The sequence below is a fragment of the Schistocerca piceifrons genome, chromosome 3, assembly GCF_021461385.2.
Source record: "Schistocerca piceifrons isolate TAMUIC-IGC-003096 chromosome 3, iqSchPice1.1, whole genome shotgun sequence".
In the NCBI taxonomy this organism is placed as follows: domain Eukaryota; kingdom Metazoa; phylum Arthropoda; class Insecta; order Orthoptera; family Acrididae; genus Schistocerca; species Schistocerca piceifrons.
This window is the reverse complement of record NC_060140.1, coordinates 310,687,768-310,759,856: the sequence shown is the minus strand read 5'-3', so window position 1 is coordinate 310,759,856 and position 72,089 is coordinate 310,687,768. Positions and strand designations below refer to the sequence as shown.

General features: G+C 39.8%; 2 protein-coding genes across 3 annotated transcripts; one reads left to right on the top strand and one right to left on the bottom strand.

Moving 5' to 3' along the window:
* Positions 1–27,489: 27,489 nt before the first annotated feature.
* LOC124787930 (actin-related protein 2/3 complex subunit 1A-B) lies at positions 27,490–64,453 on the bottom strand. 2 transcript variants are annotated; one of them, XM_047254918.1, is made up of 10 exons: positions 64,293–64,453; positions 64,084–64,171; positions 55,148–55,299; positions 54,866–54,974; positions 50,610–50,782; positions 43,378–43,495; positions 43,086–43,264; positions 34,226–34,329; positions 28,789–28,969; positions 27,490–28,377 (listed from the first exon to the last, which is right to left on the bottom strand). In XM_047254918.1, exons 2-10 carry the CDS (start codon positions 64,148–64,150, stop codon positions 28,339–28,341), a joined length of 1,122 nt encoding a protein of 373 aa, XP_047110874.1. In that variant the 5' UTR covers positions 64,151–64,171; positions 64,293–64,453; the 3' UTR covers positions 27,490–28,338. The 2 variants fall into 2 exon arrangements, with proteins under 2 accessions (XP_047110874.1, XP_047110875.1); XM_047254919.1 differs by having other exon boundaries at positions 64,250–64,403.
* A 228-nt stretch (positions 64,454–64,681) lies between these two features.
* On the top strand, positions 64,682–65,877 carry LOC124789221 (phosducin-like protein). Its single transcript, XM_047256514.1, has one exon. It carries the CDS (start codon positions 64,740–64,742, stop codon positions 65,622–65,624), a length of 885 nt encoding a protein of 294 aa, XP_047112470.1. The 5' UTR covers positions 64,682–64,739; the 3' UTR covers positions 65,625–65,877.
* Positions 65,878–72,089: the final 6,212 nt, after the last annotated feature.

Here is a 72,089-nt window from a genome sequence, read left to right as displayed (position 1 = left end):
TGCTTACTGAAATTCTTGCAAAAATTACTTCCTGGTGTGAAACACTTTAAGGAACTGTGTTTGCCACTACAAAACCCATGTTACTGCAAAGTTCTGGCTGGTATGTTATGAACAAGATTTCAACATCATCGAGAAAACCAAAACATCACTGTCAGTGATGTACCATGGTTGGCACTGTTCCAACAAGTAGCTTAAGTTGGCAATAATTCTGGCACCTAGCATGAACCAAATTGTTGCCTAGGAAGTGGGGAGAGCACAGAGAGAGGACAAGTAGGCCATGACTAGATTGTGGCCCATTGTGGCTTTTGCCTTGTGAATGCACTGCCAGCAGCTGGTCTGGAGAGTTGAATGAAGTTTGAGCACTGGTAAACTGTATACTAGGGTCAGCACACTGGTGAGACTGTGGTATGGAAGAGGGTGCATATGTGGCATGTGTAGCCAGCCTGGCTGTTCAAGCTCGTTGTGTTAGCAGGTACTGCTGTATTTGCTGGGTTCTTGTGTTGGAAGCACACACAGTGTTTTTATTTACTCTGATATTTCTATGTGCTATTTCCTGAATCGAAGTTGGGCTTATGTAACTGAAGCTCAGTTACTTGGATGTGTACTGTTGTATTCACAGGGCCACATTGTAGTGAACCGGAGAAATACTGGCTGGCCTTGATAAATAAAGAAAAGTTTTTTGCCAGTTATTAATTATAGGTTGTTGCAAGTTTGATTCCGTTGTACACATTATACTTGAATGAATCAACGTGTTAAATGCCTGCCACATGTGGGATGGAGTGCTATCACAATGCAGAATGCAGTGAGCATGGGACCTAACACTGTTTGTTTATTTATTTATTGCTTATTTAGCCCAGCCAGATTTGGCCTTAAGGCATACTCTTACATCTGATCAAGAACAACAAATACCAAAGATATTGCAAAACATTCACAAGAATAATAATAGTAGTAGAAGTAGTAAAATAATAATAACTGACACTAATAATGATAATAATAACTGGCAATAATAATAATAATAATAATAATGAAAATAATAATTGACACTAACAATAATAATGATAATAATAGTAGAGGGAATTAAGAATGATACAGATTAGGATAGCACATTTGTATTCATGTTTATTACTATAGAAGCAGAAGGGATAAAGAAAGAGGAGAAGATTGAAATGACTGTGCCAGTGGCTGTTAGGAAAGAACAGAATGTAAATACAGAACTCAGCCAACATGGGGGAGGGAAAAGTTGTGGGGGAGGAGGGATTAACGAGAGCGTCTGCAGGTCAGTATTTGGGAGAGATGGTGCAGTGGCCCAGTGTAATGTTAAGTGTTTTTGTGGACTTACTTGTTGAAGAATGCTGGTTCTGCTTTCTTGCAGCGCCGATGTCTTCTGCTAGCACCGGACGCTTCTCCAAAGATTTCACTGCTAGGAAGGGGAAATTTTCACTCTCTCGCTCTCTCTCTCTCTTCTTATTTAAAAAATACGCTTCTCTTGGAATATCATTCAATGCACCACAACATATTTATTTCCACTTTGTACAAAAAAAACTAAACTTTATGACATAAGCCCACACATTACTGGGCACCCAAGATCAGTTAATTACACATTTTTGAACACAATTAATACATAAGCTTTTATTGTGGCTGACTATCCACATCCAGTTCACGTACTCTCAACAGCAGTTCAATGTCTACTAAACAGTCACTATCTCGAGTCACTCCATTTGTTTTTCAACAATACAAAGCTACATTACTCCTTGCAGCCAGCCATGGAGCTTCTGGGCTGTTTGTTTATTCTTGGCAGGTCACGCTGAATGCTTGCCAGTGCCGACGAATTGTCTCCCTTCCAGTTTCGCCTGCACAAACTAAAAATGGGTGCAGTATCCCATGCTCATTCTTACGCCCTACTTTAAAATAATGCGTGTTCAAAACGGCTGGAACACAAGTGTCTCCAGACTTTCGTAAAGTTCTGGGGGACTTATCTTGTTACTTTGACTACATAAAAACATTAGGTACAAAAACTCTCTTCCATCTCTGGTATTTCATTAACCTGTTGATAATATCTTTCATAGACATAGTAGTATGATAAACGAATAGTACAACAAGTCTTAGCTATTTCCAATAGATTTATCTACTCTTGTTTCCAGGATTGAGCCAAAATAAATCCCTCCCCTTAGCCAGTTTCAAAGTTCAGGCGTTATTCTGAGACTCTTTTTTTTTTTTTTTTTTTTTTTTTTTTTTTTTTTTTTTTTTTTTTTTTTTTTTTTTAGAAGCTGTTGCAATGATAACCACCGGTTTTTAAGGTCTGAAAAAAATTTGTTGTACTGGGGGTTTTCTCTTTTTTCTATCTCCTCACGCAGGACTTATCTTTTCCATTTAAAAGAATTTTAGAATTCAAATTTACCAGGAGAAACTTTCCACTACAATCTCAGGTCACTATACCACCCTTTCCCTTTGGGTTCCAATCTACGCAAGGGTTGATACTATGAAAACATCTTCTTCCTCACCCTTGGGTAGGTATGCCCCTTCCATTTATACTAAACTATGGTACAGGTCAATCCCCTTTTTGGTGCCCCTGCCCTCACAGTATAGGTCTGTCTACCTCTCTGTCTTTCTCTCATTTCATCTATATCGGATGCGCCATCCCTATCTTCTCTAACAATGATTCCTAGTCTTGCCTCTTTCCTACTCCTCTGCACAGTACTTTATTTAAAATTTCCTGGGGCCGGCCGGAGTGGCCGAGCGGTTAAAGGCGCTACAGTCTGGAACCGCATGACCGCTACGGTCGCAGGTTCGAATCCTGCCTCGGGCATGGATGTGTGTGATGTCCTTAGGTTAGTTAGGTTTAAGTAGTTCTAAGTTCTAGGGGACTTAAGACCACATCAGTTGAGTCCCATAGTGCTCAGAGCCATTTGCACCATTTTTTTAAAAATTTCCTGGTAAAATTTCTATCTACCTCTCCTTTCCTCCTCCTAAGTCCTTCAGCCAACCCACTTAAATTCTTTGCTTGTTCATTGCTTACAGCTCATTTATATAGCTTTAATAACTAAATATGTTTCATCCGTGGTTGTAACTTTATTTCTTTTCATCAGGCTATTCGGCCTGCACAATCCTATTATTCATCAGAGACTTATTTGACTCGATACCTCCAGCTTAATATTTATACTACTATAGCTATGAACACAGGTGGATATACACTTCATCCCCCCTTGTTCCTTTAGCTTAAACGTACTATACCATTTCTCTGGAGATGTGCAACCATCATTACTTAGCACATGTGCTCGAGCCTTTCCTGAGCACTGCCTCCCCCCTTATCTGTGATGGTTGTTACATCTCCCTGTGTATTACGTGTTTGCGTCTTTGTATTTAATTGTTTGAGTGTGGAAGTATGATCGTGCATCCTGATTCTTCAGCCCACTAAGGTTCTTAGTTGAAGATTTTTAGAAATCACGGAAAAGAGAAGAACTTCAGCAATAGAAGTATATGAATGTGGACAGAGGGAAAGATAGATTGGTACTCTTAAGAGAAGTAAGAAAGGAAATAAAAGGATTGGTTGCTAAGATCGAAGAAAGAAAGAAGACAGCCTCAAAGACAGGAAATCCTTCCCAGCCCCCTTCCCCAGGATCCCCACTTTGCTGGTACTTAAGTGAGAAGGCGGAGGAGGTATGAAGTTCAGCCTCTCCTGCAGAATGGACATTCTCACCATCACCTTTGAAGTCCCCAAAGAAAAGATCTTAGCAACTCCTATGGAATGGCAAATGATGAAGAACCAGTCAGACTTGTTTGCGAGGGTTGTATGAAGGGCATGGTGTGTAGGTCGTGTCTGTGCCTATGCTACCCACCCCTTTCAAAATTGGATATAAACGCTCCCCAACCACATCACACTTTACAAAAAATATAAAACATTCTATAAAAATAGAAATTTTATACACTATAATCAAATAGTTATTCAGCTAGTCACTTCACTTTATATTTCATACACATGTTCAGTTTATGCCATCTAGGTAGCATTCTTCCTAAACAGTACCATAATATTGTATCTCCTGTTAGACTGTTACCCTGTTAGTTTTATCTCCTGCTTAGAAGTTACTGTTTATTGTGACTCCTTAAATTAGTCATAATCGTGTAGTCATAATTGGTCTCGTTTAATACTAATATGATAGGATAGTTTAAGGGCTATAAATAGATTACAGGATAGCCAAAGATTTGAAGGGAGTTCGGTGTAGGAAAACTAATGTGGAAGCAACACCGAACCCAGCTCGGGAACTGGCGGACGTCACTCCGCCCGTTGGCACAGAACGTCAACGTCACTGGGGGTTTTGTACATATCGTTTTATATCCTTAACATTATACATTCCCTTTTCCTCTCCCGTCACGGGATCTACTAAATATAGGGTTTTTTGGTGTACTGTTGATTGAATACAATAAGGTCCTACATATTTCAGAAAAAATTTGTGTGTTTCTTTTCTCAGTGCTGAACTTTGAAGGTGTTGTTTTACTAATACTAAGTTAAGCCGTTTTAAGAAATGGGTGGGGTGTACCTCCCTGTCTGGTTTGAATTTAGGAAACTGTCTTGACAAGCCTGAATTTGATCCCCATTGCAAATCAGTTATCATGTCCTTATTTAATAAAATATTTTGGGGAACTGTGCCTTTCTGTAGTTTCTCCTGCATAAGCTTGAATTCTTTCCTCAACATTTCTAAGTCTTTCTTCGTGTTATCTAAATCAGAAGTTACTATAGGCGAGGAGATATCAACACTTAGTTTCTCTTCAACCTTCCGTCCTATTAATTCTTCTACTTGTTCTTCTAAACCATTCAAATTTATAAGCTCTGCAGTCATTAACTTTTCTTTGAAGTTCTGTTCTACGATTTCCACCCCTGATTTGACCCCTGAAATTTGCGCCTGTACTAGGGGGAGCAATTTATCTTGTTTCTGGACATTGGTTTTTAGCATAGTTAATTCTCGTTCGGCCACGTCAAATGTAACATTACATCCATTTTTCAAAGAGTCATATTTTTTGTTAAATTGTGTTTCCAAATTACTACATTTACAGTCTACATCATATTCTAATTTTTGAACTACCACTTTTAATTTAACATCATTTCTTTGTTCTAAATCCTTAAATAAAATATTTGTCTGTTCACTCAGGGAATCGGACAATTCTTTTTTCAATTCTTTTTTCTGATTACTTAGGATATTAACTTGAGCCTCTAGTTTTGTGTTTTGCAAATCTAACTTAGAGTTTAATTCTGCCTTCAGTTCGTCCTGTTTTGTGTTCTGTGATTCAAACTGCGCTTTGATAAACCTTATTAATTCGCCTAAATCTGGCCCCTTTTCTTCAATTCCCATAGCCCCAACAGACTCTATGGATTGATGTTCCTTTTCCATTGTGTTTTGTTTTGCCTTTAATCTAGTTATCATTAAAAGTACACTCGCTTATTTCCACAACACCCCACACTTCGCAAACGATCAAAGGTCAGTAGTAGCTCACCCGGCGTCGGTGGAAGGTGGCGTCGGCACCGGTGTACTGCAGCGTTAGTGTCGATGGACGGTGGTATCAGCGTAGGTGGATGACGGCGTCGGCTTTTGTGAACGGCTGCATCGGCATTGGTGTACAGCAGCAACGGTGTTGGTGGATGGCGGCATCGGCTTAGGTAGACGGCGGCGTCAGTTTTTGTGGACGGCGTTGTGCAATTTTCTTGATTCCCTTAATCATTTCACCATTTATCAACATTATACACTCCTGGAAATGGAAAAAAGAACACATTGACACCGGTGTGTCAGACCCACCATACTTGCTCTGGACACTGCGAGAGGGCTGTACAAGCAATGATCACACGCACGGCACAGTGGACACACCAGGAACCGCGGTGTTGGCCACGAATGGCGCTAGCTGCGCAGCATTTGTGCACCGCCGCCGTCAGTGTCAGCCAGTTTGCCGTGGCATACGGAGCTCCATCGCAGTCTTTAACACTGGTAGCATGCCGCGACAGCGTGGACGTGAACCGTATGTGCAGTTGACGGACTTTGAGCGAGGGCGTATAGTGGGCATGCGGGAGGCCGGGTGGACGTACCGCCGAATTGCTCAACACGTGGGGCGTGAGGTCTCCACAGTACATCGATGTTGTCGCCAGTGGTCGGCGGAAGGTGCACGTGCCCGTCGACCTGGGACCGGACCGCAGCGACGCACGGATGCACGCCAAGACCGTAGGATCCTACGCAGTGCCGTAGGGGACCGCACCGCCACTTCCCAGAAAATTAGGGACACTGTTGCTCCTGGGGTATCGGCGAGGACCATTCGCAACCGTCTCCATGAAGCTGGGCTACGGTCCCGCACACTGTTAGGCCGTCTTCCGCTCACGCCCCAACATCGTGCAGCCCGCCTCCAGTGGTGTCGCGACAGGCGTGAATGGAGGGACGAATGGAGACGTGTCGTCTTCAGCGATGAGAGTCGCTTCTGCCTTGGTGCCAATGATGGTCGTATGCGTGTTTGGCGCCGTGCAGGTGAGCGCCACAATCAGGACTGCATACGACCGAGGCACACAGGGCCAACACCCGGCATCATGGTGCGGTGAGCGATCTCCTACACTGGCCGTACGCCACTGGTGATCGTCGAGGGGACACTGAATAGTGCACGGTACATCCAAACCGTCATCGAACCCATCGTTCTACCATTCCTAGACCGGCAAGGGAACTTGCTGTTCCAACAGGACAATGCACGTCCGCATGTATCCCGTGCCACCAAACGTGCTCTAGAAGGTGTAAGTCAACTACCATGGCCAGCAAGATCTCCGGATCTGTCCCCCATTGAGCATGTTTGGGACTGGATGAAGCGCCGTCTCACGCAGTCTGCACGTCCAGCACGAACGCTGGTCCAACTGAGGCGCCAGGTGGAAATGGCATGGCAAGCCGTTCCACAGGACTACATCCAGCATCTCTACGATCGTCTCCATGGGAGAATAGCAGCCTGCATTGCTGTGAAAGGTGGATATACACTGTACTAGTGCCGACATTGTGCATGCTCTGTTGCCTGTGTCTATGTGCCTGTGGTTCTGTCAGTGTGATCATGTGATGTATCTGATCCCAGGAATGTGTCAATAAAGTTTCCCCTTCCTGGGACAATGAATTCACGGTGTTCTTATTTCAATTTCCAGGAGTGTATTTCTGGATAAGTATCGTGGAATTGCTCCTCAGCCTCGCTGTTATCGGTTGCTATGGCAACTCCCAACTGTGTTTTTCTCTTTTTCTTACGTCTTCCTTAATATTTCCCCTTCTTTCTCAGGACCTGTCATGGTCGCCACATTCTTGCGGTGGCCTGGTGCAATGTTAAGTTTTTTCATGGACTTACTTGTTGAAGAATGTTGGTTCTGCTTTCTTGCAGCGCCAATGTCTTCTGCTAGCACTGGACGCTTCTCCAAAGATTTCACTGCTAGGAAGGGGAAATTTTCACTCTCTCGCACTCTCTCTCTCTTCTTATTTAAAAAATACGCTTCTCTTGGAATATCATTCAATGCACCACAACATATTTATTTCCACTTTGCACAAAAAAACAACTAAACTTTATGACATAAGCCCACACATTACTGGGCACCCAAGATCAGTTAATTACACATTTTTGAACACAATTAATACATAAGATTTTATTGTGGCTGACTATCCACGTCCAGTCCACGTACTCTCAATGGCAGTTCAACGTCTACTAAACAGTCACTATCTTGAGTCACTCCATTTGTTTTTCAACAATACAAAGCTACATTACTCCTTGCAGCCGGCCACGGAGCTTCCGGGCTGTTTGTTCATTCTTGGGAGGTCGCGCTGAACACTTGCCAGCACCAACGAATTGTCTCCCTTCCAGTTTCACCTGCACAAACAATAAATGAGTGCAGTATCCCATGCTCATTCTTACGCCCTGCTTTAAAATAACGTGTGTTCAAAATGGCTGAAACACAAGTGTCTTCAGACTTTCGTAAAATTCTGGGGGCACTACAACGGCTATTGTGATAGAATGTGGGCCACGAAATGACTTTTGGAGTTGGAAGGAATTTAATGTCTATAATATTTTGAGGAAAATTGTCGCAAAGTTGGGTCGAGATACAGAAAATGAGCATGCATGAACTTTCATACAAAAGACCTTAAAGGAATAACTTCACCATGTAGTCAAATATGGAGAGTATTTGTGACTCTACAAGTTTCTTTTTTAGCTCAAAAGGAAATACTTTTTTATATTTTTGTTGTGAGTGAAATGACACTGACACCTTCTTACAGACTGCAGTTGTTTTTTCAGTCCAGCATAAGTGATGGTCCACGATCAACCCCATGTTCTTTGCAAATGAGGAAAAGATTTCTGTGCTGTTTAGGGATATTAAGGGTGAAAGAGGTTCTCTGAACTATGAGGTAATAAGTCTTTTGTGAGTGACTAAGGTTACTTGCATTTTAGATGAGTTAAGTTTCAAACTTATGCTCTGCATCCACTCAGATAAAGCAAGTAAATCAGCATTTACATGTTGGATGACTGTACACATGTTTGTTGGACTTGCACTTAGATATAACTGTAGGTAGTCAATGTATAAGATGATACGAGGGTGAGTCAAATGAAAACCTTAAATTTGTAATGACAAATTGAAATTTCATGTCGTTATCCTGCAAGTTGGTAAGCGCACTACAAACGGCGTGCAGAATGGCCTGTAGGTGGCAGTATAGTGCAGATGCACACATACCATCAAAGTATCAATATAAAGATGGCCGCCCCACTTGCGACTTGCACCAGGGAAGAACAGCATTCTGTTATTCGGTTTTTGCATAGTGAAGGTGTGAAACCTATTGAAATTCATCGACAAATGAAGGTTCAGTACAGTGATGCATGTTTGTCACAGCAGCAAGTCTACGAATGGAGCACGAAGTTTGCAAATGGTGTGACTTCAGTGGAAGATGCTCCTTCTCCAGGTCAGGCACAACGAGTTGTGACTCCACAGAACATTGCAGCAGTTGCAGCCATAGTTAAGGAAAACTGCCGAGTGACACTGAATAACATTGCAGCATGTTTACAGATTAGTCATGGGTCAGCACACCACATTGTGCATGATGTGCTCTAGTTTCACAAAGTGTCTGTAAGATGGGTGCCATGGCAGCTGCCTCCTGAAATGAGAGAACGACGTGTTGATGCTTGTGAAGAACTTCTTCAGCACTTTGAATGAGAAGGTGATGGCTTCCTTGCAAGAATCGTTACTGGGGTCAAAACCTGGGTTCACTTCCACCAACCATTTCCTCATCCACCATACTCACCAGACCTTGCCCCAAGTGATTTCCATATGTTTGGACCACTCAAAGACGCAATGGGAGGAAAGAAGTTTCGTTCTGATCAAGAGGTATGCCATGCAGTGCATGAGTGGTTGTGCGGACTACCAAAAGAATTTTTTTCTACAGGAATTTATGCACTTTGTAAGAGCTGGAGGACTTGCATTGAGTGTGGGGGAGATTATGTTGAAAAGTGGTACAGCTTTGTACTACTTCTGCACAATAAATAATATTTAAAAACATATTTAAGGTTTTAATTTGACTCACCCTCATATTTGCAGTGGGAGACAACAGTTGAGACATTGATATTAACCTGCAAGGAGAACAGCTGACGCTGGTGAAGAAATTTAAATACCTAAGCTCTTACATGCAATGTGATGGAGGACTGGAGGCCGAAATACAGCACAGGATAAATAGTGAATGGATGAACTGGAGGAAACTGAGTGGAGTACTGTGTGATAAGAAGGTTAGCTGCAGAATGAGAGGAAAGCTTTACAAGTCTGTAGTGAGGCCTGCGATGCTGTATATTACAGAGACTTGCCCAATTACAAAAGCCCAAGAGAAAAAGATGGAAGTGGTAGAAATGAGAATGTTAAGGTGGATGAGTGGGGTGACATGAAAGGACAGACTAAGGAATGAGTACATCAGGGGAACAGTGAAAGTGGGGCCCATAGGAAAGAAGATCCAAGAAAACAGGCTAAGATGGTATGGACATGTTGTAACACTCCCGGTTTATTCTACTTACTTATCCCGCTCGATCGGGATCTGATTAGCAGCCCAAATAGATATTAATTAATGTGACCGTGTGCCTAATGGGGCTGGCAATCGGATTGGACTGCTACGGAGTTGTTACATTCCATTTTGTCCTTCGCAAATACTGTAATAATGTACTGTTTGGTGGCAAGAAGAACAACAAACACAGTTTCACTAAACAAAACCTATATTCTTATCAAAAACCACAAAGATAAGGAGACAGCCACTGCCTTCGTCAATACACTGTTAATAACGGCTAATCTCAGCACAGGGTTCCTCGCTTTTCATAATCATCACATGCAACATACAATCACTGTAATCCAACACTGTAATCCAAATAATGCCGGTGCGGTAGACGCGGAATCTCAATAACGGCACATAAATATCACTGAATCACTCTGTTAATTATACTTTCTCACTTTCCCGTATAATACTAACACAAAGGGGTTGAACCGCGGCGATGGCCACTCCCTTTGTCGGTAATTTCTATCAATTGCTGGCTTCTGTTCAGCTCTGCCCGCCTCGCGGGAACCTACAACACGCACTGGCTTGACTCAACTCTCGCTCTCGTGACCCGACACACTAATCAATAGTTGCCCTGTCGACCCGTGTGAGTGCAAACCTAGTAGTAGGGGCCTGCGGACCCCTTACATCCCCGCCCTCAAAAACTTCTTTAGAGCCGCAGGCGAAAAAGAATCGGCAAGGGAATGAAACATTGCTACATTTGAACAAACACACAGTGTAAATAATTAATGAAATTACAATTCATCAAATAATCCCTCGACTCCGGTAATGGGCTGCCTCCACAATAATTTTTACAAAAGGTTATACATCTCATAAACATGGCATTGTCCAAATTACAATTTTTATATCAACCAGCAATAGTCCTCTCTAGTCCAATATTGAATGAAACACACAACATATACACTCAAAAATTATTACTTAAACACAGGACATATGAATTACTATACTACAAATTAGTTATTACAGGTTTTATACTCATTCTTAGATAATCTTCGACATGAAATAGGCAATTCTAATTGTAATACATCACAAAACACAATGTAAATAAACCTTTCCCTTTTTCAAATGTCCATTTTACAGCTAAATGTTCTAACCATGTCCTTCCCCACTACATCAAGGAGCTTGAACACTCTCAGTTCAGACATTGGCCCTAATCGAGTTCCTCTTCCTCATCTGGGTCATTTCTGCTCTCGTGGGAGTAGTACCTTTTTATGTTTTCCACATGCTCCTTACCATGCACTCTCTTTGTCCGTGCATATTCCAACTCCACAGTGTTAGGATGACCAATTTTTATAATCCTGTACGGTCCCTTATAAATGTGGTTAAACTTATGTATTTCAGAGTTCATTTTCTTTGATTTAGCATGAACCTTTACTAATACCAGGTCTCCCACTCGGTAAGTTATCGGTTTCACTAGCTTGTCGTGTCTTTCCTGTCTTTTCCTAGCCTTCTCCTTCATACTTAATTCCACCAGCTCCAATTTCCTTTCCCAGGTCAATGAACTTCTTGGTGGGTAGACTACCAACTCACGAAAAATACTATCGGGTTCTTGATTGAGCAATACTTCACATGGGGCAAACCCTGTAGAATCATGTGGGAGCTGATTCCTAACCTGCTCAAATTCTTCCAGATATTCTTTCCATGAACCATGCTTCCTATGACAGTAGTTTCGGCATAAACGGTTCAATTCCTTCATTGTTCGTTCCGCTGGGTTAGAAGCTGGCCTATACCTAGAAATGGCAATTTGCTCTATTCCGTGCTCACTTAGCATCTCTGTCCATTCCTTTGACCTGAACTGTGACCCATTATCACTCAAAATTCGCTTAGGAATACACACCTTTTGAAAATAGTCTTTCTCAAAATGGTTAATGATGGCTCTACTAGTAGCTTTCTTCAATGGGTAAAATTTTATGTACTTGGAAACCAGTTCTTCCACTACTAAGATTTGTGTGTAATTCCCTCATGAGGCAGGAAGTGGACCAAAGAGATCCACTGCAACTATGTCCTTAATTGCTGTTGGTACAATTGGATGCATATATCCTTTGTGCTGTACTGTAGTCGTTTTAGATTTTTGACAGGTGTCACATGTACTCAGTATCTTACGTATACACCTTCCCATGTTGTTGAATGCACAATCTAACTTCAACTTTTCCGGACACTTCTTCGGTCCATAATGCGCATTACTATAGTGCGTATACCAAATTAATTTTTCTACCACATGTTCAGGCACACAGAGTTTCCAGTTCTCCTCACTCTCCTTGTTTCGTTTATAAAGTATCCCATTACGAATATAATAAAATGTGCGAATCCTTTCCTCTCCTGCACACCTGTATTTGTTTTTAATTGTCTTTAATTTCTCATCCTCGTTCTGTTCCCTGCGCACATTCTTCAGGAATTTCCTTATGAATTCTTCATACTGTACTCCCCTCATCAGGTTAATTCCAACTCCTTCTCCTTCTGGCCTGTCCACCAACATTCCTCTTGAGTCAGCTGGTAATCTTGACAGAGCATCAGGTATTATGTGTGTTGCTCCTGGTTCATAAATTATCTCGAAGTCATAGTCCTGTAATGCCAGGGCCCATCGCGTTAGTCTGCTATGCCTCAACTTGCTTGTAGTCAGAAATGTAAGGGCCTTATGGTCAGTCACGACTTTCACATGCCTCCCGGCCAAATAGTACCGGAAACGCTTAAACCCCCACACAATTGCCAATGCCTCCCTTTCAGTAATCGAATATTTCCTCTCCCAAGCATTTAAACTTCTGCTACCGAACGCTATTGTTCTTACACTCTCACCATTTCCGCTCTTCTCCATTTGGTACAAATGTATTCCTAGTCCATAGTCAGAGCTGTCTGCTCCTAGATAAAAATTCTTGGAAAAATCCGGGTGGTACAATATGTCTGCACTATATAGTGCTTCCTTGATATTCTCAAACTCGGTTTGGCACTCTGCACTCCAATGCCACGGCATCCTCGCCTTGGTCAATTCCCTCATACTCGGGGCATTAAGTACCGATCCTTTGACAAATTTTCTATAAAACTCACAGACCCCAAAGAATGCTCACAACTGCTTCTTACTATGGGGGGTTGGAAAATTTCTAATAGCCTCCATTTTGCTAGGATCAGGATAGATACCCTCCTCGGATATTATATGGCCCAGGAATTTTATCTTTGATTTGCCAAATTCCGACTTGTCCAGGTTTACAGTTACCCCTGCAGTTTCAAAAGCTGCCAAGATTGCATCCAGTCTATTCAAATGTTCTTCCCATGATTCGCTTGCTATCAAGAGGTCATCCACGTAGACGGTGACCTTCTTAAGTAACTCCTCGCCTAGTATCTTATCCATCGCTCTTATAAATTCAGACACTGACACATTAAGTCCAAACGGCAACACCCTAAATTGATAGCACCTTCCTCCATAAGTAAATGCCGTATACTGGCGAGACTCTGTGGCCAATGGTATCTGCCAGTAACCAGCAGTCAAGTCGATACTACTAAGCACCTTTGCTCCTCGGAATTTTTGAATCAGTTCTTCTATAGTCTCTGGTTTGTCCCTCTCCGGTTCGATGATTTTGTTCACTGTTCGTGCATCCAAAACTATCCTCACCTTTCCATCCTTCTTATCAACGACAAATAGGGGGTTGTTGTATTGACTATTGGTCCTTTCTATAACACCAAGGTCCATCATCCTCTGTATTTCTTCATCTACTGCTCTTCGTTTCGCCTGGGGAATGGAATACTGTTTTATATTGAACGGTTTATGGTTCTTTATCTTTAGCTTACACTCCTCCCCTTTCATGATACCTGGCCGTTGAGAAAATACTTTACAACGCCTGTATAATACTGTGGCTAATTTCTTCTTAGTCCTCTCATCTAGGTGTGTCATCTCCTCCAACTTTTTCCTGATCTTATCCTCTTTATGCCTATCCTCTCGTGCTGATCCCTCAAGGTATATCAACACTTCTCCTCCTAGTTCCTCTTCCCCGTATCCCGAGGTGGGTTCCTCTTCATGACACAAATTTACTCTTCTGAATTCTTCCTCTTCTTCGATTGCACTCCCCTCAGCAAACTTTAACCTCTTCTCTTCTCCCTTTCTTCCTTTGACCTTGATAGTACCTTCATCAAAACTCACTACTGCATCAACTTCATTCAACCAATCTATCCCTAAAATAATTGATGTGTTCAATCCGGCCACCACCAAAAATGTTGCTTCGTATTCTTCTTCCTCTATCTCGAAGGTAATCAACACTTGTTCTTTAATAGGTTTACTCCTTGCACCCAACGCGTTCACAATTCTCACTCCACTCACTGGGAAACTAGGCAAGCTAATATTTGCTTTTAGTATCTGTTCATATAACCTTTTGGATACTGCACATGCTTCACTTCCTGTATTGACTAATGCCTCGATATTCAGTCCACATAACTTGATCCCTATCATGGGTAGCATGGGTTCTTTGGGAATCCCACTTCTTTCCTCCAGTAGATCTTCTCTTAGGTCTCCACCATTGTCGTGTCTTAGTAGGTTTACCCTGGTCCTCGTAGCTCTCACTCCCGATCGGACCTCATCTGGAGTGTCATTCAGTTTTCCGGTCTCTCCACCTCTTCTATATGCACCGTGTCATTCATTCGCCTATCCCATCTTCTCTCATGATCCCTTGGTTCTTCACTCCTTCTCCAATCATTTCTCCATTGACATTCACCAAAATGGTTCCTGTACCTATGACCACCACCTCTTCCTCTATAATTTGATGAATTACCAAAATGATTCCTTGGGTCATTACTTCCCCCTCGGTTTCGATCATTAGCCTGATTGTGTTCCTGTGATCGAACAGATTCCAACTGTTCCAGTATTTCCATCAAGGCCGCCCTATCTTTAATTAGGCTCCCGGATACAGTTTCCTGCATTCTCCGGCTCATTCTTCTTTTTATTGCTGATATCATTACGTCATCACTCAGGGGTTGTTCCAAGGTCTCGTTCAGTTCCCACAAATGTTCGGCAAACTCTCTCAACGTTCCTCTCCATGTATTAAGTGACTTGCGGTGGAGTAGGTCCTCAATTGCTGCACATTGATGACTTTTGGACCAGTATTTCTTCAAGAATTCCTCTTCAAACTAATCATAACTAGTAGTCCCTTCCTTCTTCCTGACTCCCCAAGTGAAGGCCTCACCTTCCATTCTATCTATTGCAAATTGAATCTTGTCTGAGTCTTTAAGATGTGCTGGGAAAACTCCTTTTAACCATTTCATAAATATCATTGGGTGCAACCCTCCTTTCGGTCTAAATTTCTGCCCTGTATGATTTTGGACGTACCGATTATCACTGCTCATCAAGGTAACTACTCTACCTTCCCCAACGGTTAAAGTGGCTTTTGTGGCGGTGTTCGTAGCGACAAACACTTTGGCTGTAGAAATGGCTTACGAAGTCACCGCCACACTTTTAATAGCGGGCCGACCGGTCCGCTGGAACAGTAAACAGAAAGATGAAACCCCAAACACTCTGATTAAATAAGTCGGTACTTATCTTTATTCATGAAGATACAGAAACACAGTAGTGAACTCGGTGTCTACAGAAATCTGTCTAGTTCGAGTCGGAGCGGCTAGGTCAGCGTCGGCTGACGACAAACAACAACTCTGCTGCGATGAACACACAACTGACTAGCAAGTACACAATTCGGTGGCGCGTATACAACTGAGCGGCGAATACAGAACTGTCCTAGCGCTCGCAACTCCAGCGCTTAAGAAGCCAGAAGCCAGCGGTGGCGCGCGCAGACTTGCGGCGATTTGCTGTCTCGCTGGCGCTGCTTATGCGCACGGCGTCCGGACTTTGATGCTGCCGACCTTTTGGCAGTGGGCTCGGGTGGCATTACTGGCTAGGACATAACAGTGGCATTGCTAATTCGCTTATCAATTTCTTCTGTCTTGCTCTCCAATTGCTGCACTCCCTGTTGTAATTGCCTGACCTCCATTGCAACCCTCTTGTTATCTTCTTCTCGTTGCATGGCTATAGCATTTCTCAGATTGACAGCCAGTTGGTTTTGCCTATCTCCTATCCCCTTAACCGCATCATTACATTGTTTCTGCATTTGCGTCACCTCGGCGATTCGATGATTGCAATTCGTTTCCACTTCGTTGATTCTTTCTCCCAATTCGGCTTTCGTTTCTTCAATATCGTCTTCCATCTTTTTTGTTAACTTTCCTTCCATCTTCTCCATGTCTCCCTGGACTTGGTCTATGCTCTTCTGTAGCTTCCTCTCTCCCTCGTTGATGTCCATCTTCAGTCATTCTTCTAATTCTTGTATTTCCTTCTTCAGACTACATTCCATCTTCATCTGCGATGTTCTGATCTCTTGTGCTATAGTTTCTTGTAAATCTTCCCTTAATGATTTTCGTAAATCTTCCTTTAGTGATGCGTTGTTTTCTTGTAAACTTTTCTCTAACGATGCGTTAGTTTCTTGTAAACTTTTCTCTAACGATGCGTTAGTTTCTTGTAAACGCTTCTCTAACGATGCGTGATTTTCTTGTAAACCTTTTAGTGATTCTCTTGTTTCTTGTGAACTCTTCTCTAATGATTTGGTCCCCTTTAGCAACTCTGCTAACATCGACCGTATATCTGCATCCTCTGAAATTGGCTTATCTCTCGTCATTTGTCTCGGTGTCTCGGGATAACTAGTTGAATGTGCTAATGGGCTATCTAATGACAACCCACAATCACTGATTCCTGAATCATCTCTGTCCTCCTGTCCTATCCCTTTCCTTTCAACTACTGCCTCACAAACCTGCTTATCTTCAATAGACATGTTTGATTTATTTTTAATGCACAGGCAAGTAATACAAAATAACCTCCAGTAACCCAAAACACTCCTAATTACCATAAAACTAATCAAACAGTACCTGGAGTATTTTTCAATTAATCCCTAAATTGATACAATACGCTGGAGCATCGAACATAACAACTCTCAAAAACCTAATAATGTCCAATAACAACTTCCACATACACAGTTTATGTAAAAATGTTTTAAACAAGATAATCACAACACTCATAAAATCTATAAATGTAAAATCCCCAAAAACAATGAGCATATCTGTATAATTACCATTTAGACAGTGCAGTGTGCATAAATAAGTATGCTATATTTCAGAGTATGCTTCGCAAATTTTTCGGAAATTACTACAATGGGGCACTTGTCCTAATGTAAATATCAGTTAAAAATTGTTTATTTATCGCGAAGACTGCACACCGCAATTTAATGTTATGTCAACCAGTCGTCTTCACTCACCAACTGACGTTACCGCGAGTCGCGATGTTTTGACGTTTGAGGTGGGCGTGGCACTGTACTGCCGCTGGAGCTGCGTGAGGTTGCGCTGCTGTTGCAAGTCGTCGTAGTTCCCCGTCGGCCGCTCCGTGGCGCTGCAGGCGGGCGTAGTTTGTAGTTTGGCCGCTAGGTGCCGGGACTGCGCTCGGTGTCTCGAAGTCGCGTCGCTCAGCCGGCCGCTCCGTGGTGGGATGTCGTGTGAAATCACCTCGCGGATCGAAGCTCTTTGGTGCAACTGCTACACGGGTCTGCGTGACGTCACTCAATAATTGCGTCGCCACAATACATTGTCGTCCGCATAGCAGTTTATGGGTCCACACGAAGCTGTCCGATTTTCACTATTCGAAAAGCAATTTCAGTCAAAATACTACCGCTAAACACTTCTTTAAAAACTTTCGTGACGAATTCTTGGCTCGTTTTGCTATTTTACTGTTCACACGTATCTTTCTTTGGCGTTCACTTTTCACAGTTTTTCGCGCGGATTTATGCATTTGCACATTATAACACAGTTTATTGACACTATTGTTCTATTTAATATGGCAAGAAAAAACAGTTTAGTCACAATCGTAAGATATTATTACTTAGTATTGTTCAAAAATGCACTGTTCCTTGTCGCAATTTTACAGTTCCTACTCTGTCTCGATCCAAATTGAAAAAAAAAAACACTTTCTTGCGTTAAGCAAGGTAAAATTATCTATTGTTCTTTACTACTCATCCGAAAATTGCACTAGTCCTTTCACGGTAAGCCAAGGGTGTAACACTCCCGGTTTATTCTACTTACTTATCCCGCTCGATCGGGATCTGATTAGCAGCCCAAATAGATATTAATTAATGTGACCGTGTGCCTAATGGGGCTGGCAATCGGATTGGACTGCTACGGAGTTGTTACATTCCATTTTGTCCTTCGCAAATACTGTAATAATGTACTGTTTGGTGGCAAGAAGAACAACAAACACAGCTTCACTAAACAAAACCTATATTCTTATAAAAAACCACAAAGATAAGGAGACAGCCACTGCCTTCGTCAATACACTGTTAATAACGGCTAATCTCAGCACAGGGTTCCTCGCTTTTCATAATCGTCACACGCAACATACAATCACAGTAATCCAAATAATGCCGGCGCGGTAGACGCGGAATCTCAATAACGGCACATAAATATCACTGAATCACTCTGTTAATTATACTTTCTCACTTTCCCATATAATACTAACACAAAGGGGTTGAACCGCGGCGATGGCCACTCCCTTTGTCAGTAAGTTCCATCAATTGCTGGCTTCTGCTCAGCTCTGCCCGCCTCGCGGGAACCTGCAACACGCACTGACTTGACTCTACTCTCGCTCTCGCGACCCGACACACTAATTGATAGTTGCCCTGTCGACCTGTGTGAGTGCAAACCTAGTAGTAAGGGCCTGCGGACCCCTTACAATGTGCAGAGGAGAGGGGAGTACTACATGGGGAGAAGAGTTGAAGACCTAGAAATTGAAGGATCAAGGAGAAGAAGAAGACCAAAACTGAAATGGAAAGACAAGGTAGCAGGGGACCTATGGGAGAAAGGATGGCTCAGAGAAGAAACACTGGATAGGCATTTATGGAAGAGAAGGATCCAGCAAAGCAGTGCTTACCCCACATGATGTAGGAAAAGGCTGAGATGATGATGATGATGATGATGACAATAGTTAACACATCACGAACATGTAACAAGAAAAGTAGTGGGCCCTATACCCACCTCTGTGACCAGTTATCCACTACAGTCTTTTAGTTCCAATTATCACACCCTGTTGGTGGGATGTAAGATATGAGTGGATCCATTGTAAAACACTTGAAGAAAGATTTTGACTTCTGAGTTTAGCAAGTAGAATGTCAAAGTCAACAGTGTCGAAAGCTTTGCTGAAATCCAAAAATTACATAATAGTCACCTCTTGTTTGTCCATAACTTGTTTCAGTTTGTTAGTCACTTTTATAAGAGGGGTCTTTGTGCTGCAATTTTGCTGGAAACCTGACCATTATTCATCTCAAAGGTTATTTGATGTTAAACAAATTATGGCATCTTTGATAATGCTGATAGACTGCAGGTGGACCTGTATCAGAAGGTTGTTTGTCAGATTCCTTCTTGGGTAATGATTTTATGAGTTCCTGCTTCCAGGATGTTGGAAAGATGCTGGAGGCCAGAGAATGGTTGAAAATGTTAAATTATTTTAGGTAGTTGAGGATCAATGAGAAATTGATCATTTGCACTTTTATATTATCATGTTCTGTGGCTGCCAAATGAATACACACAATAGACTCTGACAATGTTGGGGTTTACCAGCCCCAGAAAAAAATTTTCATTGGTACCAACCATTGATACTTCAATGGAGTCTATGGTTTGTGCCCTTATGCTTCATCAAATAAAAATTTCAGCGTGGCAAAGCAATCATTTAAATCCTCAACAGGAATTAGGGGTTTAGCTGCAGATTTAAGTTTACCTATTCCTAGAACTTGTAGATTTTTCGAGAGATGGAAGGTCTGTGAATGTCTTGTTTGAGGTGGTCTGTAAGCCATAGTGCAGGTTTCTCCTCACTCTTACTCTTTTTAGAGGAATGTGTTTATCATACAAAATTATTAAAGCTCTCGGTGAAATTAGATACTTCATTATTTACATCGAAGTTATTTCCTGCTGTTGTCCACCATGAAATACTGTAAGCATCAAGACATATTCATCCATTTAAAATCTCTTAAAGTCATCACTTGCAGTTTTTTCTTTGGGCATTGCAATGAGTACATCATGAATATTACATCATGAGCTGACGGACCAGGTGTGGAGATGTGATCTATGTGAATTACTCTATTTGGAGATTTGCTTGCAAAAATATCGATAAACATATGAGAGTCAGCTGTATGGTAACTGGGCCCTAGTGGAATCAATGAAGATTTGAGCAGTCAAGTTCATGCATAATTTTGCTATGGAAGGACTGTTGTTTAGAAAATTTATGTTCTTGTCTCTGGCTACAATTATGTGTTCATAGAAAGATTCAAGATTGGAGAATGCAGATTCAAAGCTAAAGAGCTGTCTACCTTTAAATGGGTTGTATATTACACAATGAGACACTTACTGTTGAGACGTTTAACTTCCATGAAGATGTATTTGGCCTCTTCGTCTGCATTTTTAGACAGAAGCTTGACTTTTGGGAACAAATTTGTGTGTATATATGCTGCCACCCCCTTTGCCTCCCTCTTGGCTGTTAAATCTGCCATGTCTCTGACCCTAAGTGCATTGTACCCCTTAGAGTAGTATTTTACTCACGCTAGTAGGAAGTATTGGTAAGACAGCTTTTTTTTATGATTACCTCAAGTCAACAAGCAACTTCATACCCTATCGTCTCCCTCTCCCTTTGCCTGTGATACATGTTAGGTTGGAAGGTAACAGTTTGGTACGAGTTGGCAAATCTAACGAATGTGATACTGAAAAACCTGGTTCTGGTGACAGACTGATCTGTGCTTAGTCCATTTCAAAAAATCGCCAGTAACACCATTTTATAGTCACTATACTGTTTACAATGTTTGTCACGTTTCCTATGTCACTGTTCAAAATAAAAAAGTATGGAACATTCCTATATATCCCAGGCAGCTATATGGTTAAGTTCTTCCTTATTGATCATAATTGTACTCTGAATATTCGCTGGTTGTTGAAGGTAACCTTTTCCAGTGAAGTCGTACTTGCCAGCCTATATTAAATAACTAAAGTATACATTTTCCTCAGTTTGGTGCTGGCAAATCTATTGGAATAACTAAAGGATGTATTTTCTGAAAAGTTTGAATTAAGTGTTATTTGCCAGTCTAATTTAAAGAACTGAAACAAAGCTGTTCTCAAGTAAGTGTAGCTGGAACAGTTGCAGGATATTTTGGCTGTTTTTAATTAAGTGTTACACACCAGCCTGTTTTAAATAACTAAAAGCATAATTGTTTTCTAAATTAAGTGTTACTGGCAAACCTGTTTGAATAACTGAAAGGTCTGCTCTAATGGGATGTTACATATCGAGTTGTTGAATAATTAGAGACTAATGTTTTTAAATTCAATGTTAGTTGTCAGCTTATTGAAATAACTGCAGGATTGATGTTTCTTAATAATCACTGTTGTCATTGGAACACTGGCCATTTATGAAGTTCATTCTTCCTTACACTGGGGAGTCTATGTCGAATTGAATTTTATGCTCTTGGATAGTGGTCATGTTAAATTTTGTTTAATTTTTCAGTAAATGTGGTTATGCAAAATGTGCAATTCTTAGTCTCTTCTCAATTGCTCCACCCTTTTATCCTAATGGTCCAGTAACCTGCAACTATGAGAAAATTTTCTACCAGAACAATGGCAACGCGTAGATGCTAAAGCTTCCAAAAGATTTACTGTTGTGAGTATGGAAAAGACAGATTTCAAAATAGATGATCCTCTGAAACAGAACACAGGGAAAGGTCTACACAGCATGTAGTGGATGCTTTTCAAGAAAGGAAAACCGACAAAACTGTTTAATAAGAAGTCACTGAACATAATACTGTATTTTAGGGAATAATTCTGAGATCACTCGGGGGCAAATTTTAAACTGCAAACCTGTCATTATTGCATTTAACCTTTGCACTGCTGGTAATTATAACTAGAAAAGATTATAATGCTATTTTAATAAAGCAGTCAAATTTTAAATTTTTATCAGGGTGTGAACCACACAAGGGATTAATATATTAAATGAAATGAGCAGTGTGAAAAGCCACTGATCAGAATGTTCCTTGCTATGGAAGGAAGTGGGGACAGAAGGATGGAACAGACTATGCTAAATATATCTTTTTAAGAAGGCAGAAGTTACCCAGATTGGGTGGAACATAGTATGGACCACACTGCTGGATGTCTACTCTGCTAAAGAAGGTTGTAGAAAACAGTTGATTGGCACACTCACAGTCTTCTCCAAGAATTTATCCCAACTCATAACATTTGTGCCTACAATAACACGAGTATTGATTTTTGGGCAAAGACAACTGTCATTTGCAACCATTGCACAGAGGCAGCATACCACCAGTGTCTTGAAAAACTTCCCCTATAAAACCAAATTCTTCTGGGAGTATGTTTCTAAATGTCCACAGCTTTCATTATTTCATTTCACTATCTTATAGTGTTTGATAAATATGAGTAACTTTGCATAAAAAGCATGGAGTATATTCCCCAATCTCATCAGTAACATCATAGATTCCACTCCCTTTTAAACTTTCTCCCCTCAAGCTTAGTTGGCAACACCTAGAGAGTAAGAACGGAGCTGTTGAAGGTGCTTCTCTAAGTTCAATAACTACAAAGATGTTAAACAGGAAGTGGACGAAATGTTTCTGTAGAACTGTAACCATATAGAACAGTAAGAGACCCTGTCCACACTCTCTTCTGCCCTTTTTGATTAACTAACACTAACTTTAAGTGATAAAGTACTGCTGGAACATATGATCTTTTGCATTATTTTCTTCTCTAGCTTAAGTATTAGTTACTGAAGCATTTAATGTCTCTCATTATAGGTTGTAACTGAACCGCCAACTTCATTAACGATCTGTCGCCTTGGTGGTGTTCACGAGAACTTTTAACATGTTAACAGAATCTTCTGTCAGTTCTTGGTAGAACAACATTATAATAAATGAAAAGGACCAGTTTGCTTTTGTTCTACAATATTACTTTAATTGTTAACTGGTTTTTGGCTTACAAGGCCATCTTCTGACATTTACTGAGTATTATCGCCAAAGAAGTTACAGTGTTTGCAAACAACATTGGAAGAGAAGTAACATGTCTAGACTGAAGTAGAAACATACACTAACATCTTTGACAGTGTGGTGCTAATGCAATGAAAACATAAAAACTGAACAGTACATAAATAACACTGGAGTAGACGGGAAAACCTTTAACACAAAATAAGAACAACATGCCTACATAACAGTTTCTATTAATAAACCAAACTAATAAAATAAAATAAAATTAGTATTAGACAAGGCTACATCAGGAGGTATGAAACATGGGAGAGTGATAAACCAATTAAAAGAAGAGACAATTATCAATGTAACTACAGAATCCATATGGAACTTAAGCAATATCAATAAGATAAACAGAAATTAATAAATGCAGGAAAATGGAGGCATTTGAGGGAACTTACAGTAAATGCAATCTTTGAGAGTGTGGAGGTATTACATTTTAACATTATAATCAAAACAGTGGCTGTGTAACAGTTTGCATTAAATAAATGAGCAAAGTAAAATATGAACAATATTTGATGAGACAACTACGAGGGGTGTTAATCATGGACAGTAATACAAGTACCAGTTAAAAGAAAGCCTTAGCTACTGAAACTACAGTCTATATGGAATATAAAGACAACTCCAACAAAACAAAAGAACTTAATAAATACAGGAAAAAGGGAATATGTAGGAAGAGACAGTGTGGGAAGTAATGAACAACAGAGATGATTATATGAAGGTTAGGAGAGGGGAAGTGTTGAGCTGTGTCTGTTCATTTAGGATTAGATCTGGACAGTGAGCAAGATGTTTGTTATTTTTCAGGGCTTCCAGCAGGTTGAGTTTAAGGCCTTTGTTTGCAAGGTGAAGTACATGGGACACTGGCTGGTAGTTGTGACCCTCATTTACTCAGTAAATGTCTGAAGATGGCAATGTAAGCCGAAAACCAGTTTACAATAAAAGTAATAGTGTAGAACAAAAACAAACAGAGAACTTTCAACTTGAGGATTTATGATTGCCTTCTCATATTTCTTTGATGCAGTGGACCTGCTATGCAGTGGCACTAATTTTGCCATAGGACTTCATCTCCACCTGGAACTCACATATATGCCAACTCAGTGTGAAATATAGTAACTGCTTTTGTAGAGAACTGCAGCCGATGTGAATCATAAACACAATTTGAGAGTTCATTCTAAATTGAATTTGGCTATTGATTGTTACTGTAGAGCTCAACTTGTTATGGCATGAAATACTGCATTGCAGTGTCTGATGCATGGTGTTGATTAACAGCCACAATCAATTAAGAATAAAATCGCATATTGTGTTGTTGTGCATCAGCTGTAGAATATTTCAGAATAAATTAAAATCCATGCTGGACTGGGACCTGAACTGTCCCTCCTACCCGTGGTGAGCAACTTTATTGTCAATGTATTATCACAGACACAGCTGACGAGAAACCATAACCACAATTTGCGAGTTCATTCTTAAGTGAACATAGCTGTCGGTCATCAACATTGTATCTCAGACACTGCACTGCAAATCACATACTGGTTCGTTATCACAGGGCAATTTGTCTATCTGGTGTGCTGTGTTTTTTAAATAATAATAAAAAGAAAACACTTTTTTTGGTGTTGTATACATAACATTTTTTATTGTATGCATTTTGCATCAGGTGTATGGTCCAACCTTTTGTTGGTGTATGCTGTGTGTACGTTGTACATTGGCCATTTGTAAGTATAGGTGTTTACAAGGCATGTTCGGAAAGTAAGTGTCCTATGACCATAATGGGCTAAGGGGATCTCCTGACCAGAGCGAGCATTGCAGGAACACTGTAGTATGTAAATTCACATTGTAATGTCCAGTTGTGTACAAGATGTCAGTAAGAAATCCCTCCAAGTGCGAGAAATGTGCTGTGACCCGCTTCCTTCTTGTGGAAGGAGAAAAACCTACTGAAATTTTTTCACTTATCAAAATGATCTACAGCAAAGGTGGTACAAACAATGAGTGTATTTAAGTTGTGTAAGGAGTTTCCTGGAAGCAGAACAAATGTTCATGAACTCAGGAGTGGAAGACCTATTTTGATTGACAAGTTGGTGTGTGTGTGTGTGTGTGTGTGTGTGTGTGTGTGTGTGTGTGTGTGTGTGTGTGTGGGGGGGGGGGGGGGGGGGGGGGAGAGGAAACTCTTCACGAAGACTGCCAATTGACAGTGGATGAAATTTCTGTGATTTTCCACGACTTTCTAGAAATCTGTTAAACAAGACGCTCGCAGAAATGCTGGGATACCAGAAACTGTGCACAAGATGGGTACCAAAACATCTGACAGAGCAGCACAAGAAAAATAAGGTCAATAGCGCTTGCAAGATTCTTGAGAAACTTGAATTGGAAGGCAATGATTTTCTGAGCTCTCCTGTGACTGGAGATGAAATGGGGGTAGCTCGTTACACGCCTGAGACAAAAAGAGAGTTGTCAGTAGCATCACACTGATTTCTTATATGAAAAAAAACACCACAAATTCAGGCCAAAAAAATCTTGGACTTAGTGTTTTGGGACTGAAAAGGCATCATCTTGATTGAATTTCTACCTCAGGGGGATGCCAGCAATGCTGCATTCAAAACAAAGGGACGAGAATGGTGACGAGAGACGTGTGCTTGCTGTGTGACAATGGGGGTTCTCACACAACCTTAGCCACCAACGTGCTCTTGAACTCATTTGGTTGGGATGTTTTGAACCCTCATATTTCCTGGACTTGGTGCCTTCAGATTATCATCTTTTCACTTCCCTGAAGGCATGCACGAATGGAATTAAATTTTCAACCAAGAAGCAGGTGCAGAGAGGTTCTGAAGTGGGGGAGGGGGGGGGGGGGGGAAGGTAGCTGAAGGGAAAGTTCTTTCAGGAGGGTGCCACAGCTCACCACATGTATTAAATGAGAAGACAATTATGTGGAAAAAATTTTAACAAGTATATCAACAATATCCTGTGTTTTTTTCGAATACATCTTGTCTAAAAAAATATAAAAATCTAGTACATCTACTTTCTGAACATTAATAGATGGCGTTGCACGCTTTCATTTTAAGGAAGAGGTTTTTTTTTATTATGATTGTATATTACACTGATGGAAAAAGAAAATCGCAACACCAAGTAGGAGTTATGCAGCCTAAACGAAAGTTGGTAGGCGTGTTTCTACATATGAAAGATAACATCTATTCAAATTTCACGTCAGTCACATAAGAGTAGCGCTAGTAGTGACACTATGAAAATGCACATTAAGTTTACTGTAATTACAAGCTGTGATGGTCGTGATTGTTAGTTACCTTTGAGATTGGACATGGTGAGTTGATGTTAGTCAAGAATGCCTTTAAGGCAACTAAGAATCCATTATCAACACCTTACTGACTTCGAACGAAGTCACGTAATAAGGCTACGAGAAGCTGGATATTTCTTCTGCAATAATGCAGAAAAACTTTGCAGGAGTGTAGCCACTATACATTAGGGGTGACAGTGGTGACCACGAGAATGTACGGTTGCAAGAAGGCAGGCTCTGGACGACCACGTGGCACTACTGAGAGGCAAAATCAACATGTTCAGCGTAGGGCTCTGGCTCTGAGCAAGGACGCCCTGTAATGTGCATTTCACTGACCCCACACCACTGCCATTTGTGACTTCAGTGGTGTCAAGCGAGAACTCATTGGATGGCAGGGTGGAGGCCTGTTGTGTTTTCTGATGAAAGTTGGTACTGCATTAGTGCTCAGTGATGGTCACGTGTTGATTTGGAGGAGGCCAGTGTGTTAGTCAGATCTGGAGTTATGATCTGGGATGCAATTTTTCTGCGACAGCAGCAACTCTCTCAGGGTTATCCCACACATCCAGTCTGCAAATTTGTACATCAGCCTGCTGATTTTACCTGTTGCACTGCCATTTATGAACAATACTCCATGGGGTGTTTTCCAACAGGATAATGCTTGCCCACATACCACTGTTATAACCCAACATGTGCTACGGAGTGTCAACATGTTGCCTTGGCCTGTTTGATCACCAGATCTGTCTCCAATTGAGCACATATGGGAGGTCATTGAATGACAACTCCAGTGTCATCCACAACCAGCATTAACCATCCTTATATTGACTGGCCAAGTGCAACGGTATGGAACTCCAGAGAGAGAGAGAGAGAGAGAGAGAGAGAGAGAGAGAGAGAGAGAGAGAGAGAGAGAGCGGGGAGCGGACTACTTTTGTGTTAAATTTCTGATGCCGTTGGACTTTCTCTTTTCTAGACAAAGGAACTTCTTGTCTCCACTATTTATGTTACCTGATATTAGCTGCCAGCTGGAAGAAACATTTTTTCTATACAGTAATATATGAAGTAGGCAAATAATTAATCCAACATATTAATTTTAATTTTTTATTTAAAAATGAAGCTTCATTCATTCATCACAACAAATGAAATATACAGATATATTGGACAAATGTATTTTATTTACATCAGGCATCTGTCAGTATTCTTTTTTATACATCATGATAGATTTATCAACACATTACAGTTCACAGGATCTTCGTGTTCTATTTTGGGACTAAAGCACACCATGGTAATAGTGGACACCAGGTCACTGCCCAGACATAACTGAGAAATGCTATTACTAGACACTTCAGTTTATCTTCTGGTTTTGATATTCTTGTGAAATGATAAACAAATAATTTTACTGAAATCACTCTCAGAACAGTCAGTATCCCTCCTCCTGTCTTTTATGTTTTATTCTACAAGGATTTTAGTTTCACATAACACACTTACATGGAATGGTTAGAGTAGTCAATTGATTCACCTTTTCTATGAAACCCAGCTGGAAATTACTACTACTCTGATAATGTAGCTGTTAAGATTGACAGACAGAAAAGTGAGCTGGATACAATCTTAGAAATAAATATTTAATGTAGTTTGTAATGAGTTCGAATTGTGTATGAATAGCAATTAAAAGCAATAAAATGCAACTTAAAAGAATCATTTTCTTTTTAATATTTAAAGAAATGGCAGTGTACAATCATAAAGCATGTTTCATAGTACAAAACAAAAAGAAAAATGTTTGTGCTATGTCATTAACAGCTAAAAAATCATATTACTTTTACATTACTAAAACAGCAGTAGTACTTTTATCTGCACTATTGCAGCCATGACGATTCTGTTGGTGTATTACATAAGAATAATTGTATCCTAATTCAATATCTGCAAATGTTTTCACCAGTTAAACTATCTTCATTCCTTGGATGGCATTCTCCAGTGACTGAAAAAAGTAATAATCAGTTTACATTTGCACTCAGCATATAACCAAAGAACTGTATTAAAGAAGACATGCTGAACATATTTTATATAGTATCATAATTTCTTCACATGCACACACCAAATGCATCAGTTCCCGCAGATTATGGGTGCAGCAAAGGGGGGTGGGGGAAGGGGAAGCATCAGGGATGTGTGTGACGGGAATGAACACAGCAATGAACCAGTACCATAATGAGTAAGAAAAGAAAGTACATGAATTCACATAGTACAGTAATTTAATGTGAAGAAGACAAAACATGCATGCTTCACAAAGACAAGACACATCACATAAAATTACTTTTGTGTCACAGAACTTACTATGGTACAGAACAAGCTAAAGCTCCCATTTGGCAAAAACTTGCATGGGTTTAAATACCTGTAAATCCCAGATAACAAGCTGACCATCTAGTCCACTTGTGCTGACTTTTGTGGCAGCACCCTTCTCTCCAGTGTAAAGGCACAAACATGTTATTGCATTCTGATGAACCGTTTCAAGAGTAGTATCATTTGCCTCTACTCGGGCCTGCCGATCTAGAGACTGAAATTTCTTCATTGCACTGCAAAAATGAAAGTGTTAATTTAGTAACTAAGTATTATGGTGTTTGATTTATGTATAATCATAATCAAACAAGTGACAAGAAAATATTTTACAGAAACAGTGCTCATAGTGAAACTCAATATATTATGTACAACTGACGTCTTAACTGAAGCTCTCAATATGATTCAAAATTTTCAAAATGCTATGTTAATCAGAGCAAAATACACTCAAGTTAACAATAAGCCTTACAGCAGACAAACACAAAGATAAAGAGGATAGCAGATCAAGATTAGCACGGAAGATAGGGCCTAATCAAAAGATTACTTACTAAGAAAACTGTAGGGGTAATATAAATTGCTACCACCGGTGTGCACATAAGAACAATCTGCTATCGCTATCAGAATAATATAACTCCATCCCCAGATGCCCACATGACTGTGCAGTCAATAGACCACAAAATACAGTGAAAAAATTAAATAGCATACACATAGAAGATATATTATGTGAGCTGAGTGAATATAAAATGACTTACCAAGAAATATGTTTATAGTGATACATACACCTGTCTGACAAGCTGAAAGTGTTATGAAGTTTGTAAGTCAAGAAGTCACTCAAAACATGTTGAGATAAATAATAATACAGGCAAATGACCTCTTAACTTAAGGGGAGCTTTACTATATTTTGGTTCAAATAACAGATTTTTAAAAAATAGCATTTTTGGATCCATAAAAATGTTTAGAATCCACCCCTGAAACAGTTTTTCCGAACACGGAACAGAAATGTTTGTTATTCGTGGTTTAAAAAAAAAATACACGTTCCTGAAATTGGCCTTTTACACTTTTTTTTCGGAGGATGAGTTATTGTACTGGTGCTTGGGAGGAAACACACAAAATTCAAATGAAAGTTTGAACGCATGTGTTTGGAAGTTAGCCCCCAAGCATTTGCATTCTGGTGCGAAGACTGTGGAGATTGCGACTAGCATGACAGTGAGAAGCTTCAACGAAGAGTACCAGCAATTATGAAGACCATGACAACGATGGACGTCACCCTGGGACTCTATTCAATGCAGTTCACCACGCATTCGGATGAGCACCAGATTCAAGTGGCTGAAAACCGCTTGTCACCAGCCATATGAGCAGCTCTGGAGCAGCACAGGATGGACCAGAATGCCCTCTATGAGGAAGAGGAAGGACTAGTTTATGGACCCGGAATAGCAGATTGAATGTAAGTTGCATAATATTGCATTTACATGTAGTCAAAACTTCAAATGCAATTTTTTCGAAATGACTTTTTTTTTATTGCACATTATGGTAATTTCAAATCTACTGAAGCGATTGGCATGATTCTTTGTTTCTGACGAAGCTAACTAAATTGTCTAAGAGTTGCACCACTATTATTCCGTTCCATCAAATATAAACATTTTTACTTGGCCAACAAAGTTGAAAAATCGATGAAAAAATCCTAGTGTTTTTTTTTTTTTTTTTTCAAATGGCTGCCATTTTGTTTCCTATGGTCCAAATAACTTAAGCGAGGTAAATCTCCGAAAGAATCTTATATACTTTGCTAACGTCAACTCAATTTTGATTCCAGACGAGCCAGCTGACCTGTGACATACCGCGCGTGGAGGTCTACATCAAAATTTTGTTTTGTCCCGACAGCACTTCCGCCTTTGCTCTTCAACATTTCCGGTCGAAAAAATTCCAGTTTGTAAATATCAATAAATATTTTGACCAAATTTGACAATGATGTCTAGAGCACATCCTGAGAAAAAAATTCTCAAAAAACATGCTTTTTTTGGGCCAAAGATAGTAAACCTCCCCTCAACTCCATCTAAAGAAATTTGCATACTTGATGAATTATCCTAGACAGACAACATTCCAATTTTATATGAATAATATAGCTCTGCAACTGAACAACTTGTTGCAAAATGTGTGAAACACATTATGACTGTGAGGAAATGCAGCGACTAACGTGCTCTACTGTTCATTGTCTGATCACACGTTACCATGTGTCGACATGCATTATATCTGAACTTTGCCTAACAGTTTAAATATTTAGAAACAAAAATTTCTGTTAGTCGTGTCTTCTTTTGGCGCACTAATTTCCTTAAAACTTACACTTTATGGTGTTTATTTTGGACATGCGTTTCTAGCTTTCCTTCCACTTTAGTTCCTGGGATAAAAAGTAATAGTTTGCTTTCTGAACTGGCATCATACAGTGTTATGTTTCTGGTTGATTGGGGGGTTGAGGGACAAAAAGATAAGGTCACCAGTCTCTCAGTCAAGAGGTAGGTCATCTGGAATTTGTGACATCAGCCAGAAAATTGATCAAATTATGAAATTGTCTAGGATTAGTAAAATTGAGGTGTTGAAAAAGATATTGATGGTAGAGCTGAGAAATAATTTAAAGACACAAAAAAGTAAATAGGCTGGGCCCTTACACAGGTCTGAGAGCAAACAAGAACTCCCCTAGGACTCATCTCTGGTGAGAGACAACTCACCCGCATCTGCAACCATCGCCCTCCCCCACCAACCTGATTAAGAGCTAACTCACTTATGTAGGAATGAACGCATTTTAGCCAGAAGATTTGTAATAGTAAGGGAGAGAACACAAAATACATAACTAACATCACTTGAATCGACAGTACTTAGATAAAGTGACAGAAATAACCATATTACCAGGTGAATAGGGCCAGGAGAGGGGCTCCAAGGGCCTACATCAACAATGGCTGCCCTCCCACAGCTGTCCCACCCCCACTCTTAGTCCAAATGTTAATATGTTAATGATTGGGAACAGCATCCATTATAAGCCATCAGAAAAAGGTCCAAATGGACATGCTTTTGATGGCACCCTGGAACTGGCAAGAAGGCAGACCTACAAAATGGGAATTAGATAAAATGCAAACATCGCTAAGACACTGTGTGAGGGTGGCCACCGGTCCAACAGAGGTAGCTAGCCCACTGATGGCCACGAGGAAGATAGAGACACTCAACACAGAGGCCTGTAGAACACAGTTTTACTGGACCTGTGGAGATGGCTGAGTAAGTATCAACTCTAACCCAAAACAACCGGTGGAATATAAACTGATAAATAAAAATCTGTAGGGATCCCTAGTCACAGAGAGTAAATAAAATGTAATGGTGCCAAGAGGTGGTGTATGTCTTATGAAGGTAAAAAAACTGCAATGAGATGTTGGTATTCAGAAAAAGATTGTTGGATTGTTGCTTCCAATCTAACCAGATGGTCGATTGTGGGTGCATAATTATTGGGCTACCATCTTTGCAAGCAGTTTGCAGAGCACACTGGTGAGGCTAATAGGCTGTAACATCCAGATGTTGGACCATCTGATTCTGAATCTTATCAAGGTCTGGGGCATGGGGCGAAGGAGTTTCCGGTCAGTCAGTGAAAGATTCATTATACAATTTAGCGTGACAGGAGGTAAAGGATAAGGAGATGTTTTCAACTTGTCTTTCATGCATTCAAAACATAGGCAGGCAAGAAGATAACTCCAACACAGTCACAAACTGGGTCACAAGGTGTTTAGCAAGAACAGAAGCATTGGTAGAAATACCACTATGAAAGAAGAGATCTGGAACAGTTGCTGATCTCTGGCTGCCCAGCAGACTGGGGATGAAGTGGCATACACTTCTGAGGATGAGATGTAGTGCTTCCAGCATTTCTTCTCACACATTTAATTAGATGGTGAGCCTTTGCATGGAGTAACTTAACAGTGATGAGGGTGGTCTGCAAAGGAGGCCACTTGAGTCATTGCAGAGCCCTTTGGTGATCCTGGATAACTGTTGCAACAACTCTGGTCCACTATGGCATTGGACAGGGGCAGAGGGTGCCCTTAGAAAATGGGATAACAATTCCAGTGGCACAGGTGACTGTTTTGGAGATGTTTCCAACGACCTTACTGATGCCATCTGAGAAGAGAGCAGAAGAGGTATACAACTGACAAATGGCTCTTCAAAGAGTCCAAAATCGTAACAGGTCAGTCACATGGTGAGAAAGGAGTGACATAATCACCGGAAAGTGGTCAGTGTCACATGGGTCATTGTATAGTGACCACTGCAGTGAAGTCATGAGTTTGAGAGAAGACACTGCAAGGCCAATACCTGAAAAGATGCCATGGGTGGCACAGGCCCCTACAAGACTATGTGGCACTACTTCTCAGGGGATGGTGTGCATTGAAATCCATATGCAGCAGGAAGGGGATGAGGGTGTTTTTGGATTAGGGTGGCCATTTGAAAGTACGCAATTGCACGGACTGGTTTAAACAAATATTACAAATGGCAACTCCTGGAGCTGTTAACATTCATCCTGCTGTTCCTTTCAGTGTGTTATGGAGGGAATCCACTCACTTGACAACATCTATATGAACCAATATACTGACCCATTCGGATGCTCTCTTGTTACCAGTATAATTCCAACAGAATTCACAGTATGTTGCTGAAAATTGTGCATGTGCTATTTTTGCTGTTTCACTGAAGATACTCTGTGTTGATGCACAGAACATTGTTTTCCAGTTTCCAGGCAACATGTGAATTAGTCTGTGTCATCCAACAACTTTCAATGAATACAATCTAAGATGCTGTGGAATTTCATTAATGTTAATAACTATTAATAAGAAACTTGTCAATTACTGTACTAGAATTAGTACCAGCAAAAATTCTAATTACTTGTAGATATGCATTCATATTCTTTTTTCAGTTCTAACAATTCACAAGATGAGTGGAGCTACTGTAGCAGAAATGAGTATAAGCTTCAACTATGAAAACCTAACTTCATTCATGTGGTGCCACTCATTAAACTGCATTTATTAAATTTGTGTTACCTTATACAGAAGGTACTGGGATAAATACAAAGAGCAGGGGAGCGGATTGGACGGAGGAGTGACATTGAGCAGAGAGGTAGAGACAGCTAATAACAAATTGAAATTTGAAAATGACTGTGAAAAATAAGGAACTATATTTCTTGGGCTGTTGACAAAATTCCAACAACTCAAACTGCCAAGAGACCATCCTCGCAGAAAGCATTCTTTCAGTATTCCCAATATCAGTTATTATTTTGCTTTCTATCGTAGTGAACATGGGCTGACATTTGCCTACATGGAGCTCCATCAGGTCTCCTGTGTGTATTACAGACCATGCCAACACAGGATATGTGGAAAAGATAGTCTTGGAAATTTCTTTAGCTCCAGAGAATCCTCATACAAGCTTTTGGCTCCTATCTGCATCTATCTTGTGTAAACTAGTTTATCATCTACACTTACCTTAAGCCCCCTGCTTCTTTCTTCTGTGACTGATCAAGTTTACAATTTAAATATATCTGCCCAGCATCATTTACTGTGTACAACATTGGGCAACAACTGTGACCCTGAAAGCATAAGAATCACTGGAGAGTTCTGTATTTAAAATATTATCAGGTATCTCAACCACTTTAAGCATAATTCAAATTATATCAGCAAACAGAGCTTCCGTAACTGCTACAGGATTCAGAAGCAGTGAAGAGAAAATGGTTCAAATGGCTCTGAGCACTACGGGACTCAACTGCTGTGGTCATCAGTTCCCTAGAACTTAGAACTACTTAAACCTATCTAACCTAAGGACATCACACACACACCCATGCCTGAGGCAGGATTCGAACCTGCGACCGTAGCAGCAGCGCGGATCCGGACTGGAGCGCCTAGAACCGCATGGCCACCGCGGCCGGCGCAGTGAAGAGAAACTATGGTAAATACACACCAGAAAATTTAAGTTTATGAATATGAGAGATATCTTCATAAACATTAAAAATAAATTAAAATATGTAAGAAAAAAAAAAAAACAACAAACAGTAAGAGTAGATTTTTACGCCCTGTCAATAACAAAGTCATTACAGGAGGAGCACAAGATCAGATGTGGAAAGAAATCGGTTGTGTCCTTTTTAAGGAAATCACTCTAGAATTTGCCTTGGGTGATTTACTGAAACTGGAACGAACTTAAAGACTGAAGCCATATGGAGATTTGAGTCGCCATTATCTCTAAGGTGATTCCACTTCCTTACTAGTGCACCATCTCCTTTGATGAAAAATGCGACAAACTGAGCTAATGAAAACAGAGTGCTAAGTGTCAAATTTCAAAAGTACGACTATAAGCATGTGTCATACAGTAAAATGTCAGCAGCAATGAAGACTGCTACTCACTCTTCCATTTCAGACATGAGTGTGACTTTTTGTTTAGTTAGAGCCTTATTAAACAGTATCAGCCAAGAAGTGACAATCTACAGTATTCAAACATTCACGCAGCACATACCTGTCCACTAGGGGCGTGAAAATAATTTTGGCACTATAGGTAGTAGTACATCAATTTGCACAAAAATCAACCAATAATAGTGGCACATATTACAAAATTTCAATCAGTGTGAACCATTACATAGGAAGATGCCATGTTTTCATTGCCATCAGTAAAGAAAAACAGTTTGGGGTAAATAATATAGATTGCTTTGAGAAGTCACCATGCACCTAAATGCTACAGCACTGAGAGTTCTCCTGGCAGTGAAGTGAAGCAAACTTCTTGACAGTTACCAAAAATACAACAAACCGCTATCATCCAATTGCTGTGACCACAGCTAAACACTCTCTCAAAAAGACTGGGAAAATATCTGTTTAGTAAAAAAGTCTGTTGCAGTTTTCATTCAAGTGATATTACATTATTGGAATGTATTATATTGAAGTAACTATAACTAAGAATATATAATTTGGCTGAGGAAAATTCTGAAAAGGCAAGTCATTCATCGCTAATACAATGATTTCAGACACACAGATGCCAGCTGTCATCACTCTATATTAAAAAAAAAATAAAAATATATATATATATATAATGTTGGAGCTACTGGCAGAATAGCGCAGTGCCTGATGGTCAATACTTCTGGATAATCCACTGCAGAACCACGAAATATCATATTTTTACTGTAACATTAAAACTGAAGGCCTTGGCATCCCAGCCCGCTTCAAATATTTTATATAAATCTTCAGAGATATGGGGGAAAATTTCTCACTATTAAATTTAATATCTAGGGACTTAAAAAATTCACTTTTATGATAAATGGAGTTTATTAGGTAATTTCCCATTTTGAGGCCAAAATAGGAAATTACCTAATAAATGCCATTTCACAGTAAACTTTATCCAAATGAACTATTTTATCAGGGACAGTTTGAAATACCTTTATTTTCTGCATGTAAATATCGAAAGAAATTAACCCATTTTCAGTTTCTGGTATTGCACATTATCTGGCAATGCCCAGTTTAAAAAAAGAAGTGCATAAGAACACGTCTGAAACATAAACAATGCAACTGTGCACAAATGCAACAATGTATCAGTGCACTCTCAAGCTATGCTCTAGTGCCTGGTCAACTGTGGGCAGCTGAATGGTCTCCATAAGAATGGCAACATTGGACTCAGATGTGGGACCTAGCATTTTAGAACAAAGAAACAAGTACATTTTTCTGCTAGTTGAAGTTGCTAGTATATTGAAACGTTAAATCTGGAAGTTTTAGATGGGATGGAGGTCAATCTAAACTATCTCGTTTATGATGATGCCAACCACATCAAGTTCAGTGCACATGACACTTTGCTAGTTCTTTTCTAACTTTAAAATGAGTGATGAGACTAACACTGGTCCATCACGGGGTAGGGGTAAGGCTCCCACATCAGAAGGGATTGGCGATATTATTATCACATGTGATTAGATCAGATTTAGTTTTCGTTCTACAGACCCAAAAAATGAGATGATTCTCGTGAGTGAGGGACATGTTGGAAAGTATAACATAAAAACATAAATCATTTGAATATAATACTTACTACTCTGACCCTTTGTCAGCAGATAGTCAAAATAGGTTAATACAAAGCAGTAAACTGGAACAGCTAATATTTACAGAATTAACACACTGTCAGAATGAAACACTGTTATGTACTATTAATAAATTTATCACACACAAAATACCTAATCTTGACTGTTGTGACGAAGTGTTGTCAAAATAGAAATCTAATAGATACATTTACTTAAGCTGGCTTAACAGTCTCTGTTAAGATATTCATCTACAGAATAGAAGGGATCCAAGTTCTTGCTTGTAGCAGACTGCCACGAGTGACCACACTACAGCAAACAGAAAATATCGGTCAACATATTTTGACCACACAGAGTTTACCTGTAAAGCACAAGTAACTATTTTTGGTTCTACCTGTAGTCTAAGTACCTTGTCAGTTCTGCCTGTAACATTCTCAGTTATGGACCTCAAGGCTGTACATGCCCATAGAAGGGCTGTGCAATATGCTAATCAGGGCTCATACACTATATATTTGAAATCAGTGCTCTGCCTTTTTTTAATTATTGAACTGGATGGAAAAGAAAGATAATGTTGAAAACACTTTAACTTAGGGAAATACACTACTCACCAGTGGGAAAATGTTGCTGCTTTTCAACTGAAACAATCATTTGTTGAAAGCTTACATACAGCCAAAAGAAGAAAACAAGCACAGACCATTTTGGGAAAGAAACTGTTGAAGGTTTTGCAGAAGTAAACATTCCAGTCAGAAACCTCTTATTATAAAGAATAAAAACAATTTATTCCCTCTCATTATTATTTTCCCTGATCGCCAATAATTTTTACTTATTGTTTTACTGTTTACTATCAATTTGAAACCACTAACAATGCGCCAATAGACAACTGGTGGTGGTAAATCTGCGAAAAAATAGATGCTAATCCTGACAACAGTTGAGGCACGATGCATGTAACTTCAAATTTAAAAAAGGCTACTATGTTTAGTAACTGGCTACTATGGTTTGCAACCCAGAAAAATAAATGAAGACTCGGTACTTTAGACACACTAAAAGGATTTTAGCATGTACAGAGACATACAAAAAGCACATTCTTTCCCTGCTTTCAATGAAATGAGTAATGACCATGTAAGGCATAAGGCACCAGATGGTAGCTTGTAGAAATATGTGCAGTTATAGTTTAAAACAAGTGAGAGAATTCTATCTGATAATGCCAAACCTCATAAGGCAAAGCAAATAGTCAGCTGGGTAAGTGTCCACTTTTTTGTACAGTACTATTAACATTTTACTGGGTGAACAAAGTGGTGTCACAATTATGTGAATGACATGTGAAACAAGAACATAATTCAACCTGAGCTATACAACTCTCTCTTATTGTTTGGCTATGCACACAGGTTTAGGATGCCACACCAATTTTCAAGCAATTGCCAGAACAGGTAGGCATATAATGTTACTTTGTTGAGAACATCAGAACCATAACTCATCATTGCATTAAACGTACTCTTATATACTGGCAATATGCTTGAAAAATGTGTGATGCATGAAAAATGTTGTACAGTTGAGGATAATACAGCTGAGATCGATTTATTTACAGAATGTCATTTTTATAAAACTGCTCATGAAACAAACCTTTGTGTCATGTCCATTATAATTATCCGGGTTGTTATGCCGTGGTCGGTTGACCACAGCAAAACAGCACGGATAATTATAATGAACATGACATTTCCGGCCATGAAAGTCTACATTTTAGTATATAAACCTTTGTGTGTTACTGTTGCAACTGAACTGATCACCAGGCAACACAAAATTATTGTACAGCCTATACAGCATGGTGGCGTTAATAATAAAAATAAAATTGTAAGCACACATTCTCTGTTTTTATTGTAGGTGATGAACATTTTTAGGAAGGTTAAAAACTGCTTTGTAAAATAATACATAGCTGCACTACTATTTCTACTGAACACAATCAACTTAAGACCAACATCACGCCATCTTCAGGACTCAGAATGGAACTCTTGTCATGCACTCTCACAGTTACAATGCCAAATGTAACTTATAGAATGATCCATTACTATTATTAACTGTCTATGAGTAACCTTTATCTCATGGCAACATCAGTTATAGGAGAAACAATATTTTAATGTGGACTCTTGACAATTGGACAACATGACATTTTTCACTTATACAATTTGTTGCCACAGATGAAAGAAACAATATCATCATCATCATCATTTAAGACTGATTACGCCTTTCAGCGTTCAGTCTGGAGCATAGCCCCCCTTATAAAATTCTTCCATGATCCCCTATTCAGTGCTAACATTGGTGCCTCTTCTGATGTTAAGCCTATTACTTCAAAATCATTCTTAACCGAATCCAGGTACCTTCTCCTCGGTCTACCCCGACTCCTCCTACTCTCTACTGCTGAACCCATGAGTCTCTTGGGTAACCTTGCTTCTCCCATGCATGTAACATGACTCCACCATCGAAGCCTGTTCGCCCTGACATCTATAGAGTTCATTCCCAGTTCCCCCCCCATTATGGACACCCCCCTGCCATTGTTCCCAATCATCCTAGCTACTTTCATATCCGCAACCTCAACCTTATTGATAAGGTAACCTGAATCCACCGAACTTCCCCTCCCATACAACAAAGATGGTCAAAAGATTGAACGGTGCACAGATAATTTAGTATTGGTACTGACTTCCTTCTTGCAAAAGAGAGTAGATCGCAGCTGAGCGCTCACTGCATTAGCTTTGCTACACCTCGCTTCCAGTTCTTTCACTATGTTGCCATCCTGTGAGAATATGCATCCTAAGTACTTGAAACCGTCCACCTGTTCTAACTTTGTTCCTCCTATTTGCACTCAATCCGTTTATATCTCTTTCCTACTGACATTACCTTCATTTTGGAGATGCTGATCTTCATACCACAGTCCTTACATTTCTGATCTAGCTCTGAAATATTACTTTGTAAACTTTCAATAGAATCTGCCATCACAACTAAGTCATCCGCATATGCGAGACCACTTATTTTGTGTTCACCTATCTTAATCTCACCCAGCCAGTTTATTGTTTTCAACATATGATCCATAAATAATATGAACAACAGTGGAGACAGGTTGCAGTCTTGTCTTACCCCTGAAACTACTCTGAACCATGAACTTAATTTACTGTCAAATCTAACTGCTGCCTGACTATTTATATAAAGACCTTTAATTGCTTGTAAAAGTTTGCCTCCTATTCCATAATCTCGTAGAACAGGCAATAACTTCCTCCTAGGAACCTGGTCATATGCCTTTTCTAGATCTATAAAGCATAGATGCAACTCCCTGTTCCACTCGTAACACTTCTTCGTTATTTGTCGTAAGCTAAAGATCTGGTTCTGACAATCTCTAAGAGGCCTAAACCCACACTGATTTTCATCCAATACTCGCACTTTCCTTTCAACAGTACCTGAGAAGATTTTACCCACAACGCTGATTAAAGAGATACCTCTGTAGTTGTTACAATCTTTTCTGTTTCCATGTTTGAAGATTGGTGTGATTACTGCTTTCGTCCAGTCTGATGGAACCTGTCCCGACTCTCACGCCATTTCAATTATCCCGTGTAGCCATTTAAGACCTGACATTCCACCGTATTTGATGAGTTCCGACTTAATTTCATCCACCCCAGCCGCTTTATTGCATTGCAATCTATTGACCATTTTCTCCAATTCCTCAAATGTGATCCTATTTCTGTCATCATTCCTGTCCCATTGTATATCGAAATCTGAAACATTACTGATTGTATTTTCACCTACATTGAGCAACTCTTCAAAATATTGCCTCCATCTGCCCAAAGCATTAACAGGATTCACCAGCAGTTTTCCTGACCTGTCCAAAATACTTGTCATTTCCTTCTTACCTCCCTTTCAAAGACTGCTAATTACACTCCAGAATGGTTTTCCAGCAGCTTGACCCAAGGTCTCCAACCTGTTTCCAAAGTCTTTCCAAGATTTCTTTTTGGATGCTGCAATTATCTGTTTGGCTTTGTTTCTTTCTTCAACATAACTTTCTCTGACTACCTGAGTTCTAGTATGTAGCCATTTTTGATATGCCTTCTTTTTCCTTTTACACGCTGCCTTGACTGTGTCATTCCACCAAGCTGTTTGCTTCATCCTATCTTTACACATTATTGTTCCAAGACATTCTTTAGCCACTTCTAGTACTGTGTCCCTGTACCTTGTCCATTTCTTTTCCAATGACTGTAATTGACTACATTCAACTAACTGGTACCTTTCTGAGATCACTGTTACGTATTTGTGCCCGATTTCCTTATCCTGAAGTTTCTCCACTCTTATCCTCCTACATATGGACCTGACCTCCTGCACTTTCCGCCTCACAATACCAATTTCACTGCAGATTAAATAGTGATCAGTGTCATCAAAGATTCCTCTGAATACACGTGTGTCCCTCACAGCCTTCCTGAATTCCTGATCTGTCATTATATAGTCAATGACAGATCTGGTTCCCGTGCCTTCCCAGGTATGCCGGTGAATGTTCTTATGTTTAAAAAAAGGAGTTTGTGATTACTAAGCCCATACTGGCACAGAAATCCAAGAGTTGTTTCCCGTTCCTGTTGGCCTCCATATCCTCTCCAAATTTACCCATAACCTTTTTTCATATCCTTCTGTTCGATTTCCAATCCTGGCATTAAAATCACCCATGAGCAGAACACCATCCTTGTCCTTTACTCTAAGAACTACATCACTGAGTGTGTCATAAAAACTATCCATCTTATCTTGATCTGTCCCTTCACAAAGCGAATATACTGACACAATCCTAATTTTCTTGCTAGACACTTTCAAATCTATCCACATCAGTTGTTCATTTACGTACCTTATTGCAACTACGCTGGGTTCCATTTCTTTCCTAATGTAAAGCCCTACACCCCATTGTCCTATTCCTGCTTTGACTCCTGACAGGTAGACCTTGTATTCTCCCACTTCCTCTTCTTTCTCACCCCTTACCTGAATGTCACTAACAGCTAAAACGTCCAACCCCATCTTACTTGCAGCCTCTGCCAGTTCTACCTTCTTCCCAGAGTAGCCCCCATTGATATTAATAGCTCCCCATCTCGTTACCATTCGTTTGCCGAGTCGTATCTCAGGAGTCCCTGGTTTGTCAATTAGAGGTGGGACTCAGTCACCTCCAAAGGTCAGAGACATTTTGCTCTGATTGTTGTTAGCATCATATTCAAACAGAAGAAACAATAAGGACGACAAAAAATTCTACTAGGACTAACTGGGGATTGGAATCTAGAACAATGGACCTTTAGTCAACATTTACTAATTTATTAAGCCACCACAATTTTTTTTCCCATCGGAAGTAGGGGTGGTGGTGGCGGTGGTGGTGATGGTGGTGGTGGTGGAGCTTTACTTGCATCAGCAAATAAAGTGTGCATACTTTTTGTTTTCTAAACTTCCCAGTAATGTCTATGTAAATACTGTCAACATAAATAATTATTGCAGTATCATTTGAATCATTCAACAATGATCTTTCTGTGAAATGAGCTGCAAAGGATATTCTGCCCTTGCAGTTACTCAAATACTTGGTTTGTACCTTCACCATACAAGTGTGCTTTCCCATTTGGAACAAAGAAGCTTAGAACAACACTCTTCAATGCTCATTATTCATAAGATACTAACAACCACAAAAGAAAAAATGCCATCCTAACAGAAAAACTGCATGTATGTACGGTCAAAGTATTCTCTCAGACTGTGCCACTCACTCTCGAAACAACACACAGACTGTAGCTAAGCAATCCTCCAATTCTTTTTCCAACGGTGCTTGTTCAGCAAGATGTATATATTAGACCCTCTGTGTAATTCATGAAGTGGGAGTGAGGTACTGCTAAGTCGAAGCTACAAGGTGGATCATATGGCCTGTCTCAATAGTTCTCCTAGAAACAGCATTCCACAAAAGGCAAGGGTCTAGGTTTGGGACTCAGTTCAGCACACAGTTTTAATTACTATCTTGGTAAGTTTTAATCAGTTAGACTGTTCACTTAGAAGTTCATGGGACTAATCATATCAGCCACATTTATCAATTTCTTGTATGTAACATACTGATCTCATTGGCAAATACAAGAGGTAAGAGTAGTGAGCACATGACTTATTTTGTCTGCGCACCTGCAAAAAGGGGGTAACCAATGTGGTCATATAAGCGCACCAACATTTGTTCTCCAATCAACTACTGAATATATCCAAAAGATGACTGACTGAATGACAACTGGTAAGTTTCAAAATATTCTGAGACACTTCATAAAATTACTTACAGCTGCAACTATTGAGTTTCGACCAACCCATGCACAGCTCAGAAATGGCAGGAACTCAGTACGTAATTTGCTAACTGTCATTTGTTTGTTTGCATCAGCTACAGATATGGAAGAGTCATGCCCCACCCAACAAACTCTGTTACCATCACCTGAGAAGGCAACAGCTCGCACCCATCCTCCTGCAAATAAAATAGGAAATCTCACATGAGAAAAAGTGGAAAAGGTTTGCAAAATTTTCTTAGATTACAGAGAAACTGTGGTTCACCTAAATACAGAATATTTATGGACATACCTCCTCCTGATGAATTTGGAAACTCTGCAAGTAACTGTCCCAAGGTCATCTTCATTCCCCATGGAGAAGGTTGTGGCATTTCCTCTATGTCTTTGATAAAGGCAGAAAAGATTCTCACCTGGAAATACAAGCACCTTAGATAATATACTGTTGCAATTATTTACATACATTCAGTGCACCAAGAAAGTTTATAATAAAATGGCAAAGATGCCAGTCACAGTGCAGAACTTGAAGGCGAGGCAACAACAACATCAATGTTTCAGATGCCAGTGCATCGGGCACAGGGTATGCCAATGCTTTATGCCTGATGTCTATGTCTGCTCACTTCCACATGAAGAGGCACCTAAGTGTACAAACTGTGGTAGAAAACACTCAGCATGTTATTCTAGTTGTGAGAAATTCAAAGCTGCCTTAGCTTGCCAATGTGGAATAACCTACAAGACACCAACCATCCAGTAGACAACTCACTGTCTGCACACCGGCATGTTATGTCAGCAATGCGAAGCAGCACTCTGGTTGAGGTCCATGTGCAAAAGCACCACTGAATGTGAGCCTCGTCAGAGGCTTCAACAATGTGGAACTATCGCTACTGCTGAACCGAGGCAACAGCTGTGCCCACACCAACTCCCAGTAGGAGGCATGTGTGCTTCATAAACTGCACACTGCAGGTGCAGATTGACATCCCACATGTGCTGGAGATGTGGTGCGGCCCACAAGCAGCAGTGGAGACAGAACATGAGACTACAAGTCTCTGTCCCACAAGCCAGAAGACTAGGTTAGATGTCAGCTTCTCGGAAGGTGGCAGCGGCCATGACGGAGCTACCAACTGCAACAACATGGCACTCAGCACCAACTATACTGATGCTGCTAGAAGTGGAGACATCAACAGCTTTGTCACATTGCTCCTGATACTCTTTGATCATACGATGAACATAGTCAAACAACCTGCTGCTCTAGATGTCTGTGACACTGCTGTGGGTACAGCCAAGTTGCCAGCTGCTCAACATCTAGCAGCTTAACTTGCTACTCCGCGTGCCCACGGGTGCGAGCTGCAGGACTGATCATCCTGGCTGACCACCGTCATGCTACCAGAACCACAGTCAACAGCAAAGGTCAAGAAGAAGAACCTAAATTGCAAATCCTCAAGATAATCAAAAGAGAAAACCACACCATCATGGTAGTTGCATGGTAGGCCAAACACTTAGGTGTTAGAACTGTGTCATATAAAGAGGTTGACTGGTCCTCTGAAGAACCGAGTTGAATGTGCATGGGAATGGAAGAGGAGAGACCAATCCTGGGGTCCATAGTCTTGGCTTCCTCAGCAACTGGCTGGTGTTGGGTCACTGGTCTGCAGACTTCTGGCAACAAGGTTTCCAAAAGGGGTTCCTGTCACTGGTAGACACCAGAGGAGGATGCTCCTTCTCTGGCTGGGTACAGGGAGTTTAGGTCCCTGAACATTGTGCTACAGGAACCACAACAAGTCAACAATGTGGGAGTAAATATACAAAGTATTGCCGACGACCTGGTTAAAGTGGTGGCAAAAGTTGTTATCATGTAGACAGAATATAAACAAATAGTATTTTTTCCACTCTTAAATATTTGAGAGGCGATTGGCTATCTTCAGTGCTTGGATTTTGCATTTCTTAAATAATGTAGCACACTATGGGGGCTGATGAGGTTGGCTGTTTATGCAACTGCCACAGACAAGGGGCAGCTCACATGGTGCATTTTCATGCAGTAGTCAACTGCAGTCTCCACAAATCAGGTCGTAAGTACAGGGGGTAAATATGTGCCCGACGCACTGACATTTAAAGCATTGCATTAGGTGTCATCATCACTGGCTCCATTCTATATGCATCAAGCCGGGAAGAGTCTTCTGAGAGGATGTATACAGAAGACAAATACTGATCAATATGATTGTAACCAAGAACCGATAAAATTAAGATACAGACGCAAGTAGAAGTGAGGGTGGGCTAAGAGGGTGTAGGTGAGCAAAATGCTCAGCTCAGAAAGCAGCTGGAGAACCCCAGGACATATTATGCAATGGGAGATGCACTTGCTGCATCTGACTCATTCCCTCACCCTTCACCACCACAAGAAAACTAGTAATGTGGACAAGTTTATTGAATCTCAGGAAATGCAACAACAATGATGAGACAGTAAATCAACAACAATGTAAAAGAATAAGAAAAATGGTAAAGGTTGGGAGGACAGGAGCCAGATCCGACCAACGAACAACGTCAGTTATGTGCTCCCACAGCCAGAGCTGGCTACAGGGCACGCATCCAATTCCTCAGTCAGCTGATGAGACCAATATGTCCTACGTAACAGAGAGGAGGTATTGAGTGAGGGAAACACAGCTTCACATCACAGCAGTAAACCATGATTTTGACCTTCTGTCTGGATGCAATCCAGGAACAGAGAGGAGTAAGTCACTTTGTTTTGCTTGCCTCCTAAGACTTTGCCAAGGAGAAAAAGGTCACATATTTGTAAAAATCTGCACAGAAGTATTCTCATATGTCTTAACACAGCTGCAGCTTCACAGCAACACGCTGAAAGCTTATGTCTTTTCATGGTGCCCGATATCTGCTGCGGAAAGATTGCCAGAGACCTGTGACCACCAGATGATAACTTTGGCCAGCTATCCACCATGTTGCTGCCTATTCCAAACAAAGGCTCTTCCCATGGGTGCCACCCAGCCAGAGCAATAGCCGTCTGGCTCAATGGCCATTGCCCATAGTCATGGTGCACCCAAACGGACAGGCACCTACTCCTTGACATGAACAGGGAGGTGACAGCTTGAGTATTCACAGTGCATTCCCTGTGCATTCAGGTTCTACCACTGTACGAGTACCTGATAAATCTCCACATGGACTGAGTGACCTTCCCTGCATGACCTGCATTTCAGGAAAAAATTTTGAAAGGGTGTAGTTCAAACCTAGAAGTGGGGAGCAAATGTAAGTAAACAAATAGGTGGTGTAAAATAATGAAAGAATGAAGGAAAAGCTATAGTCCAGTCCAATGTATAAGCTAGGTTGTCAGCAGGGAAACTGTTCTAGGGACTAACAAGGTGAGGGACTGACATGTGGGTCACCAATATTTATCAGGTTTAGCAAGGACATTCCACAGTATAACCCCACTTTTATATTCTTGGAATTAATGTTTTCCCGACATTTACAACACTTTTTTATCGCTCCCGTGAAATGTCCTATGTCCACAATGTTAATTTGCACCCAATTCTACGTCAGCATATTTATAATTTTCCCGTGACTTACACTTTATAAAAAAAGCTTGTGAAGAAAAAAATTACATAAAATGACACTGGAATGATGTTGGCCGTGGTTAAGTTTCTTGACACCTAGGCGCTCTGCTCAGTGGATTTGGAGTGGGAAACATGTAAAAGTTGGAACAATTTGTGCCGTATATCCTGCTGCTGCGAAGTTCTACTCGGTGTGGTGGTGATGGGAGTAATTGCACCCCATTTATATGGTGCTCCCAAAATTGATTTCGTAAACTGATGTCCAAATACCGCTTCTGGGCCATCAACGTTAGTTCGAATAAAGATATAATGACGAATCACAGCCAGTTCCAAACTACTTCTACAGTGCTTGCACAATGTCGTGACTGTTGTGATCGAGGCTACATCTTTATCGAATCATATTTAGCGCGTTCACCGTTTGACCGCCTGCAGCACTAGTTGAAACCTTCACTCACTTTGTGTTGCTTGTGTGTTGGTTTAAACACAGTGCCATATAATTATGATTTTTTTTTATGCTGGATGAAATGTGTTTTGAGAATTTATTCTCATTGTCAGGTGCAATATTTACGTATGTATTTTTTGTGATGTTATACAAACAAACAATGTAAGAGATAGCTGGCATGTGTGTGGGGGTTTACCTACATAACTGAGAAGGCAAAGTACGTGATAACCTCAAAAAGATGAATACAGTGTTAGTTTTTGAAAAAATGAGGTCAAAGTCGATGATGAAAAATTGAACATTCAATACTATACATAGAAAGAGCATCTAAAAACAAACATCTTTTATTAATATAATATGAGGTGCTTAGTTAATTATGTTCAAGTTATTAATGTTTTTTGTGTTTTCATGCTGTAGCGTGATTACCCGTGATTCTCTGCATCTAGCAGAGTGAGGTTGGTGGTCTGTGTTCACATTAAACTGTCAGTGTTGTTCACGAATTCAGAGAATCAACAACCTTCGACAAGTTTGCTGGCAGAATGTGAAGTTCAAAATGTTGAAGATGTTGCAGGTATTGTTGAAAACAAGAGTGAAAAAAGCAAACAAGCACTCACTGACGTGATAAAAGTTCTCAAATTTATTTTGAGACAAGAGCTTTGCACTGCCAGCTGTTAGCACATCAATTTCTGAAAGATCTTGTTTTATCCACAGTTTTGGATTATATTGTACGCACCAGGAAGTGACTTTCGTAAAAGTTGAAGAGGTTGTCTATGAAAATAAAACTGAAGCTCTTCCAGATTTTGTTGACAGTATTAATATCACCGATGACTCAAGTGCATCAACCACATCACCTGTAAAATCAGGATGAAAATATGAAGATTCAGTGTATGAACCAAATCAAAGAGAGAAGACCTGGGAGTAAGTAACATTGAGTGTCAAAATAACTGCAGTTGTATTGGCAAAACAGCATCCTGATTGGAGTCTGAAAACATTGCAGACCAAGGAAGTAAGTTCAAGGTTAATAAGAAAGGACTTAGTGAAGAGATGGGAAGCAGACATCGAAAATGGAGTATGCTGAGTTGGTAAATTAAATGCTGTCAATAAATGGGCATTCAACAGGTTCACTGAAGCCAGAGAAGGTGCAAAGCACACAGCAGCTTCTCTTCAGCATTGGGCGATAGCAGCAAGTATGCAGTTTAAATCACAGGCAAGTGATGTTCAGTTCACAGAGTCGTCGTCGTCGTCATCGTCATCCTGTCAAGCTCTTTCAGCGGCAGGCCAAAGCCTCCATTGCAACCTATAACTGAGATTTTGTAATAAACACTGACCACACAGGATGACAATATTTACGAGAGAGAGAGAGAGAGAGAGAGAGAGATTGGAATAACAATGAAGTGGGTGGAGCTTGCGCAGTATGCATTTCTGTCGCTAGGCATGTATAGCACAACTCATTGCCAGTTCAGTGCTGCCTGCGTTGTTGACCTGGCTTGTTCTGTTCATCTGTAATGATTGTTTCTGCTAGTGCTGCTTCATTCTTGTTTCATTTTTTATGATGGCAAATTTAAGTGAACAAAGTGTAGCTGTGAAATTTTGTTTTCTACTCAGTAAAAATGCTGTTGAAACTATTTTAATGTTGGAAACAGCTTACCAAGATGATGCTATGGAAAAATCTCAAGTGTACAAGTGTTTTTCTCGATTTAAAAATGGCGATATGCCCATTGATGACAAACCTGGTTCAGGACGTACATCAACTGCCCAAATCAACAAAAGTATTGAAAAAATTCGAGAGCTTGTTGCTCACAGACCATTGAAAGACAACTGATCAACTGTCAGGAATTAGTGGATTATCTTGGAGCTCAGTTCAGTGGAATTTAACAGAAGATCTGGGAATGAAAAGGGTTGCTGCTGAGTTTGTTCCTCAGGTTCTGACTGATAATCCAAAGCAACATCAAGTTGCGTGCTTTGAAGCAACAGCTTGAAACTGATCAAGGTTTTGTGTCAAAGGTCATTACGGGTGCTGAGTAATGGTGCTATGGTTATGACCCAGAAACCAATGGGAGATGTCATCGTCACCCTGCCAAAAAAACGTTGAGTCAAATCAAACATCAAAACAATGCCAAGGGCATAGTTCATTCAGAGTCTGTTCCCCCATGTAAGACAGTTAGTCAAACCTTTTATTTGGAAGTTTTCAGAGGATTGTGCAACAGTGTTCAAAAAATACCCAATTTGTGGCAGACAAGAGACTGATTCTTCTACCACAACAATGCACCTGCACACACAGCCATCTCTGCTAGTTTTTGGCTACAAATGGCATGGTTCTGCTGCCCGATACATGTTACTCCCACGACCTGGCTCTGTGTGACTTTTTCTTATTTCCATGCATGAAAAGGGGCATGAAAGGACACCAATTTGACAAAGTTTGAGAAGTCAAGAGAAAAACAAGGGAGGAGCTGTCAGCCATTTCTAAAGATGACTACAAAAAAAAATTTTCAAGCAGCGGAGCACTGGTGGGACAAATATATTAGTTGCAATGGAGAGTATTTCAAAGAAGATAAGTTTGTTTTGTAAACAACTTGAAAATATATAGCTTTTAAAAAATAATTCCTTTTTTTTTGTACCCTCTTGTACAGTTAGCATAAAACATATGTTGACACACTGAAGCAACACAAAAAACATTTGTTTCAATTGGTACTGAGAACACTCTCACACCATTCAATATTCCATTGCTGCATCTGGAAAACTGATGCTGACAGTGTTCTTGTGTTAGCAAGAATACACTAGAAAATTCAGTCCACAAGTCTCTCAGGAAGTTGAAGCTCTGCAGAGCCAATCTGGAAATGTTTTTTGCCACATGCTTAAAATGGCAAAATTACCTCCCAACTGCATTAATCTTATCTGGTTCACAATGTGAAACCTTATGTGCAGCAAAATACACTCTTCCTGATATTTGATTTATATGGTGGCTGAAACAACATCACACGCCATAAGAGGACTTTCATAGATGAGGATGCTCAACCAACATGCAATGTGAACGAGATGGGTGTGATGAACAACCAAAATGTACTTCTCTGTTAACCATGCGACATTTATTTTTCCGAGAGGTAAATAATTTCATCACATGACTTCAAAACCGTGTGATATACATGACTTCAAAATTGTACGATACTTCAAAATTGTACATCACAGTAGAGCAGATAACTGCATCTGCACACACTTACTGAAGCTAAAATGATATACCAGATCAACGCTATTAGAAGAACCGTTATAAAGGTTTGGAATGCTTTCTATCTTAGAAAAAACAAGGAAGAATGGAGAGTGAACACATTACCTTTCCACAAGTACGGACAAAACTGGTAAGCCTCACCCTCTTCAAAGCTATGTTGTATTTGTTTTTAAGAAATTTGGGAACTGTACATGACTGAAATTTAAAGTTGTAAACATTATTAAAACTTGCAGCTACTTTGAAAATAATGATTTACCTACAAACACGGAAAACAAGTTTCTTCTTTATTACATTCACATATAAATACTCACCTTAAAATCTGTTGATCCAGCAACGAGCAACACATTGTTTGGATGCCAATCAATTGCTGTGATAGTGGAGCGAATGGGCTTCTTTATATGTTTTGAAACCCACCAATCATTTTCACTTTCAAAGTAGCACACAGAAATCAGTCGTGCTCCAGAACCAACAGCAAACTTGTTTTCTGCAGCACAAATGGCAAAAGCATTTGATTCAAAAACAGTCAATAGGGTAACACTTATTAACTGAAGCTCTGAAAAAATGGCTTTCATTTGTGTGGAGAGAAGTACAAGTAAAAACAGTGCAAGTACATGAAATTTTTATTTGTTGTATTATTATTGCTATTATTACTAAATTTTCTGGCTGTTGCTTGTGTATGAATAGCTCTAGCTTTCTCTTTTTTTCTGAAGCTCATATATAACTTGGAATACAAAACAACAAAAGTATTAGTAATAAAAATGCTGAGAATAGTTCTTGAACAAACAAGATGTGGGCCCTACTTGAATTCACCAGTGTACATAATGCAGCAATTACGGTACTTGTCCAAATTACTAGCAAACAAAGATATAATAAGGAATACTACAGGATTTAATTAAGGTCATTACATGACTTCTCACCAAGGATGATGTAATACCAATATCACCAAGGATGATGTAATACCAATAGCAAGTGTATAGACAGTCACTATTTCATGTGATACTAAACATTTACATTCTAAAGCACTTTTGGAAAATGGAGGCTTTTATGAAAAAACACCTCCACAAATATCCAAGCTCAAGGAGGATCCATACTTGACAATTTCTCATTGTGGCAGTAAATTAAATAATAAGACTTTTACATTTATACTCATACTCTGCAAACAACTGTAAAAAGCGTGACAAAGTACTTTCCACTGCACCACGTATCAGGCTTTCCTCCTGTTTGATTTGCATATGGAGTGTGAGGGAAGAATGACTATCTAAATACCTCTGTGTGCACTGGATTTCATGCAATCTCATCTTATCACTGAAGAACTTATATATAGTGTACTGTAATATAGGGCTAACAGATGAAATGTATTCTAACAATACCCAATAGTGTACAACTCTGAACCCCTGAATTGAACCTGAAACCAAACAATAATTCAGTAACCAGAATGTACATCTTTCATTCTCTTGGTCAATACTTGTAATGAAGAGAGTTCTCCAGGATGAGAACTCAAAATAACTAATCTTGAACCGGGTGCCAATCTCAGTGTCTGGAGGTAACTCTCATATTTTTAAATGACATTTTAGGTTTCATATTTGTTTATTCACTTTTTCTTCAAATTATATGTAAATTTTATTTAAAATATCTGTTGTATACAAACTTGCAATGAAATACACTAATTGATTAAAAATACAATATAATTCGCAACTGACCACTAGATTTCACGAGAGGCAGATTGCCTGTATTAAAGGGGGTAGGGCGTATTGTGTTGTCAGTAGAGAAGTAGTGACAGCAAAATGAGTCAGTCAAGTGATCTCACTGATTTGGAACATTGGATGTCACCTGAGTAACAAACTCATGAAAGATATTTCAACCCTTATAATGCTGCCCTTGTTAACTGGAAACATCAAGGAAGGAAGCATAGCCAACCAAGTTCAGGTAGACCTCGTGTACTGACAGACAGGAACCAGCATTGTGGAGGAGGGTTGTAAACTATTGCACGAAATTAGTGCAAGGTATCACTCTTAAGTGCTATCAGCAGTCCAGCTAGCACAATGACTGTGCGTAGGAAGTTAAAAATGAATGGGATACAAAGGTTGAGCACACATTTCTGCAGCCAACGCTATGCGAGACTTGAGGTGGTGTAAAGATTTCATTGGACAGTGAATGACTAGAAACAAGTGATGAATCAAGCTATAACCTGTGGCAATCTGATGGAACAGTTTAGGCTTGGTGAATGCCTGAAGAACATTATGTACCATCATGTGTAGTGCCAACAGTGAAGTACCAAAGATATGGTGATATGGCATTGGGGTGTTTTCTCTGGTTGGGGTGTAGTCGTCTTATTGAGCTTAAGGAAATGCTAAATGTGAAAGCTTATGAACACATTATTTACATCACTGTGACCTGTGTACAGTAGAGGAACAGTCTTTAGATAGTTGTTTGTTTCAGCATGACAATGCTAAGCATCAAAGCCATATTTGGTGGACAATAAATTTCTGAAATGGAGTGGCCTGCCGCGCCAGTCTCGACCTGAGCCCAATGGAACACCTTTAGGACAAGTTAAAACACTGATTTGGCTCAAGACCCAAGACCCCTGTGTCCAACATCACTACCTTCCCTGGTTTTGGGTCTTGAGGAAGAATGGGCTACCATCCCCCCCCCCCCCCCCCCCTCTCTCTCTCTCTCTCTCTCTCTCTCACACACACACACACACACACACACACACACACACAATACCCAGAGTGACCCCAGCAGAGTCCATGCCATCATAATGAAAAAGGGTGGATACAACCCACATGAATTTCCCCTAATAGGTGTCCAGAGAAGTGTGATCAGACAGTGTGCTTAATCTGACATATTTTATCCTTCTAACTAATAAGAACAATCAGCAGGCAAGCTATAATGAAATGTATCTTTTGCCATTTCACAACAACATTCTTTTAGATTAGAAACTGTTTCCCTTTACACATTTAAAATAATGTGTCATTGTTAATGCTTGTTTTTTAAACGAAAACATATTTGAATATTTCATAGCAATGTGGTTTATGCCACATCCACATGCATTGAACAGAATCTGTATGAAATTGTCATAAAATACTATAAGGTGTGTTTTTTTTTAAAGTAAGTATCGTTTTGAAATTAAAAAAAGACGTGTTAAGATACCTCAATAATTTTATTTTTACATGAAAGCCTGTACCTTAATCTATGCACTGATGCCATTACAGTCTGATTCTTCCTTGTTTACATTGTGTACTGAGTGTTTAAGATGCCTCTGATAATCGTGAGTCCGCCGACTGCGAAGTACATGGGCTGTTATAAGATTTCTTAGTGCTAAAGGCCTAAAAGCAATCGATATTCATCATGAGATCTGTGCAGTTTACGGAGAAAACATTATGAGTGATGGAATGGTAAGAAAGTGGGTGAGAGCATTTAAAGATGGCTGCACAAATGTGCATGATGAACAAAGGAGTGGGTGTCCTTTGGTCATTAATGAAAGTTTTCTGCAGAAAGTGGACAATAAGGTGAGAGAAAACAGATGCTTTGCGATTTCCTCCTTGCGGGATGACTTTCCTAAAGTTTCTCGTAGTGCTTTGTATGGCATTGTGACCGAGCACTTGAATTACCGAAAATTGTGCGCAAGTTGGGTACCGCAAATGTTGACGGATGTGCACAAAACCAAACGTTTAGACAGTGCACTGACTTTCCTTGAGTGGTACCACAATGACGGTGATGATTTCTTAAGCCAAATTGCTACGGGCGATGAAACATGGGTCGCCTACATCACACCAGAATCAAAGCAACAGTCCATGGAAGTTGATCAAGGGCATTATTTTGCTGCAAGGCAATGCCCATCCGCATGTGGTGAATCAGACCAAAGACCTCATCACATCTTTTCGATGGGAAACTCTAGATCATCCTCCGTGCAGCCCCGATCTTGCGTCCAGTGACTACCATCTGTTCCTGCACTTGAAGAAACAGCTGGGCGGTCAGCGTCTTCATGACGAAATCAAAACAGTGGTGATGCAGTGGTTAACAAGTCAGGCGGCAGACTTCTATGAGGAGCTTATTCAAAAACTGGTACAAAGTTATGACAAGTGCCTCAATATTGACGGAAATTATGTAGAAAAGTAGATTAAGGTACAAGCTTTCATGTAAAAATAAAATTATTGAGATATCTTAGTATGTCTTTTTTAATTTCAAAACGATGCTTACTTAAAAAACACCCCTGTACTATGTATGAGCTATACAGATCCAACACACACACACACACACACACACACACACACACACACACACACACACACACACACTTTTTCAGAGAGCTTTTGTTACATAATGTAAGAAACTTCCTTCTTCCACTCTTACACAGTCAATTGTACTGGGTTGGAGTGACCACTTCGAAAGAGGGGAAACAACAAATACATTCTGGGCCAATGCATTACAGTATTTTTCAAAGCACAATGTGGAATTGTTATGTACAATTATTAAACTTACAGCCATGAAATTTTAGCACTCCATTACATATTCCTAGTATTAACTACTAAAACAACATCAAAAAGTATGATTCTAAGCATACCAAGTGGTGACCACTTCACACATGTGGCTGCTCTATTGATGCGCAGCAAGACAAGTGTTGGTTTCCACTTTCCATCTTCACCCTGAGTCCACACATATGCATTTCGATCCTAAAAATAAAGAAATTTTTCTCAAAATGTACTTAATAGGTATACAAATTGAAAAAAAAGGTTAATATTGTAATGAAATAAAACAACTGTCAATATCCAGAAATTCTGTGATCTCTGAAGATATAAAGAGCAAAATAAAAATATTACACGATTAAATAGTATATTAAACATACCACAGCACAGGTCACAATCCTATTTGTTTTAGGAGCCCAATCAATACCAGTCACACGTAAATCATGCTGGTTCAACACATCCAGTAACTTCCAGTCATTATCTAGACGTTTATAAATGTGAACCTCATGGTTGTTAGGAGACAAAGCCACTTCTGCAAAAAATATCATAACAAATTATACAATCTGGAGTGGAACTACCATATGCTTCAATGATACTCTAACATCAATTGTGTGCTCGCCCCTCTATGATGAACTTTGATGTCAAAAATCATCACAACATGGAAAAAATCCATCAGGAGCACAACAAAATAAAGAATTAGACTGTATATTGTAACATGAAAGTAACAGCTGCAGTAAAGGTACGAGACGTGTTTTTTAAGTAAGTACTGTTTTGAAATTAAAAAGAGACGTGCTAAGATATCTCAATAATTTTATTTTTACATAAAAGCCTGTACCTTAATCTACTTTTCTACATAATTTCTGCCCATATTGAGGCACTTGTCATAATGTTGTACTAGTTTTTGAATACCCTCCTCATAGAAGTCTGCTGCATCACCACTGTTTTGACTTTGTCATCATCTTGAAGACGCTGACCACCGACGTGTTTCTTCAAGAAGAAACATGGGTGGCCTATGTCACACCAGAAACAAAGCAACAGTCCATGGAATGGTGGCTTTCAGATTCACCCAGAAAAGTGGAGTTTAAGCAAACAATTTCTGCCTGGAAAATCATGAGCACAGTTTTTTGGGACAGAAAAAGAGTATTGCTTGTGGAATTTTTGTCTCGTAATGAGACAATCAATGCAGCAGCTTACTGTAAGACATTGCACAATCTGCGCTGTTCAATTCAGAACAAAAGACGTGGCAAGCTGAGCAAGGGCATCATTTTGCTGCAAGACAATGCTTGTTCACATGTGGCGAATCAGACCAAAGATCTCATCACATCTTTTCGATGGGAAACTCTAGATCATCCTCTGTACAGTCCTGATCTTGCGCCCATTGACTACCATATGTTCCTGCACTTGAAGAAACACCTGAGCGGTCAGCGTCTTCATGACATAGTCAAAACAGTGGTGATGCAGTGGTTAACAAGTCAGGCGGCAGACTTCTATGAGGAGGGTATTCAAAAACTGGTACAATTTTATGACAAGTGCCTCAATATTGACGGAAATTATGTAGAAAAGTAGATTAAGGTACAAGCTTTCATGTGAAAATAAAATTATTGAGATATCTTAGCACGTCTTTTTTTAAATTTCAAAACTGTACTTATTTAAAAAACACGCCTCGTAATTTAAAAATGCAAGACTATTATAAAGCGATGTAAACTCTAGGTTGAAATATCCACAATACTAGGAAAAGGATAGATTGATACTCACCATAAAGATGACCCACTGTTGCAGACAGGCACAACATGACTGTTATATATTATAGATTTCAGCCAAAGCCTTCTTTAGCAAAGGAAACACACACATTCACACAAGCAAGCACACTTCATGCGCACATGACCACTGCCACTGGGAACTCTGACCGGTTGGAAGTAATGTGTGCATTATGTGTGGTTACTTGTGTGAATGTACTTGTGTTTCCTTTGCTGAAGAAGGCTTTGGCTGAAGAGAGATATTCACATTTTCAAAACCCTTCAATTTTCTCCCACTGAATCACATTAGTTTGAAATTTGGCTCAAGGGTGCCTACAATCTTCATTCATAATGATGCAAAAGCAGGGTGTCCTGCAGAGTCACCCTCAGGCTCAGCAACACTTCAGACAGCAACGTGTGAACATGTGCAAAAAAAAGGTCACAATTCAGAAGTCTGTATGAGGTGTAGGGTGGTTTAATGTCACATTATCACCAAATTTCACCACAATCCTTCCGCATGATGGGAAGGTTGTCACACCACCTCTTACCCACATTTCACCCCTTCTTCTGACACATCTCCAGTAGAGGTCATAACCCCGACACCCAGCACTGAAATTGTGCACTTTTCTTACGGGTGGCCGAAGAAGTCAATGAAACCACTCCTTCCCTGAGGCTTTGATCCCTACAAATTTCGCAGTTGGAAACGACAGTTTGCAGTGCAGTGTGCCTCTAAGAGACTTCAAAACCCATTCAGCTCAGTGGTGCCTCATGATTGCTATAGTGTCTGAGGGCGGGCAACCCCTACTACTGTAGGGGGGGGGGGGGGGGGGGACTTTCCTCCCCTCGAGTGCTACAGCAGCAAGGCACCACTCAGCTGAATGGGTCCAGTAGTATCTGACAAGTACATTTTAAAGGCGCTCAACAAACGTACGTGGGTGGCACTGAAGGTGTTGCCAAATTGGGGGCCTTTCAGGGTCCCTTTGCTATTTTATTGATGCACACATCAATGTCTCAAAAGTTTGCAGCACTCCATTTGGTTTTTTATAGCAGGAACTACTGAAATACAGGAGTTACGAAGCTGATATTGGTATTATCATACTGGCCACTCACAATTTATTCTCTAATTTTTATGCAACAGACAGTTGAATCTAACCTCAGTTTCTGACAAGAAATTGGGTAGTCACCTGGTCACAACTGTGATTAACCAGAATGAATCACTATCTCTACGATAAGCAGTTTAACTATGAAGCCCAATACATTACACAAGCTGCCAACACCGAGTCATTTACACCTACACAAGCGATTCTCTTACCATTTGATTCACATGTTACTGTATGGGCCAATGGTCTAGTGGTAAATGTCTCACACTTATAGTCTCAAGTCCAGTGTTCAGGAGCATTCATATTAATATTTTTCTCAATTCTATTCTTAAGTCTGTTGTAAGTGTGTGCGAAATCAAAACAGTCATAATTTAGTCTCCTGGCATTCTTGTACAAGTAATTCTACAACAGATTGATAAAATATCTTGCAGAGCATATTAAATAGTAAAAGAGAAACCATGTTCTCTTATGAGATAGTTGAATGGATTTGCAAAGAAATTAAGCAGTCTCACAGTTATAACATGTACGTATTAAACTAAATTTTATTCAACAGCTTATCTTGGAAAATCCTTCTGTGCAACTGGTCCCAGTGGAGGTTCGAGTCTTCCCTCAGGCATGGGTGTGTGTGTGTGTGTTTGTTCTTAGGATAATTTAGGTTAAGTAGTGTGTAAGCTTAGGGACTGATGACGTTTGCAGGTAAGTCCCATAAGATTTCACACACATTTGAACATTTTTGGAAAATCCTTAGAGTGAAAAGTTGATTGTACCTTCTACTCTTTTCACAGACATACGGTGTTTGCAAAGCAGACACTTGTGAATTATACAGAAAACTGAATATCACAACAAGAGATACCTCAACAGCCTTAAGCTGCTTTACTAATTGCTACGCCAACTAATACACAGCTAAAAAGGTTGATACCATAGCTATAATTAACAGCTTTGTCTGTCTAAATTCAGTTGCAACATTTACCTGACACACAGTTTGTAAATTCATGGAGCAATCAACATTCCGAGTGGCTCGGAACTTATTCTGTATACTGTCAGAGAATGTACTAAAATTAATATAAACATTACTCACAGAGTCATATTCAGCTGCAAACAGAGCACTACTTAAGGCCAGTTCTAAGAAATTACAACTTTGTAACTTTATGTAGTCAGTGGTAAGATATCAGGAACTAAACTAGAAATTAATGTGGTAGCTGCTGGGTGCTAAGCAGAAACCATCTGATTAGCTCAGCAGGGTGGTCAGAAATTCCCGTTCCAACGTCTAGGACATGTAAAGGTAGTGAGTACAGAACATTTTGAATAGGAATCCATGTCTGGAATTGTATCATTTCTGTTCTACATCAGTTTCAATTCAGATGTGTACCTCGTCAACGTCTGCTTAGGGCAAGAGAAATGTCTCAGAGTTCACTGTCCCGGTATGCAACAGGGTCGACACGATGACGTGTACTACGTTACACGATCCCCAGATGCCCCTTATTGTCCACTTTGCTGTGAGACCAAGTCAATACCTGTGCAACACCGATAGAGGAAACATGGTGCAGTACATGTTTGGGGAATACACAGACATGCTTCTTGTGTATGGCAAAGCTGGAGCTAACGGAAGAGCTGCTAGTCAGCTGTATCACGAACGTTTTCCACACTGTCACACTCCATCACACAAACTGTTCGCCCAAGTTACACAACGGCTACGAGAAACAGGTACCTTCACCATTAGGAGGCAGGACTGTGGTGTTCCACGGCGACGCCGCACTCCCGAATTTGAAGGTGTACTGCGTCGTATTGAAGATAGCCCGTCAACGAGTTCGTGAACAATTGTGTGTGCAATGGCTGTTAGTCACAGTACCGTCTTAGACATCCTGCATGAGCAACAATTACATCCGTACCACTTACAAAGGGTACACCCTATGGGTCCAGCAGACTTTCCACAATGTGTCGCCCTCTGCACATGGTTCCTGCACCGTTGCATCGACGCGTCTGTTTCCATGTCGAGTTATCTTCACAGATGAATGTAGGTTCACAAGGGATTGTGTTCGGAATGCTCAAAATAGCCATGTCTGTGTGAACGAAAACCCTCATGCTGCGCATGTTCAGGGATTTCAAGACAGCTATGGAATTAACATATGGGCAGGTATTCTGGATGGTCATGTGATTGGACCATACCTCCTTCCATCCAAGCTCACAGGTCCTGCATACTTAGTCTTCCTATGACACGTAATGAACCCGTCCTTGGAAGCTGTGCCATTGAATTCCGTCAGGAAATGTGGTTTCAGCATGATGGAGCACCACCTCACTTTTCACTGGCTGTCCGGACACATCTCAACAGACAGTATGGTGAAAGATGGATAGGGCGTGGTGGTCGAACTGCTTGGCCGCCACGATCGTCGAATTTAACCCCTATAGACTACTACTGGTGGGGTCATATGAAGAGCCTAATTTATGAGACACCTGTAGAGACAGAGGAAGATCTGCTGGCACGAGTTCTGGCCACTGCATAAGACATTGAAGAGACACCAGGTGGGATGGAGAGTGTACCAGAACATGCTTCGGAGGTACAATCAAGCCACTGTTGTAATGCATCAGTACATTGTGGCTGGTGCCGTAGATGCTGGGTTCTTGTTGTTGTCGACTAATGTAAACCATAAGGTACAAGTTGTAATACAAATGCGTGAGTAATAACGGAACGAGTCAGTATTCTTTTCAAATGGATTGCAACAACTGTACTGTGTCACGCCTAAGTACATTCCTCATGTGGGTGTGGATGAGATAATCATCTGCATTGAAACTGTCGCAGAAAGGAAATGATACGTTTCCAGACATGGGTTCCTATTCAAAATGTTATGTACTCACTACCCTCTATATGTCCTAGAAGTTTGTAACAGGAATTTCCAACCGCCCTGTGTATAGTGTAGGTAGCCACCACCATATCTGAACATTATTCATCACCACCCTTTGGTCCCTTATGTTAATCACAGAGTCGAGAATAAAATATCATGGGACATTCTTTTGGTTTATTGGCACTCCTACAACTTAACATGCAACTGTACTTCATCTCTGAAGGCAAGACACTAAGAGCTGTACTTAGCAGTGCAAGAGGTTTGGATTCACTTAAACAGATGAGTTATGAAGACATTCTTCCTGCTGTTGGAGTGCTGTGAATGTTCAAAGACAAGTGCATGATCTGGTCTGCACTGGGTGAGGTGGAAAATATTCTGCAACTGCCAGTATGCTCTTTGTTCTGTTCACTGACAAAGTTACTAGTGGAGACAACAGTTACAGCATGTGATGGAGACAAACCAGCATGCTTCTCCACTGCAAAATATTAGCTTTATCTTTCTCTGGGCAGAATGCACCATATTTCTGCTTACTAACTTGCATAACACTAACTGTAAGAAGAACAAGTTTCCAGAAACAGATCAACTTGCAACCTTTTCTAAAAAATGTATATACTCTAAAAAGTGTAACTTTCACTACTTTCTTCCGGTAATATCCCACAAAATGTGCAGAACTTATGTTAAGTTTGGATGAACTGGTGGAGGTAAAGCTGTGAGAGGAACACGAGTCATGCATAAATAGCTCAATCAGTACAGCATCTGACTGCAAATGGCAAAGATTCTGGGTTTGACTCCCAGTTCTACCCATTCCATGTCTTACACTGTGCTGTCTCTGGCAAACCTCAGTTTTATTTATTTTCCCTAAACTTAATCATATTTTGGAAATTTCTACTCTACTTCTTGCTCAATGCTCAGATTGAATAAAGTCATGAATAAGCAACAACCCTGTTTCCCTCTCTTCTCAAGCACTTTTTCACTGTCATGTCTGACTGATAATTGCAGTTTGGTTTCTGTACAAGTTGAAGGTAACATTTCACTCCCGTTATTTTCTCTCCATTATCTTCAGAATTTCAAAGAATGTATTCCAGTCAACACTGCCAATATATTTTCTTCTATGTAGGTACCACTGCAAGAAATTTATTAAAAGAAGGTGGTATTTTTCCACTTCTGTATGTATTTTTATTTATTGATTGTTATGTTACTAGTTTCTGTCTTTGAGGCCATTATGTCTTGTTTAACATGTGTGAATCAAATGAAAGGAACATATAAATTTAAAGACATTTCCATTTTAATGCACATAACACATTTTTCTACTGCAAAAAATAACTTGAAAATGGCCTAAAAGCCAGAAACTAGTCAAGTACCAATAAAATAAGTAGGCCTACAACAGAAGAAGAACCAACCCACCTTACTACAAGGGACTTTAAATATGGCAGGGATTTCTACTACAAAATTTGTCTGCAGTAAAGGGTACCACGATGTTATGTCAGACTTTTCATAAAGTTGAAACACAACCCTATGATATTTACGCGGTCAGTTCCAGTAGGGTCAGACTATCAAAGTTTGAGTGATATCTCATGAATTAACACTAGAAACAAAGGCCAAGTTTACATGACTCAGGAATCCAAATGAGGCACTAGTGTGCAGTTCCTTTAGGAGTCATTCCTAGGCAGCTGCTGAGGCAACATTGTGATAGACTTTTGTGATGTGCTAGGTTTGTGTAGTTTTAGAAGGGGAATCAGCGTAGCCTCATTTCATGAGTTGGAATGTAGTACCTACTGGTCAATCTGGTTGATAAAGCTAAAGATGATGTCAACAGATGAACAACTGAGATGGATCAGCATGCAGTACTGAATGTTACTGGATACTAGCAGTGTATACCTTTAGCCACAGATAAACTGCATTGAATTTCTCACACAGAGCAGAATGTTATACACTTCCATGTTTGAGCTGAACACAACCCCAATTTATAGCCTCCTCCTGCTTTAGAAATATAGCTTCTTTGATGTTCTCTGAGATCTGGCCTTACTTCCTTGGAGTGATTAACAAGTCTATATTGTTCAGTGCAGCTGTGACAGGTGGTTATCTACTGTAACTCCGTATCAAATGACAATGTGGCGATGAACAGTTAATAGAATTAAGGAACATGAACAGTTTCTGGCTTTACTCAATTATCTGTAATGTCTTTGTGCCTGTAATACAGAATGCTAATTTGTCATGTGTCAATAGATTCTGTCTGTACCACTGCAGTGCCACCCACACATTCCCAATGGCAGAGCAATACACGTGTCACTCAAACAGGACACAAGTTGTATCATTGAGTGTCCAGCAAATTTTGGGCTGGGCACATTACTGTTATACATAACAGCTGTGGCTGCATACAAAACTTTATGTACAACAGTAATAATATGGTGGAGTCATCCCTTTGAGGTGATTTTCACATTCAAATGAATTATCAAGAATTATATCCCTTGTGCAGAGGTTGTGCAAAGAACAAATTCCATCATCCCATGTGTATTAAAATCTCTTAGGGGAATTTGATGGGAAAGTAGTTGTATTAACTCAGTAAGAGCTGACCAAATGGAAATGCTCATTCTGTGCCAAATAAATGTGAATTGTAACAGTGACTGCTCATAAGTTGGTGTGAAGGGTGATGAGAGAATTGTGGCAGCTGTCCTAGGTTAGTTACAAAAAGCCCTTTCCCCAGCAGTCATGTAATTTCTGTTGATATGTACAGAAGGGTCAGACTGTTTAAATAGGGGTGTCCTGAAAACAATTACGACACCTAACCTAGGTGTTAAGATTTTGAGCTCCTCCAAATGAATCCACTCAAACTTCACCTCCATTAATGTGTTTTCCTTTTGCAGGGCCTAATATGTTTTTGAAAAGGCAGATGGGCTTTACAGAATGTCTACATCACAATGCACAGTTAACTAATATTCATAACATAAAGAAGTGGTCAAATGGTTATTTCCCCTCCATTTTCAAGTTAGACCTGACTTGCACATGATTATTATTTTGTTGAGATGACTGATTAATAGTAAGTGTTCATCTTTCATGTTTTGTTGAAACTGCAGTAATCACAAAGGTGTGATGGGTTTCCAAATAATGTTCAAATTGCAAATAATTTAATGGGAAGAGCGGGCTTTATGGCAGGTTCAGATACAATAGAGGGCTGTTTCAAGGAATAATTATCAGAAAAAAATTTTTCCTTTTTTTACAAGATTTTTTGCAGTTCAATATGTTAGTGTATGTGTATCAAAGGATACGTTTCTGAAGGGTAATATGGTTGGAAAATACTATTACAGTAAATGTAAAAATAATATTACAACTACTTCGATCGGATGTGTCAAAGATCACGTATCAGTTCTAAGAATAAACATTAGGAACAAACAGTAGGAGTATCCAGTCAGTTAAGAACCGATTACTGGTCGGTCAGCACACGGTAGTGTGTGAATGACGGTGGTTAAGTGTTCGCGAGAAGGAAAACATGTCTTTCATTTAAAGCACGCATCCTCAAGACCAGTACTTACCGCTGTAGCACCCGATGGACTTTAATTTCTAATGTTTGTTGCCCACAAGTAAAAACCAAGAAGACATATAGTCTAAAGACGTGTGTATCTATCTATCAAGCTATACTCACGAGTTCTGTCTCTGTTCCAAGCATGACACGTTATGGGATTTACTCCAAAGCTGTGTCTTTCCACCATTTCGTTTGGCTCGGTCTTCACCTGAAAACAGATGCATTTATTTTTCCTTTCAGCTTTTCAACATATCTCCAGGTAACGCCCAGATGAAGCGATAAGCACCAGGACCACTTTGAATGTAATATACGTTGAATTGAGGACATACTTGTCCCGGTCGCCGAAAATAAGGAATTCGCGGACTCTGGTCCGTCTACACGAATACCTTCTCCCGAAATTTCTTTTTCCTGTAAGTTTCAAACACCCATCTCTTCACGCTAGCCCACAACCATCAACTTAACGCAACCGCTCAAAGATGATTTCATCACAGTGCGTGTAATCATAACATTCATGTTTACAGGCATCTGAAATTGCATTAGGACTTAAAAATAACTTGTGTTTATGAATTCGCTCTTTTTATTACTTTTTTCTCGCCATGTCCAAACTATTTACAGTATTTATATCGTGTCCTTAAATATATAAAGGAGCTCATGGCTCAAATAACAACACTGCACGAGAAGCAATCAATTGCATATCTTTCCACTATGTTGTTTGAGTTGTATCAAACGTTTTGACAGGTAAACAATTAGCACTTTCGCGGTTACTGAAAGCAGTCATGACTACGCTAGAAGACAAAATTCTGGGTGAGAAAGTTCACTGCTACTGCAGCAGTAGTGAAAGTGATGAAGAGAAGTCAGAAGATGAGAGTGAAACACCTAACGCCGCAGCGGGCGCTGAAGGAAAGTCATCGGATGTACCTCCGCCTGACCCATACAAATGGGAGGGATATTCCACAAACACCGGCCCTAAAGGAGTGGTTCAGGATTGGCGGCGATATAAACAACTGGAGATTGAGAAGCGCGCCGAACAAGAAAAGGAGCGGTTGGATCTGATAAAAAAACTTTCCTTGACGTGTAGATCAGCATTAGATGAAGAGAGAGACAAAAACAATGAGGAGCTAGATCCCGAACTTGCAGAGCTTTTGAATGACGAGAACATTTTACTTGAATATCAGAAACAAAGGATGCAAGAAATGATGCAGCAGATAAGTTCGCTTCCAAGATTTGGCAAAGTTATAGCTTTGACCAGTGGAGAAGAATTCCTTGATGCAATAGATAAAGAACATAAATCTGTCACTATCGTCGTCCATATATATGAAGACCACGTACCAGCATGTGAAGCAATGAATGGCTGTCTTTTGAATTTATGCCAGGAATATGCAAATGTTAAATTTTGCAAAGTTATTGGATCAGCTGCTGGTGTCAGCAAACGTTTCAAAATCAATGGAGTGCCTGCATTATTGGTTTATAAAGGTGGCCAGTTGGTAGGAAACTTTGTGCGTGTCAGTGAGGAGTTAGGCGATGATTTTTTTATGGAAGACGTCGAGAGTTTTCTTCTTCAGCACGGCATGCTTCCTGACAAATCATGTGTACCTGCAATTATAAGGCAACAGAAAGATGATGATGACGATGGTAATGCTAGTGACCTTAGTTTAGAGTAACAAGTATTCCAAGAAACTGTTGAAGCTAACTATTTTATCAAAAAACTTTTATGAGTGCAGTTTGTAAGTATTTCTAAAGTCACTATATGTTATGTTAACACAATTTAAAAATTGTTATAGTTGATGCTCTTAATGTGAAATTATATATATATATATCTATATGTGTGTGTGTGTGTGTATCCTAAAAGCAATGAGATATAATGTAGTGCTTTAGAAGCTACTGTTAAAAATATATTTGTAATCCATAAAATTTATTTACTGAAAATTTTTAACGCAACATTACCTCCTCAGCTCCTAAAGTTTTGAAGAAATTTATTTTTCAAGGTAGGCCTACCTGTGTTTATGCAGGAAAACAAAACGTAATGAGTGAGGTTATAACATAACATTAAAACATTTAAATCATATTTATTTTAAATGCAACTTCATGTGTGTTGAGACTCAACCAAAATTTAGTTAACACAAACAGATCCATTTAATTAAGAACAACACACACATTCAGATTAGCAGCTACAGTAACAAGTGTCTTGTAAAATACTAAATTGTGTATTAGACAGTCTGTACTGCATCTAAAAATAATGAAAAATAAAGTAAAAATTAGTTTAAACATTATTGAAGAGGAAAGAACAATGTTCACTATCGAAGTTAGCTTCTGTTACTGCAGATCAAGGAAAACTTAAGCTATATTAAGTAATAGTGAAGCTATATTAAATAATAAGAAGCTTTACTAAGTAATTTTTCCTGTTGCAGGAATCATTAGCACTGAATATAGTGTGGTATCTTAAAATAATGTATAAAGATCATTTTACAGTGATAGCTATAGAATTTTACACACACACACACACACACACACACACACACACACACACTCACTCTCTCTCTCTCTCTCTCTCTCTCTCTCTCTCAAAAACTAAGAAAGTATGCCAACAAAATGTGGAGTGGAGTGTTGTGTTACAAGGTAAAGGAGATACTTTTGTTATGACACTGATGCATATTTTATAGCTTTTCATAATGTTCAGTATACGCACAACTAGAATTTGGTCACCATGATGAAAGTGTTTGTGGATTAATTATCACATCTGCAGATTGCAATATTAATCTGAAACTGGTACTGGTAATGTGAATATTTGTAATGTGCTTGTTTGCCACTCAACATTTTCTTTGTTGTTATTCTATTCCAGGTTTTCTGTAGTTATGTCTTTATCTTGGGCAAATTATTGTGCTGTGTTAATCCCAGATAGAAACTGCTGTATTGAGTTTTTTGGTTGTTCTTCCTTTGGTAAATGTAAGTCTGAATGGGCTCTTGCTGCATAATCACATACTGAACTATTTGTGACAGTGCTGCAAGTGTTTTTCCTGATGTGCATAACAGATTGGTAACTGAGCTCACTTAGTACAGTAAGGATACCCATTGTCTTTACAATAAACATGAGTGCTACATTTAGCTAATATTCTTACAACCCTTTTGTGCAGTTTGAAAATAATGTCCATGTTTTGTGCATTGATTAGCACCTCATCTAGGTCTACAACTTCTTATGTTTCTAATTTCTGTGTTGTCTTCTTGACTTCATGCTTTGTTTTGTTACGGGATCCATTATTGTGCATCATTGTGCTGGCTGTGTAATTCATTGTTGGTGGTACAGTTGTTTTAGGGATTTTTTTGCAGCTTCTTTGCAGTACCTGAGAAATATTCATTGAAAAATATGAAAAATTTGATATGATGATCAGGGCACTGTAACAGCTCAAGCCAAACATTTGTGATTTCAATTAACGAGGCTATCTTATTTAGATCAACATCTGTTTGTGAGCACTGTCCCTCTTCAAGCTTTTCCCTGTCCCGCCCACTAGTAGTACATGATTACCTGTCGTAAAATCTTCACACAGAGGCCGTCAGTCTTCTGTCACTTGACTGAGCTCTGCACCCAGCTTGAAAAAGCTGGTGAGCTGATACTCACCTTAACTTCTCCTGCAAGTGGAGCCCTACCCCTCTCTTTTGACTACAGTACTTTCTCCTTTCTAACATTAGTGATGTTCCTAGGTTTGGTGTTCATGAGCATAAAGTCTGCTGCACATTTCCTACCTCTACTCCTGCTTGATCCTCTCTCCACCCAACCCTGGGAGCTGGAACCTGATAAACAAGCAATTACAGATAGCAATTGAGACACATACATACCACACCACATTAGGAAACATTAGTTTCATGGAAAAAATACGGAGGAGAAAATACACACCACAGAAAAGAAGTAATTGTTTAAAAATATGAAACTGTATTTTACAAATTAGTGAAAATTTATATCCATGCACTCATTTTAAGTAACCGTTCAAAATTAGTCAGTCATTCAATTTGCGTACCATCTGCAAGTTACAATACGATGTGATGGTGGGTATGTGTTGCAAGATATTGTTCCATTCCCTGTTACCCTTGTGACTGCTGAAGAATACTGTTAACCATTTCTGCAATTTTACTGTCTTGGTTTATATAAAATTTGTCTGTAAACTCTTCCTAATAGTAGCCAGTTGAAAGTATTGAGGGGAGTGTACAATTTGATAAACAGAAAATGTTATCCCGTATGTTGTGACTGCATTTTATGTTGTACCAAGGTGTCATTATAGCGAATAAAAATACAAGACCACAAACTAAAAGCCCAGAGAATAGTTTATAAATGTGGTCCATATTTTTTCACGTGAACTCGGCATCTCAAAATGTAGTTATGTTATAAATACTCGCTTATACTGTGTTTATATTTGTCTGTCAGATTTTATAGAAGAAGCTGAGAGCTATATGGGGAGATCAGTTAATGAAAATGTCCATGATGATTGGGAATATCACAGCTGTTTTCATAAACTCCACTGAAGAAAAAGCTGCTATCAGCCTATTTTTTTGAATTCATAATGTATTTCACTATCATTGATTTTGGGCTGAGTGGCATCTTCAGCCAAGAAATCTGCACTACTATCTAACAATGGGCATACATGCAAAAATAGTTGCAGTGAAATAAATCATTCATTCAAATAGTGTACAGTTTTATATTCAGTAATATTTAATGGAGATTACTAAATGAAATAGGGAAGAATCAAACATTTTGTCAGAACTTGACTAAAACAAGGGATAGGTGTCCGGGATGAATTTTTACTTTGCAGTGGAGTGTGCTCTGATTTGAAACTTGCTAGAAGATTAAAACTGTCCAGGACACAAATATGGGGCCTTTGATTTTTGCAGGCAAGTGCTATATTGATTGAGCTATAGAAGGACAACTCACAACCTGCCCTCACAGCTTCACTGAGGCCAGTACTTCATCTGCTACCTTCCAAACTGTCACAGAAGTTCTCCTGCATACCTAACAGAACTGGAACTCCTGGAAGAAAGGGTATTGCAGACACATTACTTAGTCACACTCTTTGGAAGATATGAAATGAGGTACCGGTGGAAGTAAAGCTGTGAGGGCAGGTCATTAGTTGAGCTGGGATAGCCCAGTAAATAAAACACTTGCTCATGAAAGGCAAAGATCCCATGTGTGAGTTGCAGTCCACCAAATGGTTTTAATCTGCCAGGAAATTCCAAGGGATGGATTGATAGGACACATCGTTAGGCATTTAGGAATCACCAAATTGGTAATATCAAGAAGTGTGGTGGCTAAAAATCATGGTGGGAGACCAATGCTTGAATACAGGAACTAGGTTACTGCCTATGCTGGTGCAGACACATCATGCGCTGTGAACCTAACCAAATAACAAGAACAGTGCTTGGCGTAAGATAGCTGGAAAGAGTCCCCAGACAACCACCGAGTACATGGATGAGGAACCTAAAGAACGACCTGAAAACATTGTAACTGTACACTGCAAATACGACCAGTATGGAATAACAAGACTAGGAGGATGGATCCCAAGAGAGAGAGAGAATAAGGCATAAAAGAAGAAGAATTCATTTTATTCCCATATTAAGTGAAAGATTTGTTTTAGTTTATTTTTAGACTGGTTTTTACCTGTTACATTTATTTTTTGTTATAGTTATTTTTGTTACTTGCATTGTGTGGTCGTGTGTCCATTTTAAGAAAGTAGTTGTCACCTTCACTCATCACCGCAATATCACGTGTACTCTGCCAAACAAAAAAAGTAAAGTACCCAGGAGAGGAGGAGGAAAGGTGGAGAGTAACTGATGTTATTTCAGTGCTTACAAAATTGAGTCAAATTTATAGAGAGCTTGGCAGTATGAGCTCACTGATGTGGCACTCCATCTGGCCTGAATGCATGCACTGACTCAGTTTGGAAGTGTGCCATAAAGCCGCTGTATCCTCTTCTCAGGCAAACTGGTGTACAACTGTTGTAACCGGGCTCTGATATACTGTGGCACTGGGACAGAGTTGACATTCGAGCTGTGGGGGCCAGATATATCCGTCTAGATACTGCAGAGCATTGAAAATACAGTAGCAATGAGAGACGTCTGACATGTATTCATGGTACTAGCCCAAAACATGACTGATCCACCTCTCTCCTGAAATCATGGTACTCCATACCTGACTGCCTCCTAACTTTTCCGTGATGATCAACAGGTGCTGGATAAATATAAATACTTCATTCACATACAATCAGTATCATCCAACAAATTAATTAGGTAAGTGATGATAAATACAAGAAACCTATACTTTGCACTAGAGATACTACTGACATGAAATTTTACATGATGAAAGCTGGATGTAAACTGTCTTGACTGAATCTAACTCAGTGAATGCGCCACTTAGACTGACTGACATGGAACTTTATCGAATGAATTTAGGATGCAGATTCACTTCATGAACATTACCTGATGATTGCTTAGTGCAGATTAACTGTGGTTTTGTGCACAGTATCTATTTAAAGATGCACATAAGACTATTTTTACAACACAATAAGATACAAAGTTGTTATATTTTAATAGTATTATAAGAGGTAAGAGAAGTAGAGATTACATGATCAAATTATAGCATGGAGTTACTTCCCCTGTGACAAACAATATGGGTTCTAATATACCAAGCACATAAAACCCCACCGAGCAAGGTGGTGCAGTGGTTAGCGCACTGGACTCACATTTGGGAGAACAATGGTTCAAACCAGTATCCAGTCATCCTGATTTAGGTTTTCCATGATTTATCTAAATCACTTAAATTGCTTCGGGCAATTGCTGGGATGGTTCCTGTGAAAGGGCATGGCTTACTTCCTTCTCTAATGCGATGGGACTGATGACCTCGCCATTTGGTCCCCTCCCCCAAATCAATCGACCAACCAACCAATATAAAATATAACTCGTGCTATGAAGATATTAGGACCATGGAATCAAGGTTAGAAGGAAGAGCAGAGCAAGCTACACATGACTCCTGAGAGATGCGTTATGGCACACGCTTCAGGTCTAGTGAACTGGGTTTTTCTGAATTCGGGGCAGGTCAGCATCATCAGTCCTCATTAATTGTGCACCTGCTATGGTGACCATAATCTGGAATAATGGTGGAACATTGTGAGTATAACAGAGAATGTAGATCTTCACTTAAACATCCATATCCTGGGTTTTTTACAAAACATTTACAGAGTACACTAGCCAGTCCATTTGAGACCTCTTATGATACCATGACTTTTTTAAAAATTAAAAACCGTCTTTCAGTATATGTCCCTTTATACAACCCATGTTTATTACAACAAAAAGAGTGAGTGGAAAGCACATTTGAATTTATCTGTCTATTGTATGTTCAAAAAGCATTGGAACAGGTACACTTTAAGAAAACGAATATGACACACTGTGAAGGAATTATCCAAAGGAAATGGAAACTGGTAAATGTGATTAATGTGTACAGACAAAGAAGTTATTTAAATTTTAGAAAAACTAAATGATTTATTCAAGAGAAAGAACTTCACAAATTGAGCAAGTCAATAATGCATTGGTCCACCTCTGGCTCATATGCTGGCAGTTATTTGGTTTGACATGGGTTGATTGAGTTGTTGGATGTGCTCCTGAGGGGTATCGTGGCAAATTCTGCCCAATTGGCACATTAGATGGTAATAAACCTGAGTTATTTGGAGGGCCCTACCCATAATGTTGCACATGTGTTCAGTTGGAGATAGATCTGGTGACCTTGTTTGTCAAAGTAGGGTTTGGCAAGCACAAAGACAAGCAGTAGAAACTATTGCCATGTGCAGGTGGGCACTATCTTATCAAAATATAAGCCCAGAATGGCTTGTCATGAAGGGCACAGAACGAGGCATACAATATCATTGATGTACCACTGTGCTATATGTGTGCCATGGATTACCACCAAAGGGGGACTGCTATGAGAAGAAATGGCATCCCAGACCGTCACTATTGGTTGGTAGACCATATGGCAGGTGGCAATCAGGTTGGTGTCCCACTACTCTCCAGGGCATCAGAAACCACATCTTCAGCCTGGAACCTCACTGACTGGAGTACAGTTGTCTTCAATTATGAGTCCCGCATCCAAGTGA

Coding starts and splice junctions, on each gene's coding strand:
- LOC124789221 (XM_047256514.1), top strand. CDS start 64,740: ATGACTACGCTAGAAGACAAAATTCTGGGTGAGAAAGTTCACTGCTAC.
- LOC124787930 (XM_047254918.1), bottom strand. CDS start 64,150: ATGGTGGAAAGACACAGCTTTGGAGTAAATCCCATAACGTGTCATGCT. Junction 55,300..64,083: donor TTGGAACAGAGACAGAACTC/GTGAGTATAGCT, acceptor TATTTTTTGCAG/AAGTGGCTTTGTCTCCTAAC. Junction 34,330..43,085: donor GAAACTCAATAGTTGCAGCT/GTAAGTAATTTT, acceptor TTATGCTTTCAG/GGTCACAGTTGTTGCCCAAT.